Raw genomic sequence first — 70,729 nt, forward strand, 5'->3', positions numbered from 1 at the left:
ATATAAAAATCTTACATGTCATGGGGGCTCCTCTCTGCTCTCCAGGTGTCTACCAGTGGTCCCTCCAGGTCGGTTTTTCAACAAACCAGACAAAGAGATTCCTTTAACATGTTAATATCTCGACACTACTTAAAACCTTCCCAGGCTTTCCTACTGGGTTCTGTGCTGAAGACAAGCAAGTAGGGCACTGAGTGCCTCGGGGTGGGGGGGGGGGCATTGCGTGATCAGCACCTGGCTCTTCTCTGTCTCTCCTTCTCCTGTGGCCACAGCAAGGCTAACTTCCTCACACTTGAAGCAGCTACAGTTCCCTGGCTTCAGTCTTGACATTTTCTATCTTGAAGGGCTCAGTCCCCAAATACTCGGTCTGTCTTGCTCTCTTGCGTCCTTCAGGTCTCTGCTGGAATATGCTCTCAAGGTGTTCTGTGACTACTCTCAATAAAATGCAACTGTGTCTGTCAACCTCTAGATTTCCCACGCGCACACATCCATCACTGCTGCTCTCTCATGTGCTGGCTACCTTTCTCTCGTAGAGTGTAAAATCTCTGAGGGCTCTTCTTCTCTGCAACACCCACAGAATTTAGAACGGTGCCTGGTACATGGTAAATGGGCAGTATCTAGAGTCACTAAATGAATAAATTCACTAATTTCTGGAGAGACACCCTCGGAAAGGCTCCCTCAGAGAGGGATTTCCTTAGTAATTTGCAGCAATCCTGACACATTTATTAAAACAGGATCCGGCCAAGTATGGCCCTGCTCCCAACACTCCCAGCGGGGAGGCTCAGGCAAGGGGATGATAAGTTCAAATCCAGCCTGGGAAGCATAGACAGCCCTATCTCAAACAAAAAAGCCCTATTGAAACATCCTGTGTGGGAGGGAACTTGAGAGTTGAGGTGGGAAAAGGGCTTTTGGGTGGTAGCAACGTTCAGCATATTGGATGTTCTTGTGTTCATTAGTGTGGGTCAACTTGACACCAATGGGAGTCATCTGGGAAGAGGGAACCTCAACTGAAGAGTTGCCTCCATCGGATTAGCTCGAAGGCATGTCCGTGAGTGGTTCTGCATTGTTTTAAGACCATGCAGGTGGTCCTGGGGTATTTAAGAAAGTAGATAGAGTAAGCCATGGAGAGCAAGCTGGTAAGCAGGTTTCCTCCATGATCTCTGCTTCAGTTCCTGCTTCCCCTTCCTAGAGCTCCTGCCCTGGCTTCTCTCACTGGTGGACTGTAAACCGTAAGCCAAACAAACCCTTTCCTCGCCAAGTTGGCAGTGTTTTGTTTTTTTGTTTTTTTAGTGGAGACTAAAACTAAGTGAACTAAGATAACTCTACACAGACATTTAAAAAAAAAAAAAAGAGTTAGGTGAGAACAAGCTTTGCCAGTAAACAATTTTGCAAATGAGACAGGGAGCCTGGTTTGATTTACCAATGCCGTGTAGTTTTTATTTAGTCAGCAGTAGGAGAAAAGTAAACCCAGAGAGGCAAGTGACCCAGCAAGTGACCCAAAGCAGCCCCTCCTGTGCTTTCCTTCAGTCCCTTGGCAGCCTCCTCCCTCTGCAAGATGTGTTTACTCTGCGCTGATTTTGGTGTGAACCTCCCGGCTCTTCACCCGCAGCTTGTTGACCTGGGACTCTGCGATGTCAGCCCGCTCCTCCGCTTCCTCCAGCTCGTGCTGCAGCTTGCGGAACTTGGCTAGGTTGGCGTTGGATTGTTCCTCCTGAGAACAGACAAGCGTTCTGGCAGTTAGATGTCGCGGGCCTCACTCTGTTTGTTACCAGGTCAGATTATTCTAAAATTGTATTTCCTTCATATGTGGTGCTGGTCCTGTCTGACCTCCAATCTCAACCCAATTTGTAACTCCAGTGACAATTCTGACTTGAAGGAAGGAAAGAAAAATTTGTTTTCAAATGGAAGAGAACAGCCTTTTGTCAAACCTTTTTACACCTCCCTGCTTTCTTAAAGATTTATTTTATCTGTGCAGGTGTTTAGCCTGCATATACATAAATACAAACATACACACACATGTATATGTGTATGCGTATGCATGTAACATATTCAGGCAGTGCCAAAGCAGGCCAGAAGAGGATCTTGGAGGTCCTCCAAGCAGAGACTCCTTTCCCCTGGAAATGTAGTTACAGATGGTTGTGAGCCACGTGGGTGCTGGGAATTGAACCTGCACTCTCTGGAAGAGCGGCCAGTGCTTTTAACCACTGAGCCATCTCTCTGTCACCTTGCTTACTTTTTTGATGTGTCTCTTGGGTGGAGAGGAAGAAGAGACCCAGGTGCCCCCAGAGACCTCAGTAAGCAAGCTTTTCCACTGAAATCTCTTGGAAATGGCTCTAACTGTTGTTTCCCTGTGTGTTTTAGGACTAATGCAGAGAAGGGGGAACTGGGACTGGACAAAAGTTGTCTGTTTTGTGTTCTGTTACTGTTCATGCCTTTCTTCCTATCACGTATGTATATCTACAAGAATGGGGGTGGGCACAGCAGGGGAAAGGGGAGCTGGAGAACCTTTCAGCACCATGCCTTTGTTGTTCGGTACTGCAGAACACAGGGCCTCTCACCACTAGCTGTCCCTCCAGTATCCCTGCATGTTCTGCTTGCAGCAATACATACAGGGAGGAACACCCTACCTACAGAGTGAGTCAGCAAGTCAGCTGAGGGAGGAGGGCGATCAATATCTGACTTTTAGGAACACATGATTTGTGAATGTTGAGGGACATGAATTGTTCATCCTGGCATTAGTGTTTCTGTTGTGTGATTGTTGCTATCAATTAAAGCTGGGTATTTGGAGCTTTCTTTCTACCTGGTCCTTCCTGCCTAACAATATTTAAATATCTCCCCTTGAGCCCTATTCTGTGATTAGCGTGGGGTGTACACATATTTGTAAGATCACAACCCTCGTAAAATACATGAATGGTAGGTTCTTACTGTATGTCCTTCTTTCTCCCCATACATTAAAAAAAAAAAAACCAAAGGGGAAAAAAAAAAAGAAACAAAACACATTTTCTCTCCCCAACAGAATTCTGCTTCTTTCTACAAAACCTCAAAGATACTCACAGCCTCCTCAGCCTGTCTCTTGTAGGATTTCACCTTCGCCTGTAATTTGTCCACCAGGTCCTGCAGCCGGAGCACATTCTTGCGGTCCTCCTCAGTCTGAAAGTTTGATTTAAAAAAAAGATACGCATTCAATCCAAAGAAATAGGTCTGCCTCCGATGCTAGAATAAGTTGCCGGTGTGCCAGAAAGGGAACCTTGGGGTAAACTTGATTAAGCCATGCTATGAACTGTAGTCATGCTTGTTAAATGTGTATGCTGTCCAGCCTCTGTATTAAAGAATTCTATACATCTTCTCTAGTTCGTACCCTCCTCTTCTGGGAGAGACCACACTAAGACTAACACATCTAGCTTATTTTGATTTAATGCCTCTATTCTTTTCTCTCTAATGCTGCCTTCCCTCCCTTCCTTTCTTCCCTTTCTCTTCTCTTTCTCTTTCTTCCTTCCTTCTACCTTTCTTCCTATCAGTGGGAATCAAGCTCATGTGGGATATGTTCTCTACCACTGACCTGCACGCCCCGTTCTATGCTGTTTTGTAAAGGCTTCCCTAATCATCCTAGCTTCGTGTGTGCCTGGGATTAGCAACTCTATCTTTTATCCTTCACATACATGGAGTTAAGGAACCTGTCCTGCAAGTGCCACCTAAGGAGACATGAGGGTTTCCCTTGCCCTTTGGGCAAGATACCTGCCCTTCTAGAAAGCTATTCCTCTTACCTGGTAGGTAAGTTCCTTTACTCTTCTTTCATGCTTCCTTAACCCTTTAACAGCCTCAGCATTGCGTTTCTGTTCATTTTCGACCTCTCCTTCGAGTTCACGTACCTGTAATCAAGAAAGAAAGATGTATCTCCAGCCAGTGTTGGAGGTTTAGTCTAGGGTCAGCTACAGGTAGGAGCAGGGTATACTTGACCCCACAACAATAAAAATGTGTCCTCTTGCCCATCCCAGGTTTAGGACTGAAGACACCCACCCTAGCCTCCAGTTTCTGGATCTGCTTCTTGCCACCCTTCAGCGCCAGCTGCTCAGCCTCGTCCAGACGGTGCTGCAGGTCCTTCACCGTCTGCTCCATGTTCTTCTTCATCCGCTCCAGGTGGGCGCTGGTGTCCTGCTCCTTCTTCAGCTCCTCCGCCATCATGGCAGCCTGAGAGGCAAATAAATCGAGACAAAAATAAGCCCTGGTGGTGGCAGGCAGCACAGGCGTGGGAAGGGTAATGTGCGTGGTGCTCACATCAGTAATGGCTTTCTTAGCCTTCTCTTCTGCATTGCGTGACTCTTGAATCACTTCTTCCACTTCACTCTGCAGCTGGGAAACATCATTTTCCAGCTTCTTCTTGGTGTTGATGAGGCTCGTGTTCTGTTAAAAAAAATGGTGGGAATTTATAATGTTTTCAGGTTTTCCCACTTGGGGTTTACAATTGTTCTATTTTAGTCTAACTCCCGAATTTACTCGTGTGAAGTATTCTCTTTGGCACAGATTTGCAGTTAACTGCATGGTTAGAACCTCCTTCCTCATACTCAGTCCTTTACTGCCTATCTGACTTACATATGAGGACCTCTGAAGTTATAAGAGTGCCTTTACTGACAGGGTATGATGGTGCATGCTTGTAATCCCAGCTGTCCAGAGGCTAAAAAGGTGGATCATGAATTCGGGGTCAACCTGTGATAAGTGGAAGATCTTGTTTTGTGACAACAACAATAAATGCCTATTATTATTAGTCAGCTTGTATTTGTTTTTTTTATTTGTTTTATTTATAGTATTCTATGCTTAAAAGGTTGGGAATAATAGGGTTTTTGTTTTGTTTTGTTTTTATGTGTGTGAGAGTACAAGACAGAGGATGTCTCTCAAAGGAACTGTGCGTGTGTGTACACAGTGGTGTAGGGAGAGAGAGGAGGACTTGTCCATTGTGTGTTGTGTGTTGTGTGTGTGTGGGGGGGTGGATTTTGAATTTGTACTATGAAAACATTGTCCTAAAATTTCAACACAGTATTCTTGCAGGGAAGGACATCTCCTTCTGCACGTATTGGAAATGCTGGAGTGTGGTGGTATTGGTATCACGGGGACCTGATATGGGACTGCTATGACATTTAATGCCTGAGCAAGAAGGGATGGTCCTGAGTGCTCTGTGAGGCAACAGTGGCCACAGTGCTGTTGAACTCTGATGCGCCCCTGATAAATGTCGCAAGAAGTATGTTTCAGTTTGGAGTCAAAGGCATGCTTACCTGGCATTATTCTTCATGGTTTTACTAACCCCCCAAAGTCTAACTTTATGTCTAGATTTACAAAGCCCTCCTGGTAGAAAATCCAGAAAAGACAAATAGGAATGCACAATAAGGAGACCCAGAGCCCTCTCATAGCTACAGTGGTGGTTGAGATATGGCTCCATCCTCAGTTATATGTAACAGCCACATTCTAGATTCCTCACTTAGCAGTGCACCAGCATCTGGCTCACCTGGGTGTGGAGGAGCTGCACGCGCTCACTGGCGTCCAGCAGCTCCTGCTCTGCAATCTTCCTGCTCCTCTCCGTCTGCTCCAGTGTGGCCCGCAGCTCCTCGATCTCAGCCTGCAGCAGGTTGGCTCTGCGCTCCACGATGGCCAGCTGCTCCTTCAGATCCTCCTGGCCCCGGAGAGCGTCATCCAGGTGCAGCTGGGTGTCCTATCAGTTAAAAAATATTTTGACTGTTCTGAAGAGGCTCTGAACACCTAGGAGATGAGCTAGAGGAGGGTGTTGGTGTTAGGAACAGGAGATGACTTGCCTGTCATTTGTATGAATGATGGTGGCATTTATTTAGAGTGGAAGCAAATTGTCAAGGGACAGAGTCTTGTTCTGTCTCTGCCTTTAACTTATTATCTGTCACATGCCTGTCACTATCCTTTATCAATTATAGAGCTCAGCATCTGCTAGCTCATTGGATCCTCACAGCATCTGGGAGGCAGGAAACTTATTTTTATTATATAGAAGAAGTAAGAGGACCAAGAAGCGAAACAACTTAAGTGTGTAGGCAGGTATGTCCTGTAACTCATCTAAGAGGCGATTGTGTGTCTGCCTACCTACCTTGAGGATGCCCTGTGTGTTCCTGTAGTTCCTCAAGCTCTCAGCAGCCAAGCGGTTGGCGTGGTTCAGCTGGATCTCCATCTCGTTCAGGTCTCCCTCCATCTTCTTTTTGACTCTCAGAGCATCGTTCCTGCTCCTGATCTCGGCATCCAGCGTGCTCTGCATGGTCTCCACGACTCTAACGTGGTTTCTCTTCAGCTGGTCGATCTCCTCGTCCTTCTCAGCAATCTTCCTGTCGATCTCAGACTTGACCTGGTTCAGCTCCAGCTGGATGCGCAGGATCTTTCCCTCCTCGTGCTCCAGAGATGCCTTCAGGAAACAGTGATCAGTCATCACTGAGCAGAAGAGAACTCAAGTGGTTGGAGTCTACCCTGAGTTTGTGGGGGCAGACTCTTACTGCTGTCATCTTGTTGAACTCTAAAGTTAACGAAGTTGTCCTAAGAACCTATATGGCGACTCATTTTCATTTTGTTTGTCTATCCAGTCACAGAATATATAGGACAGTTCTTTAGTAAAGGTGCTGGGCACTACCTAAAGATTCATGGCATACTAACAGAATTATCTGATTAATTTTACATGCAGAATAAGCATACTACATATACACATGTATAATGTTTCATAAACTATAGTCTTCATGTAGAATATATTAACCTGGCATAGAAACTATCAGCTTTAAAATAGTTTTCCCCCAGTTATATAGTGTGTACTCACTCTACAATGTGGAGACAATGTATAAAAACAAAGCTCCCCGTTGCCCCTCACAGAGGGACAACTATTTTAATGTGGTACAACTTCTTTCTACTATTTTTAAGGCAGAGTGTCTTGCTTTGTGTCTCAGGATGGCCTTGAGCTAACTCCTGGTCTTTCCATTTCCCTATTTCTATCTATTTTAATCTAATCAAAGTTTTATATATGAATATATGTCTTGCTTTTTAAAAGCAAATATTTGTGTCTATCATAAATCTTTCCCCACATTAACCTTACTTTTTGGTAATTTTTCACTTATTTACTTAATAAATAATTTAGACAGACAGAACACGAAGGTCATAGAATAATCTATGGGAGTTGCTTCTCTTCTTCTGCCTCATGGGTTCAGAAGATTGGATAGAGAGAGGGCCAAGGATTGATGGAAAGTGCCGTAAACTACTGAGCCATTTTTCTGGGCTTCTTTTGGTCTCTTAAGGTATGATTTTGCTATAAAGCTCTGGCTGACATGGGCCTTACTATGTAGATCAATCTGGCCTCAAGTTTGAACTAATTCTCCTGCCTCTACCCCCCAAGTACTGGGATCTCAGGGATTTATAACTTCTCCTGGCCTATAACCATACTTAATTGTTATTTGGAATTCTGTTGGTCTAGTTTGCTTCCTTTTTTTTTTAATTGGAAATATTTGTCTTAAAGTTTTACCTCTTAAGATTATTTTTCTTGTAGTAAATCCTAAGAAACTGAATGGATGGGTTCTTAAATTTATTTTCATTTTATTTATGTGCACACGTATTTGTGTGGATGCATGTCATGTCTCTGCCAGAGATCTTGGAGGCCAGAAGAAGGTATCAGATTCTCGGGAGCTGGAGTTACAGGTGGTTGTGAGTCACTAGATGTGGGTACTGAGAACGTCACTCAGGTCTTCCTGAAGAGCAGTACAAGCCCCTAACATATGAGAAATCTCTCCAGCCTCCAGTACTGACAACATGAAAGCATTAAGTAGGATCACCTAATTGCCCTGTGCACAAAGGTCCCAAATTTAAACTTAAATCTTCTGCATAATAATATATTCAATGCATGATGCCATTACCCAGCTTGGTACTTTTGCTAATGTCTGTCTGCTATGTCCCCACTCTCACCGCCATTATAGCAGCACCTACCTCTGCTTCCTCTAAGGCAGCCTGGATCTCACACTTCTCCTGTTCCACTTGCTTCTTGATTTTCTCCAGCTCATGGATGTGTTTCCCTCCCTCTGCAATCTGCTCAGTCAGGTCAGAGATCTCCTCTATGGAAGAACAGACAAGAAGAAGTGGTTGGAATGACGGCAACATGGCAGCGTCCAGCCAGGACCGAGCAGGGTAGGGAAGACTCACGTTGCAGATTCTTGTTCTCTCTCCTCAGCGTCTCCAGGTGGTCCAGAGACTCCTCGTAGGCGTTCTTCACCTTGAACAGCTCCGTGCTGAGAGTTCGGGACTCCTTCTGGCAGGACTCAAGCTCAGCCTGAGTTTCCTCATACTTCTGTCTCCATTCTGATAGAACCTGAAAAGGCCATAGATTGTCAGCTGGGACAAGGAGGAGAAAGACCTAATAGAGTTGTCTTAAAGTTCAAACAGGTTGGACCACCTTGTCGAAGTTTCTCTGCTTCTTGTCCAGGGCAGCGCAGGCGGCATTGGTCCTTTCCACATCAATCATGAGGTCCTCCACCTCGTTCTGCAGCCGCTGCTTCGTCTTCTCCAGGGAAGCACACTTGGCATTCACGGCTTCTACGTGCTCCTCGGCTGCCTGCAGACGCTGAGCCAGCTTCTTCCTAAGAAGTTAGCCAGACTGTCAAGACCCAACCAAAGCCAGGAACAAAACAATAACTAGACAATCCCTCTTGCCATCCTGCCCTAGGCTGGTGAATCCATCTGCTTCTCAGCAGTGATCACCACACGTCATTTTAGACTGACAAATTGGGATGTTCCAAAATGACAGATTGGTGGGCTCAGTGAAGTCCTTGGAGTGTTACTGGATCTTCACAGGCTGCTGTCTGTGCTAGGTGCCTTAATCTACCAAATGGCTCCGGATTTAGAGAACTTCTGTTTGGGAATGGCTGTGAAAATCATTAACCTGGACAACATTGTTGACTGCTTTATATATCCCTTCTTAAGCCCATGTTTGTTATCTCAGACTTTTCTCCTCCCTTTATGAGCCTCCCCTCCCCTACACATACACTGCCCAGAGAGAATAGAGAATTTGTTTAAATCGTGTATGCTCAGGCAATCTAACTAGAGAACACAACTGCCAGATAAATCTGGACAATTCATGCATAAGCAAAGGCATGTTGGATTTTCATTTGAGTGGTCTATACTTTTTATCATTCCTGTTGGTGTGCCAAGACCACATCCTTAAGACACAGATAACCATTTAAACTTGACACTCCAGGAAGGTGTATTTGAAGGTACCCGTTGTCTACCAAGCTTGATCTTATTTAGACCAACCCTAGAAATTTTGTATAGTTTAGGAAATTTGATTGAGATTTTTAAGAGAAATGTTTGATCTACTCAGAGCTTAAGAAGATGAACTCATCTTAGCTTCTTTCATCTATAAAAGAAAAAAAAATGGTGACCTAATACTGCTATGATGCTAAGTGAGCATGTAGATGGTTCATAGAGGATTAGACACAGGTTCATAGAGGACTAGAAAGGGCAAAACTTGTCTTCTCTTCAGCCCCTGAATCAACATTCCTGTGGTAAAAGAAACTGCACTCAATAAATGTCAGCTACTGATGTTTTCATGTCACTAGCAACAAGACCCCCATGGCTTCTTGTGGAACTTGCTGCATTAGGGAGCACGGAGACCGAAACTTTGTTCTCTTAAGTTGACATCCCATACTTGGCCTCCTCCAGCTCCTCTGTGCGCTGGATGGCATCGGTCTCATATTTGGTCCTCCACTGGGCCACCTCGCTGTTGGCCTTGGACAGTGCCCTCTGCAGCTCGGCTTTGCCTTCCTGCTCCTCTTCATACTGTTCCCGCAGCAGGTCACAGTCGTGGCGGGAGGACTGCAGGGCATGGGCCAGTGCGTTCTTGGCCTGCAGAAATGATAGTCCAGGGATTTCAATTTGTATGTCCTGTAACACTTAACTCACACACCTCAAGTAGCGATAGCTGGGCATTCTTGGGTTTGGTTTGTCGAGATCTCAGGTAAAACTCACCTTGGTTTCTTCCTCAAGCTGACGCTTCAGCTCCTCAATCTGCTGGGTGGATGCCTGCTTGCTCCTTGACAACTGAGAGACTAAAGCATCTTTCTCATCCAACTGTCTGGAGTACTCACCTAAGAACAGCGCAAGTGGGAGAACTCTTGGTTTAACAATAAGCTGTGTGTACGTGTATATATTCTATTCATTTCTAACCATTCTTATAGAAATAGACATTAACAAACAAGCAAACAAACAAGTCAGAAATGTAGCTTGCAAGCAGGGGTGCCACATAACAAACTTCTCTACTTAATTTTGCTTCCCCACACCTTGGTTGTCTATCTCAAAAGGTTCTGACAGTCTCCTGATTTCCCTGTTTGATGAGAGTATTACTGCATAGGAAGAACCCCGTTTGTGCAGTACAGGAAGTGGGGAGCCAGGGAAGGAGTCTCTACCTGCTTCTGTCTGCAGGCGTGCTCTCTGCGCTGTCAGCTCGTTGATGAGCCTCTGCTGCTCCTCCTCCTTGCTCTTCAGTTCACTCACCTGGTCCTCCAGAGTGCGGCACATCTTCTCCAGGTTTCCCTAAGGATCACATGGCAAGGGAGAATCAAACACTGAATATGAATATAGGCAGGGAGGAAAGGAAGGAAGGGAGAAAAGAGAAGAAAAGAAAAGAAAAGAAAAGAAAGAGAAAATTTTAACCCCAATTTTTAAAATAATTAAGATGTTTTAACATTAAAATAATAAGATATATTTTTACAATATGTGAGATATTAGGTAGAAAGTTGGTGTTTGGCATATGCCAGAATTTAACATACATGTTATATTCATTATTGGAAAAAAAAAAGCCACATATCCCAATGATGTCGACACTCACTTAAGTGAATTTTGAAGTCATACTAGTGGGTTACCTTAGAATTTTAAGAAATTTAAAAAATAAAATTATGGGAATATATTAGAACAGGAAATATTTGAATAATGCTATAAAATGCCTGTAAACCAGATGTGATACCAGAAACAATGGATGCTGTTTTTCTGGCTCAGTGCCCTATCTAAAGACAGTGTTTGGTACCTTGGCTTTGGCGATGGCCTCTGCATTACTGCTAAGGTCATCGATCTCCATCTTCAGCTCGCTCTTCTCCTTCTCCAGCTTCTGCTTCACCCGCTGCAGGTTGTCGATCTGCTCCCCGAGCTCAGCCACGCTGTCTGCGTGCTTCTTCCTCAGGGTGGCTGCTGTGGCTTCGTGCTGCAGCGTGGCCTCCTCCAGGTCCCGGCGAAGTTTCTGAAACTCAGTTTCTCGCTTCTTGTTCATCTCCACCTGAGCAGAGGTGGCCCCGCCAGCTTCTTCCAGCCTCTCGCTGATCTCTTCCAGTTCCCGGGAGAGGTCAGAGCGCTGCTTCTCTGCTTTGGCCCTGGAGGCCCGCTCTGCCTCGATTTCCTCCTCCAGCTCCTCGATGCGGGCCTGGGAATCAACCACGTACATTAATGCATCTCAATTTTAGTATTATTTTGGTGTGTAGAAAAAAAAAGAAAGGTGAGAGGCTAGAAGTAGGCCTTCTATCGCAGAACTCAGGATGCTGAGACAGGAAGACTACGAATGTGAGGTCAACCTGGGTTACATAGTGTAGCTCTGCCCAAAAACACCAAAATGAGTGAATGAATGAATGAGTGAGTGAATGAAGAGAAATAAAGAAAGAAAGAAAGAAAGATAGATAGATAGATAGATAGATAGATAGATAGATAGATAGACAGCTGGAGAGATAGAAGATTCACCTGCAACTCTTTGATCTTCTTCTGCAGCTGGATTTCCACGGCTTGCTCATCTTCAATTTTGCTTATCAGGTTGCTGATTTCAAACTCCTTCCTTTAGACAGAACAGCAGACACATTAATATGCAAATTATTTGTAAGATGGCATCACACAGAATTCTTTCTGGAGCCCCTACTTTTTGAGTTTCTCATCAAGCTGCTGTTTATCGTTTTCTATGTCCATTGTGGACTCTTGGGCCAGTTTCAGGTCCCCCTCCAGTTTCCTCTTGGCTCTTTCTAGATCCATCCTCAGCTTCTTTTCTTGCTCTAGCGATCCTTCAAGCTGATGGGGGACGAGAAACCTGTTAAAATCGAAATGCACTTAAAGAAATACTTCAGAAGGGCATTTGAACCATGCTTACATCATCCACTTGCTGTTCCAGCTTAGTTTTGGCTTTGGTCAGGGTGTTGACTTTGTCCTCCTCTGCCTGCAGGTCATCCAGGGTCTGCTGGTGGGCCTCCTGGAGGGCCTTCTTCTCCTTGGTCAGCTTGGCGATGGTTTCATCCAGTCCTGCCATCTCCTCTGTCAGGTTTTTCACCTTGGGAAGCAAACGTGCTTTGCATTAAACATTGGGTCTTAATAGCTTTGGTTTTATGTCTTACTTCTTCATTAAAATGAGTCATAAGCTTCCCGTGTAGACATCTCATACCTTGTTCTCCGTGGCATGCTTCTCCTTCTCAACCTTGGCCAGTGTCAGCTCAAGGTCGTCGATGTCCTTCTTCAGCTCCGAGCACTCGTCCTCCAGCTTCCTCTTCTTGGCCGTCAGCTCCGCGTTGATCTCCTCTTCATCCTCAGCTCTCTCGGTCACCTCTTTGATTTTGGCCTCCAGCTGGATTTTGTTTTTGATCAATTGTTCACACCTTTCCTCAGCATCAGCCAAGCTGTCTGCTTCCTGTAGATTCATTAAGACACATAGACAGTCTGTTACTTGTTTTGAAACTTGCTTTTTTTTTTTTTGCAGGGGGCAAAGTATCCAGTGTTCATCTGAATTCTGTTTGAATTTTTCAGCATAAACATAAGTTCACCTTGAATTAAGTATTAGATCTGATGTAGAGATATACAACTAATTAGAAACTAGATGTTTAGAAGCAAAAGAATCTACACAATGATTAGGCCGGAGAAGGTGGTGACTGTAGAATTGTGTGTAGAAAAGAGAAAGATTTGCAGGCAGGGCAGTAAGAAGCCTGGCTTCTTGTCTCCAAAGATCCATAGGTTTTTTTTGTCTAGGGCAAGTTGCTCACCACCCAGCCCCCTGCCTCCATTCTCAGTTTTTCATATGTAAATAAGGAAGTTGTAATAATTTCTGAGCACTATAGAGCTAGTTGTTTAAGTCAAAGATGTTGATTTAATGATATTGTTTAGTTTTGATTTCAATCATTTTATCAATACTGGTTGTCAAATAGGATTAAAAAAAAAAGAAAAGTAAAAAGTAAATGAAATACATTTCCACACATCATTTTTAATTCATTCAAATGTTTCTGGTAGTTCCTAACACTATAATTGCTCAAAGTTTCCATTTCTATGTAAGATTTCTTATTATCCTCAAAATGAATTTTAGAATATATAAGAACAAGCAACTCTGAGAAATTATGCTGCTACCTAAAAATTTTATAAGTAACTAATTAAAAGACTCAAAAAATCAGCCACTAACTTGCTAGATGCCTTTGCCCTGGGGATTTCTCCAGCTTCTCAGTGTGTGTTTTACCTTAAGTGTTTAAACTGGATGCAGCGAGGACTTCTCAGGTCCTTGTTCTTATCTTTAATAGTGATGCACTAGGTGCATATTTCCTGTGGTCAACCATGGGAGGAGACAGAGAGGATCTAGTCTCAAGCATTTGGAAAACTGTCCTTCCCACAATTTCTCCCTACCACTGTTGGGCTGGTTGACCCAGGAAATGTGCAGTTTTGTTTGCCTGAAGTGCTCTTGCTGGGTTCACTCCCATCCTTGACTACAGCCTCTTCCTGGACTCAGGAAGGGTGACCGTAAGAGGCTTATTCATGGGATGGAAGAGTTGGAGAGGGTGCCACGCCCTGCCTTCCAGAGTAAGGCTCAGCTCGTGTAAATGCATCATGTGTACTCATTGAGTTAAATCTCAAGGGATGAGGAAAAGAGGGGTGTTCTTCTAACTTTTCCAAAGACGGAGTCTTTCTACATAACCCCGTCTGTCTTGGAACTCACTATGTAGACCCTCTGACCTTGAACTCACAGAGATTCTGCCTGTCTCTGCCACCCGAGTACCGATTATCTTGTCTTATAAGACAGCCTTAAGCACTCAGAGTTTCTAAATAAAACCGTTGTTGGGGATTTGATTATCATTTATTTATTTTTGTTTTGTTTTCTTGTGTTTTCAGCAGGTGGTAAAGGACTGTACCAGTGGGCTGTATCTCTAGCACTGACCCCCCCCTTTTTTTTTTAACTTTTTATTTTGAGAGAAAAACCTCACTCCATTGCTAAGGCTGAAATTGGCTTTGGACTTGTTTTATAGCCCAGGTGGGCCCGTGGGATCCTCCTGGCTCAACCTCTGACATATCTGGCGTTAAAGCCCCTGTAGATTTAGCTCAGACCTACATTTTTAAGGCTGGGACAATGAAGCCAAGTGGAAGAGATAAAATATTTGAGTAAGATTTGGGAATTTAGCTTTAACCTACTTGCTTCAACGTTGTGAATCATCCCTTTTCCCTGTGTAATGTAGAAGTAACTATAGCTCTCTTCCTCAACACACTATTGAAAGGAAATTAAACTACTGAAAAAAATAAATCCACCCCTCTCAAAAGATTTTTTTTCCCTCAAGACAAGTCCCATGTTGTAAGTGACAGTCTCTGAAAGTCCAGGAAGCACCCCTGCAGTATGGTGCTATGATATGGTCAGGTCAGGATAGAGCACTTACAGATTGAACCTGGAGTTGCAGGTCATTTTTCTCTTTGAGAAGAGTGACCATCTTCTCCTCCAGCTCCTTCCGCTTTGCCTCCGACTTGGCCAGCTCATCCTTGGTTTTCTGGAACTCCTCCTTCATGGTGGCCATCTCCTTCTCGGTCTCTGCGCTCTTCAGCAGGGGCTTGATCTTGAAGAAGAGTTTCATCCAGGGCCAGTGCTTGACGTTCATGAAGGCACGGACGTTGTACTGGATGCAGAAGATGGATTCTCTGGGATGTGGGGGAAAGATGGGGTAATCATTTCACTGGCAGCAGTGTGATTGACGTTTATTGCAGGCCACATGGTTTTCCTGTACTGTAGCATGTCCGTCCTGACGATCGGAGTTAGAGCCTAATGTCCTCAGTATGGCTACTCTGCTATATGAAGCAATTGAGTGTTCTCAGCTCCTTGCCAAGATGGCAAGGATGGGCTGAGTGTGGAAGGTACAGATTATACCATCCGAGCAACCCCTGCTGTAGAAAGAGCAGGCACACGTGGCAGAAGTGTCTGGGAGAACACCGCCATTGTAATCAGACTGTGCTGTCCTGCCGCTGCCACTCAGCTGTGAGCTTCGAGGTGAGAAGCCATAGGCTGAAGAGTTCACCTCACCTCAGCCCAGCTACTCTTTCCTTCAAATCGTTCCTGTATTAATCACCACCGAATTAGCCACTCTTCTCTTGTTGCTGTCTCCAAGTAATATACTGGCTTTTCTAAATTCTCGGAGTGGCTTAGTATTGCCAGCACAATAAATTCGTTAGCATGTGGAGACATTTCTAGCATCAGGTAAGCTCCAAAGTTGTTTTATTTAAATTAAAAAAAAAAAACATTCAAATGGTAAGTTTGGTATAGCAATGGGCTGGCAATGTTTGGGTGGCTTATGCAATATGTAGGCATCTTTAAATTTATTACCAGGCAAGTTTTATTTCTATTGGTTTGGTTGCTAGGAAATCCAACTCTGAGAAGGCAGATATCATGACACAAGCTGTGATACAGACGGATGGGGCGCGGGGGGCGGGGGGAGAACCAATACTCTTATTATGCCAATCTTAAAATCCAGATGAACAAAATTAGTAAAATATGTGCATGGCTAGAGCAATGTGAAAAATGTTGTATAGATAAGTTGGAGGATGCTCATTTGAGAAAGAAGAAAAGGGACTTGTCACTGGGTAGGTCTGTTCAGACATGAAAATAAGTGGTAAGTGAACTGTTTAGCATGGCTAGGAAAAGCCATGATATGAAAGATACGAAAAAAGATATGAAAGATACAGTGGGGAATAGAACCTTGACAGCCAAGCAAAGCAGCCTGGATTTGATGTGGAATTTCATGGAGAGCTGGGAACAGAGATGTGGGCTGATGAAAAGTGCTTGTGGCAGAATGTTTCTGTGTGTGGGATGGATGGGGGTAGGGGTGGGGCGAGAGGTCAGGAGAGAAGTTCTGGGAAGTCTAGCCTGAAGTGTGACACTAAGGTTAATGTGTCATAGGGGTGAAAGTTCATGCTAAGGTCAGAATCAGAAGATCAGTGAATGAGGAAAGCTGATGGACAGTCCCCAGGGTGTGTGTGGGGACTTTGTGATCCCGAGAATATACATAGTTGTTACCTTCTCAGCAGCATCTTCTGATACTCCACTCTCATTAGGTATCCCCTACAAACTGCCTGGGTTCTTGTTATAATCTGGGCCAGCTTTTCATCTCTCATTTCTTCCAGGAGACCCAGGAGACCAGCTTTGAAGAAAACCTGGAGGAACAGAGAGTCACAGGTCATCCCCACACTTGGGCTGTGGGTCCATGGGTCAGGTGTACAGGAGTCACAGCCATACCTTGGTGTGTCCAAATTTATACTGAGTGTGATCGATATCAATAGAGCCCAGAAGCTTCTCAGAGGCCTTCTTGCTGTCGATGAACTGTCCCTCTGGAATAGCACTTGCATTTAAAACCTTGTATCTGTACAGTTAAACACATAAGGGATGCTCAGAGAGCTGTAATCACTTGCCCTACTGCTACCAAATAGAGAAGTAGTTGTTTAACTCCCAGAACAAAAATTAAAGTAGAGATCTAATGATATAATGAGCAACATTCGTAGCATTTAGTGCCATTCGGCAAAGAGGACTGACCTCTGTTTAAAGTCCCCATACAGGATCCGGCTGGGGAACCCCTTCCTGCAGATGCGGATGCCTTCCAGCACCCCGTTACACCTCAGCTGGTGCAGGACCAGTTCGTGCTCCATGGCACCTGCACACAGAGAAAATTAGTTAAGTACTGGGTGACGAATTTTCAGATTGAGCCTAGTTTGTTATCAATGCTTTGTGTCTTACCGGGAGTCTTCGTTTCATTGGGAATGATACACCGTACGAAGTGAGGGTGTGTACTTCTCAGATTGGTCATCAGTTTATTTAAGTTTTCCTAGAAAGTGAGACAGAAGAGTCGTGAGAAAGTTGTGTTTTGAGTTTTTTTCCTTCCTTTTCCTTTTTCCTTTTTGGTAAAAAATTATACACCACATTCTTAGCTACTGGACATAAGCATATGAGGCTGTAACGGCTGTGCATTTTGAAGGCTTTCAGCATTTAAGCTGCTTAAATGGTCAGGAGGCCAAAATGCTGGGAAGAAATGCAGATGACCAAGGTGTCCATTATAGCACCTAGGTCTGGACAGCATGGTCACTGGCCTCCATACACAGGCAGTATTTATTCTCAGCCAGAATCAGAAGACTGACCATAGGCTGTCTCTGCCACTAGGCTGACTACGTGCCATCCTATGTCTCCCTGGGCCTCGTGTGAAAACAGTGCAGATGACCTCTGTGGCATCTCTTGTCTTCAGCATACCGTTCACAGTAGTTGGCAAGTTCCAGTGAAAACCCAGCTCTGCAATCATTCCAACCTTTCTCATTCCAATAATTTCTTGTTTTGTTTTCAGAAGAGTGTGAAAGTGTGAGTCAATGTAATTCTGTGTGGGTGGATCTTAGGTGCTTGAAAACATTTTCTGCCGAGAGTCTATGGGGGAGTAATTGATTATGACGGAGAGTGGTCGCCCAGCCGTAAAGAACGTGCTTGTAGACATCTCTCACATATGCTTTCCCCACACATCTCAACCACTAGGAAATCAAAACAAATAATGTGAAGATCTAAGCCTGAAAATGCCTTTACAGACAAGTTTACGAAGCAACCTTATGTTTTGTTGGATAATGTAGATTAAAGTGAGATGGAAAAAAGATAAGACCAAATCTTCTGGTTAGGCCAAAGGTCATTGGTCACACCCACATTTTAGTTTTGGACTTTTAGCCCTTTCTTTGACTTGTTATCTGGTACTGTGGTGTAGGCAAATTACGAATGGAAGTTGAGGAAAAGAGGGGCTCTTCTGGGATTTGAACCCAGGACCTCTCAAATCCAAACTGAGAATCATACCACTAGACCAACAAACCATCTAGTGTTTTAGTTTTGAAAGCAATGAGGGATCAAAATCCTCACAAGCAGGCCTTAGACTAGATACCTTATGTGCTCCTCTCAGCAAGAGCCATGTTGTGGAAGAGTTATAATTGCATTATGGGAATGTTCACGTATATAATGGGAAAGCTTCACTATTTTGTAAGTAGAAGTTTTATTCTTTGGTAGTTTACCCATCAATTTAGATCACTAGGCTCGGTTTTAGTGACTTTTGTCTGTTCCGTCCACCTCAGGGGGAGCATGTTCTAAAGAATACATGCTCATTTTCAAAGGAAACTTCAATCCTGGCAAGGTGGCCCATGCCTAGAATCTAGAACCCCGGAGTCTGAGGTACTAAGTTCACAAGTTCAAAGTCAGCTTGACCTACATAGGAAGATATTGTCCCAAAGAGAACAAAGGAAATCTCACGTCTTCTCAAAAGGCGCTGTTAATGGGATTGGAACACAACCCTCCCAGGGAATAATCACACTGAGGTTCAGAAGTGTTTCGCTAGAGAAAGCACCCAAGGAGCTAAAGGGGTCTGCAACCCTATAGGTGGAACAACAATATGAACTAACCAGTACCCCCGGAGCTCGTGTCTCTAGCTGTATATGTAGCAGAAGATGGCCTAGTAGGCCATCATTGGGAAGAGACGCCCCTTCGTATTGCAAACTTTATATGCCTCAGTACAGGGGAATGCTAGGGCCAAGAAGTAGGATTGGGTTGGTAAGGGAGTGGGGGGAGGGTATGGGGGACTTTTGGGATAGCATTTGAAATGTAAATGAAGAAAATACCTAATAAAAAAAGTAAAAATAAAGCATCCTTATTATTGGTATCTATTCACATGCTCGTGTGTGTGTGTGTGTGTGTGTGTGTGTGTGTGTGTGTGTGTGTAGTGACCAAGAAGCTTCAAAGCTTCTAAGGACATATTGGCATTCCTAAATTCAGCAGGTAATCATAATAAGGAATAAAGAATAAAGCTCCTGCCTCTACCCAGGTATTGCTTTAGATCTATCCTGATGAGTGAATGTTGAAAGTGATTCCTATCTCTATCCCATTCCCTCCTAATTTATTCTAAATTGCATAGATATAATACATAGAAACTGAATATACTTTTTTTTTCCCAATCTAAATTTATACTTTACCCTGAAAAGGGCTGACACAGTTTGGAAAGAAGAGCCCTTCTTCTTAGCTCCTTTCTTTGCACCACCATCTGAGATAAGAAGAAAACGCATCAGTAAAGTAGGTTCCCTAGGGTCAGAGCGGTGTAGGAGCATCCTGAGGGAATGGTTTCATTTGGATGTAGGGCACAGAAGTACCTGCTTCAGCACTAGCGTATGTGGAAAAGAGGCTGGCCAGAGTTTTCATTGCTGACTTCTGGTACAGCCCCACCACGGTGTCATTCAGGGGGTCCTTGTTCTTGTCCAGCCAGCCGGTGATGTTGTAATCCACAGTGCCCGCATAGTGCACCAGGGAGAAGTGGGCCTCGGCCTTGCCTTTGGCAGGCTTGGGCTTCTGGAAGTTGTTGGATTTTCCCAGATGTTGGTCGTACAGCTTGTTCTTGAAGGAGGTGTCTGTCGCCTTAGGGAACATGCACTCCTCTTCCAGGATGGAGAAGATGCCCAGTGGCTAAATTCAGAAAAGTAGATTGGACGCGGATATAGTGGCTGTCCTTTGAATTATGAGCCTTCCCAGTTAAATAAACGCACAAAGTAAGTCGGGCTCCAAGCTCAAACAGTCCCTTTGTTATCTCTAGAACGACCTTCCCATCATTCCATCTCTCATGCAATCTGTAGCATTAGGTTCAGCCAAAAGGATAGTAGAGCACTAATCCCACAGAGTTTATGGGTAATTTGGTAAATACCTTTCATTATCATACTTTCCCCTGTTAAATGAATTAAATTTGTTGTCAAAGTTTTATTTTACCTCAAAAAGAGTGTTCTGGAACTGGGAAACTGGCTCAGCAGGTGAGAATGCTTGCTGAGCAAGAACACCCATAAAAGCAAGGTGTGGTCACACACATACCTGAAACCCTACTGTTGTGGGGCAGGTAGGAGCTCATCAACCTAGTGAGAGATGCTATCTCAAGAGAGTAAGGCAGAGTGTGATAGAGTAGGGCACCTAGCATCCTTCTCTGGCATTCACATGTGCCCAGGTGATGTACCTGCACGTGTTTGAGCATGTGCATGTGTGCATGTGCAAGCACACACACACACACACACACACACACACACACACACACACATACACACATGCACTTTTGTCTGAGAATATTGACTCCATGTACAGTAACAAAATTACAAATAACCCAGACATTGCTTAAGATCTTTTAGATATTTACTCTCCTTTAGTATAGATTATTAAGTAGCCTAGCAATTTGACTTCTTGATTTCAGATACACTGGCTATATTGTTTGTGCATCAGTTTTTATTTAGGAAAAAAATGTTTATTTCTTTTCATGACATCCAGGACTCTAAAGGAGGCAGATTAGAACTAGCAAGAGTGCTTCAGTGAAGCCAACTGTCATGGGCGGAGTATTCACAACTGCCTTTAAACTGGATATGAGTCAGTATTGGAACAAAATGGAGAGAAACTGAATGGAGGCAGCACCTCCCAAACCCTTCTCATGTAAACGTTGTAAAGAGGAAGTGAATGACTTCTGTATAGTGCTCTTCCCATTTGTCCAGCTCTCAAGTGATAGGAAGGACAATGATACTTTCTTGAGCCCTTTAAGACATCTGAGATGCAGCCTCATACCCAGAGCCTTCCATAAAAATCACACAAACCTTCTCAATGAGCTCGATGCAGGCCGCCAGGTCCATCCCGAAGTCGATGAAGGTCCACTCGATGCCCTCCTTCTTGTACTCCTCCTGCTCCAGCACGAACATGTGGTGGTTGAAAAACTGTTGCAGTTTCTCATTGGTGAAGTTGATGCACAGCTGCTCCAGGCTGTTGAACTACAACAGAGCAGTAGAGATTTCCCAGGTTAAGTGGATATTTATAGGAATAAAATCTGTTAATGAAAATATTCTTATGGAAAATAATCTGAGCAGAGTGGTGAGGTTAAATGTATGTATTTAAGCTTATTGTTTGTTCAATACTCCCAGGGAGAAACGTCTTTCTTGTAAACACTGGGCATTCTTTGGATATTCAGATATCAATTACTCCTCTCCTCCCCTCCCCTCTCCTCCCCTCCCCTCCCCTCCCCTCCCCTCCTCTTCCTTTCCTTTCCCCTTCTTTTCTTTTTTGTGGCAGAGTTTCACTAGGTAACTTTGGCTGTCCTTCAACCCACTATATAAACCAGGCTGACCTTGAACTTGCAGAGATCTGCCTGTTTCTGTTTCTTGAGTGCTGGGAATATAGGTGTGCAGCACCATTCCTGAAAAATCTACGTTTAATTTTCCTATCTGTTCTCCTGTCTATCTACTACACTACAGTTCTAACAGATTCTACTTTCCTTTCACCTGTAAGATCGCAGAAACAAGAATGTATGGCAAGGCACGACTGTGCTTTATGGTTCTGATGTAGGATAGACAGGAAAAGTGGCTTATTAGAAGAGCTTGTTAACAGAGGTGCTAATCTCTCTTCACTAATTCTAGAAGAGTTCATACTTTTTACCTTTGGCTGTCATGTTTTTAAAGAAAGTTTGTTGAGACCCTTAATTGATGTATACAATGAAATGGACAGTTAGTTTCTTTTCTGCTGACATCACAAACCCTCACTTGTCTGATCCATGGAAATAGAGACCTGGTGCAATACAGCAGTTGAAGATCTCAGAGTCTTTGTAATCACTCATTCTCTCACTTTACCCAGGAAAAGCTGAAGCCTGACAGGGAAGTAGTTTATGTAAGGTAAACCTGGAAGAGGAGAAGCTGACGTCTATGGCTTGGCTCCTACCTTTGGGCTTTCTCCCTTTCATGCCCAGGTCAATGCAAGGTGTCTTGTACATGTACCAAATGCGGCAGATAGATCCTATCTTGGCTTTGTGTTACATACCCATCAAATCTTTAGCATGTGTTTGATTTTCCTTGTGTATTAGTTTTCACTATACTACTATTACTACTACTCCTTCTAATAATAATAATAATGATAATAATAACAAAAATAATGGTAACATAAACTTCTCTTTCTTGGAAGTTAAATGAAGCAACATTTTGAAGTCCCTAGAATAGTATCAAAAATATACTGATTGCTCGATAAATTTAGCTGTTATTGTTTTCTGTTACCTTAGATTTTTTACTCTTGTACTAGGTTCAATGTTGGAGTTAAGCAATATATACAATATAAATAATTGTCACTTAGTACATTGAAGTTTAAAATTGTGTCCCTCACTTCGTATTATTATAAAGATAACTCACGTCAAAGATCTCAAAGCCAGCGATGTCCAAGACCCCGATGAAGTACTGCCGGGGCTGCTTGGTGTCCAGCTGCTGGTTGATGCGGGTGACCATCCACAGGAACATCTTCTCATAGACAGCCTTGGCCAGGGCACCCACAGCATTATACACCTTTGCAGACATAGCGATGTTTGTTAGTGTTATTAAGCCGAGTCATGTAGGCCTCAGAGTGTGATTTATGGAGAATATGTGCTTACTTGTTGAACCGTCTGGCCTTTGGTGACATATTCATTGCCAACCTTGACCCTGGGATAGCAGAGGGCTTTGAGCAGGTCAGCAGAGTTCAGACACTGGAGATAGGCAGCCTTGTCAGCCACTGTGGTGACACAAATCAAGAAGTGTTTACCAATGGGCATCCTCCTTAGCCTGCCCCTTCATCTTTCTCCTATTGAATTATTCTGTTGTTTAGGTTGAAAAAAAACCTTTAAATCACATAACAAAAAGGCAAATGAAGTTCTTTGCATGTATATTAAGGTACTTGGTAGTCACTAAATGGTTGGTCGCTTATACTGGCTCTTTAATGACTTGTTGCAAGTAGGATTTGAGAACAGTTTCATTGCCCACAATGAACAGTGTTTATGGTGACACTCAGTTCAAGGTTATGAGACACAGTCCCTCCCTGTAAGACTTCCGGTATTGCTGGAAGGGTAAGATGAATAAGCTATAGCACTCACCATTAGGGAGGGTAAAAGGCAGGGGAGCTGGACTCTTCCTGTGTCTACCTTCCTGAATTTGACCTGATCTGATCAAAGGAACCTACTTCTTTATTTAAAAAAGCAAGGGTTAACTTAAGTGGTAACCCTCTCTAAAAGTCCAGAATATCTGGACACATCTAATATGTGCCATGCTACATGTCAGGATGAAAGGGAACGGCTAGAGAAGATGAAGGGAGAGGGACAGGAAGGAGGGCATGTTTTAGGGCAGGTGAGTAACTGGGCGGTGATTTCTATGTACCGAATGTTTCTCTCTTCATATGTTGGGCACGTGATTTTTCTTTGTTGGCTCCTTTTTTTATCTTTCTTGCTTGTTGCTACACACACACACACACACACACACACATCACATATATATATATATATATATATATATATATATATATATATATATATACATATGTATGTAGAAGCATCCTTAACCTCTTACTCTATACAAAGAGACTTTCTTAGCTAATGCTAAAACAACATGTGAATCTAACATGTATTCAGACCTAGATTTGCCAGGACAAAGCAGGAATTCCACTTCATTCTGTCTCCAGTTCTCCGGCTCTAGGTCAGCTTATACATGGCTGCTGAGGCTTGACATACCTTATTTGAATGGGCAGTGGTGATGAAGTGATGGAGGAGTGTACAAGGAGGGTGTGGGGGGAGCCATGTGTGTATACAAGTGTCCTGTAGTCTTCACAAGTGCAGTCACAAGGAGATATGGGTATGGGGTGGGGTTTAAAGTGTTTCAGTTTGAAAATTCTCCTTTTCAAACCTACATGGAGGGTATTTTGGTACCTTCAGTGCCATCTGGCTCAGCCTGCTCCTCCCGCTGCTTTTGCTTGAACTTCATGTTTCCATAATGCATCACGGCCCCTGTGAGTTTATAGATGGACACTTTCTCTTCAGGTGAGAAGCCAAGGATATCAATGGCACTCTAGTAGAAAAGATGAAAGGGCAGAGGTTAGGGTAGAAGACACTATGATAACTTATAATATCCCCTAATGTGACCACACCTCTGTGGGGCTTGCTGTTGCCGTTCCCATACATCATAGGCTTTTAAAAAAGTGTATGCATATACTGTGACTTACATCTGTGGCCATCAACTCTTCTTGGTCATCAATGCTGGGCACCGTGATCTCCCCCTGACTGACAAAGGCGAAGTCATACGGGTTGGTGGTGATCAGGAGCATTTCTGAGCACACAGAATTAAGGGTAGATGTTTGACATGAGAAATTGCTAGTAGACATTTTCCTTCCAACCACAAATTTAAAGTTTGCCCTTACCAATTAGCTCTGGCTTCTTATTGGAGGTGATCTGATAAAAAATGTGATAACTTCTCTCAGCCTTTAGCTGGAAAGTGACTCTAGACTTCTCTAGAAGATCTGGAAAGAAAGAGGTCAAACTAGGAAAACATTCTTTTGACATAGTGTAAACTTTAGTGTCTTGGGCCAAAACTGAGGGACACTGCATTTGGCTCTACTGAGATTTCGGTGTGCACATCCTGTGGTTACATATGAGGACAGGTGCCGCCACTGAAACACACTTCTTCCCTGAAATTAGTTTCAAATGGGGGAATTCAAGTCCTCTGTGGGTTAACCAACTTCTAGTGTCTTTGCATCACCTCACATTATCTGTGAAAAAGTCTACCTTGGAGACATTTACCGTATTGGAGCTAACTGGTAGGTAACCCTGGGGGTGGGAAATTGGAGTTGCTTCTGAGGTTTGGAAGTCCTCTGGAATGGAGATGGGAACATTAGCCTGAGACTGAGATACTGAACTGTGTGGGTGTGTCTGGCATTAGCTCACAGACTCTAGCGGCCAAGTGCTGTTCTGCAGCCTTCTTGCATAGAAAAATAGTGCAGAATGGCCCTGCAACCAAGCTGGCTTGTCTCTCCATTTAGAGTTTCAATGGTCCAGTTACTCACATGTTTCAATATCAGCTGATGCCAGTTTCCCTGTGGTACCGAAGTGGATTCTGATGAACTTGCCCTGGAAAAGATAAAGACATATTTAATACTAAACACTAAAGCACATGGAGATAAACATCTAAATTATCAACTTAGATGGAATGACCCCAGCAAGTAAGGACAGGTAGGGCCCCTCTGTGATCCAGAGACTCACAAAGCGAGACGAGTTGTCATTCCTCACGGTCTTGGCGTTCCCAAAGGCCTCCAGCAGGGGGTTAGCACTGATAATTTGATCCTCCAGGGTCCCCTACACAGGAAAGAGCAGTCTTTGCATCTGGGGATCCAAACTTCTGGGCACCATAGCAGTCTGGATCCACATTCTGGCTACCAGACCCACCTGCATTTTGCCAGATTCCTCCTTCTTCTTGTCCCCAGTGACTGCAATTGTTGCAAAGTACTGGATGACACGCTTCGTGTTCACAGTCTTCCCGGCCCCGGATTCTCCGCTGTTAAAACACAGGGGAAAGGAGATCAGAACTGTGCAATCTACTGGCAATGGTTAAGACAGTTGCTGCCAACCAGAAAGAAGAAGAAAGTCACATACGTGATCAGGATGGACTGGTTCTCACGATCTGGGGAAGCAATAAAGACCACGGGTCAAAACTAGTTGCATATTCAACAGAAAGTAATGAAGACAGGTGATCCCAGACTCATCAACTCTTAGAGCAAGATTTGTGAAAGCAAGAGGCAAGGAACCACCTATTTTCTTTTTTTCATTATATTGATTTTTTTGTTTGTTTTAGTAAATATCCATAACATAAAATCTATCACCTTTTAAGTTTTCTGTGTGTCTTTGTGGTGTATTATGTGTGTAAGTGCATGAGCAGCTGTGTGTGTGTACAACACAGAATCCCAAGACTGGTCCGAGGGGTGGGGGCGGGGTCTTCCTTGATCACTCTGCACCGTACTCACTGATTCAGGGTCTCCCAGTTGAACCTAAAGCTCACTGATACATCCAGTCTAGCCATCCGGTTTGTTTGGGGGGAGAATCCTAAATGCCCCAGGCCCAGGCTGCATCTGCTTGGTTGCTAGGGGATCATATCGTGTTCATCGTACATATGTGGAAGTACTTTATTTGCGGACCTGCTTCCCTGGTTAGACTTATACTATTTTAAATGTACAGTTCTGTGGGATTATGTTCTCTCATGTTGTATAGCCATCAGTACCTTCTGCTTTCAGACATCTTTTCATCTTGTAAAAACGACCCCTTGTACCCATTACATAGCGGCTTCCAACTCCTCTAGACCTGGCTCCCAATCTTCAGCTTTCTGTTGACAAAGCTGTCTATTATCAAGCCATTGTAAGAACAGAATCACACAGTATTTGTCTTTGTGACTCTTTTACTTAGCCTCATGTGTGTTGTAGCACTGCCAGAATTAACTCTTTTAAAAGGAAAGGTACTATTCCATTGCAGGAGCATTCCATCCTTTGCCTAACTATTTATCAGCAGGGTGTGTGAGCTTCATGCAGATTTTTGCTGTTATAAATGATGCTGCTGTGGACTAGATCTGCAGAGACGTCTTGGAATGTCTGCTTCCATTCTTTTGGCTAGCTTCCCAGAAGTAGGGACCATTGATCAGACCCTAATTATACTCCAAGTGCTGGAGAACCACGTTACTGTCTTCCATAGCAATTCTGTCATTTTACATTCCCAGCAACAGTGAATGGCATCTTTTTCTCCACTACTTTATTTTTTACTGTAGTTATCCAAATACATGGGTGGATATTTTATATTACTTTTAAAAATTATGTTATAAGAACATTTAAATGCACGTAAGAGCAGAGACGATGATAATGAGACTTTGGGCACCTGCCCTACAGGGTAATAGTCATTAATATTTGGCCAATTTCATGACATTGCTATGCTATTCCAACCTCTCTGGGTTATTTGGAAGAAAACCTCAGACCTCAGGTGATTTTTGTTATAAGGAGTAACAGTTGCAGGATTGTGAAGTCATTAGAGACCTTAGATGTTGCTTAGGTAAAAATCTCTCACTTAGCAGACAGTGAAGCTGAGACTTAGAAGAGAAAATGGCTTCTTAAATTTGAGTTACAGAACTAGTTAAGGTTGAAGATAGTCAGGTATTTTGACTTCCATTTTTCAACTTCTTGCTCTCTGTCCAGTTTTTCATGTCACTAATTTGACTACTGGTGATGTCAAATAAGAAATGGTCTAATTAATTAATTAGCTAATTAATTAGTTCATTTTATTTCTCTTTAATATAGATATTTATCTCTATGTAATAATGTATTTTATCAAATTTCTAGTTTATCAACTCTGCAATTCTGAATTGATAGACTGTGGATTTTTGAAACTTCTAAGTTTAAAAGTATTTCCAGAGATAATCAATACAAATCTACATGTTATTTAAATGTATGAACACACTTAGACTTTAAAAAACCTTGAGCTTCTGTTCAAGGAAATGGGTATGGATTTTGGATGTATAAGATTGTCTTCTTTTTCTAATAAAATCATGACAACTGTAATGCATCTAGGAGAACAGAAAAGAAAGCAATGGCTCAGTGCTTCAGCCAATATTAGGATAACACTAAGCAGATCGATGCCATGGTTCTGCACAGATTTGTATGGAAAGTGTGATTGGGAGCCTAGGCGACTTTAAATTTAGGGTAGCTCCAAAGCCTGGAGAGTCATTCGGTGGCGGTGCATATTGTAGTTTCTGGATACTGTAACCTCTGGCGGAAGCCAACACCGGGGTAACTTTGAGAAAAGAGGGCACAGAGTCCTTGTGAAAGTCCAGGCCAGTTTGTCATAGGGGGGTCCCTGGTGTGTCACTTTCCATACCCCCACCCCCTTTAAAAGACAATCTATGAGCAAGAACAACAATATGAACAGAAAAAAGAAAGAAAGAAAGAAATGTGCCCAGGTACCAAAACTCCACAGAAGAAAGGGAACATGGGAACTGAGAACGTATCCAGAGGCATTTATATGTGAAGATAAACGGTTTTAGTGCTGTTCTGGGACCGATCATGAGTGTGCTTTGATAAAGCAGAGCTAGCAGACTTGAATAGGAGAATGTTTCAAAGTCCATGGGAGGAATTTTATAATTCCTCTTTACCCATGCTCTATCTCCAGCTTACTCTTGCTCTGTCTCCAAAGCTGGCAACATCGGCTGTGTCATTTGAAAATCCACATAAGAATCCAGAGTTCTCTGGATATGCCTGAGGCCTCTTCTTTTAGACTGTTGAGAAGGTACTTTTAAAGGGATCTCTTTGAACTTTTTTGTATCCAAGTTGGAAAAAAATGAACAAATCTGTTTTCAGAAACTGGCTCTTCGCTTTATCTGAGTTGACATTTGCTAGCCCTGTTGGCTTGGGCAGGCCAGTGAATTCCGGAGTGTCCCCGTTCACATCCTAAAGTGGAGATGACTGCCGGAAAGAGCAAATGTCATGGCTGTGGTTGTTGTTTGGAAATGGCAAGTCCCATGAGGCACGGGTATCTTATAATAAGACTGGGGTGAGCTCCGTTTGCCCATCCCAATTGTGTGTGCACATCCCTATAAACAGATGCCCCACTCACCCGTCAGCATGAACTGGTAGGCGTTGTCAGAGATGGAGAAGATGTGGGGTGGGGCCTCCTGGCGCTTTTTGCCTCGGTAGGCCGCCACCACCTCAGGGTTGTACACCGGCAGCCACTTGTAGGGGTTGACGGTGACACAGAAGAGGCCTGAGTAGGTCTAGGGAAAAGATCAGAAAAGTCAATCTAGTGCCTCCTGTTTCATTTTTTTTATGAGAAATAAATGGGCTGAAGGGGGCTCTCACATAGATCATCCAGGCTGCATAACGCTCTTTGAGGTTGTACAGCACTCCGGGCTCATGGAGGTGGGTCATCATGGCCATGTCTTCGATCTTGTCGTATTTGGGAGGGTTCATGGGGAAGACTTGATCTTCCTTGACGGTGAGAGTCTGGTAAGGAAGCGGAGTGGTTTGAGATAGGGTTTATGTCTGCCTATTCATTTTGGTTCTAGAGCTACAACTGAGCACACTTTGTTTGCTTCATATGGTTATTCGGTGACTTTTAAAGGCCTGAGCACATTAATTTTCACATCTGATGCTAATGAAATCTGTTTCCTTTTTATTGACACATTTAATTGTACAAATTCAGGAGGTTTAGCATGATTGCTTTTCAGACACCCATGCAGTGTGCATTGATCAAGTCCACCTAGCCCTCTATGAACCGGCGACTGCCACTTCCCCTGTTGTATAGCCAGAGGAAATGAAACCGGCATACAAAATAGAGACCCAAAGACCCCTGGTTATTGCAGTACTACTCATGTATTTAACAAGATTTCTTTTCTTTTCCTTTTATTCTCTTTTGCTAGGCCAAGCATTTTCAATTTTTTTCTCATCCCACCCATTACAAGAAACTTCTTTAAATTTATCAGTACTTTATGGAACCACGTAAGTAGCCCAGAAACTTTTGTGATAGAACTAGGTAGTTTTATTTTTTTCACAGGCTTAGAGATTAAGACCTGGATGTAGGGAAATGTAGGAAGATAGTGGAGGCCAAAATGGATGAGTTGAATCCTGAGGGAAGTAGGGAAGGGGAAGCTCTGTAGCCTGCACCCCTTTAGCTCCCAAATCTTGGGACCAAATCCTAGGAGGAGGATATTCATGGGGCCGCAGGATCCTTAGCAAGGGAGATCTTGCGTCTAGATTGAGCCAGAGAAACGATCCCAGAGAGGGCCCTCCGTGTTTTCACTTACTGCTCCACCTTCCGTCTTCACGGTCACTTTCCCTCCATCCTTGCTTTGTATAACGCTTTTCACATAAGACTCCTTGGGCTCCGCCACAAAGACAGATGTTTTTGCGTCAAAAGGCTTATTTTGGGCCTCAATCCTCTCCTTCTCCGATTTTCGGAGGTAAGGAGCAGCTTCGCCAAAAATAGCCATCTCCGCGTCCGAACCCGTACTCATGGCTGCTACTTATTTAGCCGAGGTTTCGGCCTTTGAGGACATGGAAGAGAGAAAGAAAAAGCAAAAGTCAGGACTGTGGATGAGGATTTGAAGTGTGGCAGGCTGAGACCCCTTCTGCAATCTGATATCTTGTGAAAATTTGAAGACCCAGTTTTAGAACTTGGCAAGTGTCCTCGCCAGAATCTTGACTCCCAGGAGTAGGTACCTACATCTTTGATTACAATGAAAACCTTTCCACCCTGCTTTCCCCTCTGAACTATAGTGATCTCTGTAGTTAAAGCTGTTGACGGATTGTTTTACAGCAACTGTCATTACTTAATCCTCTTGTCTCTTGCAGAATGTCTGCATCTGCCACACTCTGGGACAGTCACCTAGTTAGGAAGGAAACACGGCTTTGTGCAAGTGAAGGCTGTTGGTATTTTTTCAAAGCTACCAGAGATACTTTCTGATCTTTTAGATGACCATTGTTGCTTAAAACCAAAGGACTGTTTTCATTTTGTTGGTATTGGATATTATAACTCTCCGTGGTCTGTTAGAAGTTCCTAACCAATTCTTGGTTCTGGATTTTCATCCGTTGGCTACCCCGGGAGCAGGAGACTTAGCACTGCCCTGTTTCCCAAATCTCCTTTGACATGAGAGATTTCAGCTCTCAGTTTGACTGATTTAACCACAGAGAAATGAGTGCTTCTGCACAGAGGCTCTTCTTCCCATGGAAATTCCATGGGGTTCTTTTCCTTCTTCTCAGAAAAAGAAAAGCATTAAGAGTTCATCGCATGCGCAAACGTTATTGACTGGACATGGATCCGTGAGCCTCTGCTGCAGAGGCGTGCTACACTGGTGGACTGTTAGCTTTACTCTCAGGTACTGACTTCTGTGGGTCACAGTAGAATTGCTCCTAAATTATGCACAATGGCTAACACTCTGTGGAAAGAAAACCTGCCTTTTTTTCTCACAAAAATTAAGTGAATCCTTAAAAATAACTCAGATATGGTTTTAACAAGATGTTTATGCTTCCAATTTTAAGTAACACTGTTTGAAAAGCATGCTGTGTGTGTGTGTGTGTGTGTGTGTGTGTGTGTGTTCAGTGCTATTCAGGAGGCTTGGCATGAAATAGCTGGTTGCCACTGGAGAGTTACAGTTGATAGCTCACTGACAAAATTCATGCTGTCCCAAGTGTTCCTTTAATCCTAGTGAGGGTAAGTAGTCTCTGAGAATAAGACATTCTGGAAAAATGATTTCCAGCATGTACAAGCCGTCCCTCAAAAACACCTCCTGCTCTAAAAACATGGAAATGACGGATAGTTAAGAACTATTCACAGATTCCTTAGGCTAAAATCCCCTCTGTCATCAACAAATGAAGAAATCCAAGTCTTACCTATGGGGCTCTGGATGAAAATGTAGAGTCACGCCTGTCCTTCACTGTGAAACAAGAAGTGTCCCTGTTAGTGATGATCAGCAGTCCTGCCCATATAGTATAGAGTTTAAAAGTTCTCCTACCCTCAAGCTTAAAGAGGACTTGCTTCCTGCTCAGAGATAGCCACTGGGTTCTTGCTGCTTGCCCCCAGGGTCCTCAGGCTCCCAAGGCTCCCATCCATCACTTACCTCTGGGCTCTTGGCGGAGATAGGGTGTGAGGGGCAGCCCTGCTTATATAGGAACAGAAGTGCTGATGCTGCAGCTCCCTCCTCTTTGTCAGGGCCAAACACTTGGCAACAGGAACCCTCGGCAAAGTTTGTAGCGACATTTGGCATCTTCGGATATAATTAGAAGTATTCATATCATTCAGAGTATGTGAACCAATCTCCTATAAATAATTTGACAAGGACCATTCTGCCCTCCGAGAATGCTTTCTAGTGTGTTGGGAAGGGAATCTTTGACAGCGCCTGGTGGGCCTTCTCATAAGTTAGTTCTTAAGAGTTATATTCAATTTGGCAAACTGTCATGCACGCCTGTCCTGTGCTGCCAAAGATCAGATGCCCAGCAACTCACTTTCCTTATTTGTTCCAACAGGAGCCCCCACACTGCATTCTCTTGGGCCGTCGCCAGGGCTCATCCTTGGAGCCTGACTAGGGCAGCAGAGCCAAATCGAGAAGAACCTTTATGCTGAGTCTCCACCATTGGGCCAGTGCCCACCCTGCCAGCATGCTGAAGAATTATTATTAGAAGTTAATGCATTCATCATAGGGAAAAATATGGAAAGAAAAGAGAAAATGCACCTAGACTTGTCTGGAGAGATAGCATGGGGGATGTAAGAGGGGTCATACTTTATATACACTCATGTCTTAACAACCTGCCTTCATGTTTATGTAGCTGATTCAGGCTATTAGTATAATTAACATCCTTATTTTTTAAAGAAAATATTTTATGACTATGCTTTTAAAGTTAAAATTTTCCTTTATAAAGTCATTTACATTGAGATATAATTTATATGTGGCCTAACTTGTTCATTTTAGGTGAGAATTACAATTTTTTTAACTTCACCATTTGCTTCAGCATGCAAATATTCACCTACCATGAAGGCAGGGATGTTGTACAGCTAAAGTCCTAAGAGCTTTGGCAACCATGTATAATTCTGTAGCCACATATATTTTATTGACAAAATCAACACTTTATAGACGAGGCTAAATTTCTCCTTTGTTTTGTAAAACCCAGACTTTGAGGGTGCATTTTCTTATATATTTCCTGGGAAAACTAAATTGGTAAAATTGTCATAAAAAATTGGCTTGTAGACAATGGACACTCTAAATGGTTAAAGTGTACTTTAGGTACTTGCCAACTTACTTTTTCTGCTCTTAGTTCATTTCTTCCATTAATGTGTAAACAATATGGAAAATTTTCACAATATACAGAAGTAGACTAATCTAATAAATGCAGTGTGTTTCAGATGGGCAGCTCATGGTCCAGTTTATTAGTATCATCTTCCATTCCCTCATTACTAGATTATTTTGAAATCATGTACTATAAAAAATCTGGGTAGGATTGCATGTGCTTGAGATAAAATTTGCATTTTCAAGTTCTGAACAACTTCTTGCGGTCTAATAATGCTCTGCTGTAGCAGCTCCAACTTCTAGAACTTGGATCTTCTAGAAGACCTAAATTAATAGGCAAATTCCTGTAAAGGCTTCCTTTATGCCTTTGATCCTCTGGGTGCACTGTAAAGGGATTTCTAAAACTTGGAGATTCAGGGTCATTCCTATGTTACTTTATATTTTCAAACTAATGATTTTAAGAAAAATGTTAGTTTTGTAATTTATTTTTAATTAATTCTTAATTAGATTCTGTAATTAATAATTTACAGAAGCGTTATTATTCCTGCCCTTTCCACTGTTCTGTTCTTCGTGTGTGTGTGTGTGTGTGTGTGTGTGTGTGTGTGTGTGTGTGCGCGCGCGCCCGCATGTGTGCACACGTGTTAGGATGTGAGATTGGTTTCTGGATTCCATACGTTCTCCCATATTTTCATGCAAAATAGCACATAGTTTTCCATGTCTATTGGGAGAATTTTTTATTATTTATTGATTCATTTCAATGTTGTTTTGACGATTTGTTAAGTCTGGATCTGAGCTTTAGGATCAGGTTTTCAGGTGTGAAAACCCCCTGTTGAATTCTGATTTGGGTCGAGTTGATTTAACAGGTTCATTGGACAGGCACTGAGAGTTGTGAACTGGTTCCTTCCCTGGGTGTGATATATTTTAGGTTTACTCCAAGTCATTACATTTCCCTTCTAGCACTTTTCCAGGTCTTAGATATTTTGCTAGGATTTTTTTTTTTAATTGTTGGATGGGTCTATTCTTCCTAGTACACTTTTCTTTCATTGATTACTGACATGAGCCAGACACTGGATATTCAGAACTACAGTTTCGTTTGTGGGAGCAGTTTGCCCAACTAATTCAGAATCCTTTGCACTCAGGGTAGGGAGGTGACACTCTTTGGGGTGATAAGATGGAATAGCTTTTTAAAAATATAATTTACATATTTTTATTTTATGTACATTGGTGGTTTGCCTGCCTGTATGAGGATGTTGTATCCTTGGAACAGGAGTTACAATCAGTTGTGAGCTGTTACGTGAGTGCTGGGACTTGAACCCAGGTCATCTGGAAGAAGCAGCCAGTGCTCTTAACTGTTGGGCCATCTCTCCACCCTCCCAGAATGGCTTTGTTTTTATAAACAGAGGGAGAATTCCATGTAACACCTTTGTTTTCCCCATCCTCCCCTTTCCCTATGTAGAACTCAGGTGAACAGCTGGAGACAGTCTTTAATGAAGGGTCAAAAGAATTTTGGAGAACTTAGCCTTGATATTTCTGAGCTGAACTTTTCTAGAGAGTCATTCACTGGTGGGTCATAGAGTAGCGGTGTTTTGTGGGTTATCCTTACACATGGACTCCAAGGCATAGCACCCCAGGCCTTGCCACCAATGACCTTGCCTGCCAGGAGGAGGCCTCAGCTGAGCGCCTCAGCCCTGAAACATGGCAGCCATCCCTTCCAGTGGCTCGCTCAGCTTGGGCTTCTCGTCCAGCAACAGTTCCGAGTACCTGGGCACTGTGTGCCCCACTCTCCGGGTCTTCCCAAGGCTGACCCTGGCCACTGTGAACCAGCTTCTTTTTCAGGAAGTCTACTCTCCTATTCATGGCCGTAGTGTTAGAGTCTTCTGAGCAGAATACCGCTCGGCCTTCAGAAGCTGGATCAACAGTAGCCTGACTCCTGAGACCGTGAGTCATCCATCCTGGCCAGGTCAACACCAGGTCCCTCTCCTGACCTGTCAGAATCAGTAGCCTGCCCAAGCTTAAGTGGTGCTAGGCCATAGCCCCACCTTCCAAACCCTCCCTGTAAACTGGGAAGCCTGAACAGATACCAGCAGGAATGGAGTTTGGTTCATAGCATTTAACATTATTGACCCCATAACTGTGCCTTGCACAAAGCAGAAAATAAACTCACAGCAGCTGTCCTGAAAAAAAGAAAGAAAGAAAGAAAGAAAGAAAGAAAGAAAGAAAGAAAGAAAGAAAGAAAGAAAGGAAGGAAGGAAGGAAGGAAGGAAGGAAGGAAGGAAGGAAGAAAGAAAGAAAGAAAGAAAGAAAGAAAGAAAGAAAGAAAGAAAGAAAGAAAGAAAGAAAGAAAGAAAGAAAGAAAGAGACAAAGAAAAGAAAAGAATCATTCATTTCTTCTGTTATGCTTTTGCATCTCTTGCACCCTCTGCTGAATTCCCTCATTGCTTCTTTTTTAATGGTTTGGTTTTTATGACAGAACCTCTTGTAAAGCAGGTTGTCCTCAGACTTTTGTAGCCAAGGCTGGCCTTGAACGCCTAATTCTCCTGCCTCCACCTCCTAAGTTCTGGGATTATAGACACATACCTGGCTTTGCTCCATAATCACTTCTAATATATATATATATATATATATATATATATATATATATATATGAATTTTCAGTGTATCCTTTACAAATAATCACAATTTTGTGTTTTCTTCCTCTCTTCATTTATGTGTTATTTTCCTTCTCTTATTTCATTGTCTGTGACATTAAAGAAAATGTTGAGTATTATCCAACATATTATTGTACGGGTGTCTTTACTTTGCTCTTATCTTTATTTGTATAAAATGTTTCGTTTTATAACTTTTTTGATAGACATAATAATAGTTGTAAATTTCCATGGGAAATAAGCATGATATTTTGATGCATATATATGTTATGTATTGCATCTGAAGTCTTCTTTTATAAGTACTCTTTTTTAAAAGATTTGTTTGTTTATTTATTTATTTATTTATTTATTTATTTATTTTATGAGTGCACTGTAGCTATCTTCAGACCCACCAGAAGAAGGCATTAGATCCCATTACAGATGGTTGTGAGCCACCATGTGGTTGCTGGAAATTGAACTCAGAACCTTTGGAAGAGCAGCCATTACTCTTAACCACTGAACCATTTCACCAACCCACATCTGAAGTCTTATCTAGCATAGTACTTGCTGTATTTTTATGTTTTAGATAACAAAACCAATAAATATTTTATATAACAAAAATCATATATAAAAATATTTTATATAACAAAAATCAATAAAATAATTCAAGTTCTATGCATTTACTTAAGAAAATTGAATGCATGCTTTAAAAGTGTTTATTTTCTTTTAAATTGTACTCATGTGTATGTGTCTCTATGTGCTTGTAGTACAGGTGCCCAAGAAAGCCAGAAGAGGAGGTTGGTCCTCTGGGCCAAGAATTAAAAGGCAGTTCTGAGTTGCCTAATGTTGGTTCTGGTATCCAAACTTAGGTTCTCTTCTAGAGAAGTACATGATTTTAACTCCTGAGACATTTCTCCAAGTCCTTTAACACAAGTTTATACAAAAGTTTGCACATGAAGTTCACAAAAACACAATTTATCATGGCCCAAAGTGGAAATGATCAAATGTCCACCATCTAGCAGGTGTGTAAGCAGACTCTGGTATGTGTGCTCGATGGAACGTTAGCTCTGTAGAAAGGGGGAAAGTGCTGGAAGGTGCTGCCATGTACAGGAACCTTACACTTCTATGCTACATAAAAGGACTAGGATACGAAGGTCCCATATTTAATGATTCTACTTACATAAAATGTGGCATATGAATACAACCTTCTTTATACTTTTTAAAAGACATTTTTATTTAGATATGTCAGTGTGTGTGTGTGTGTGTGTGTGTGTGTGTGTGTGTGTGCCCGAGCACAAATATGTGCTACGAGAGTGCCATGCCTGTGGAGACTAGAAGGTGTTGATCCCCTGGAACCAAAGTCACAGGCAGTGGCGAGCCTGCCAGTGTGAGTTCTAGGAACTGAACCCAGGTCTTCTGGAAAGGATGGAAGTACCCTTAGCTGATGAGCCACCTCTCCAGTCCCTCTTTATTCTTTTGCCTCAAATTGTTATTGTAAGATTTGTCCATAAGGCTAAAGGTACTATATTTTGCACTCATTGCTGTACAGTATGATAACAGTATTAAATAATAAATATGATTATTTATCAGCTGTAGATGAATTTTTTATTATTAGTGTGGTTTTTTGCTAGAATTTTAACTTTGTTTATCTGCATTTATTTTATATGACACACGGTGATGTAACATTTGTAATATTTGTGTAATATTTAGAATTAGCCTAGATCTATCCCCCTTAATATCTCTAGTGAACTTTTTCATGCATTGAAAATGACCTATTGTAAGAATACACCAAGTTCAACAGGCTTACAGAACTGTATCCCTATTTCTATAATGATCTTAGAGCCTGTCTTTGAGAGGTTCTTAACAATAATTTGAGCTCTTCAATCCCTGATCAACTCTTTGTCTGTACATTTTTGGCTTTTCTGGAAATTTCACGTTGGTGGAATCCTGCAATGGAGTCATTTGTGTGTGGCTCTCCCACCCCTGCCCTCCTTGTTCCTACAGTTTGGTGGCAGCACGATACACCTGCCCTACGTGGATTCTTCCCCTCACTATGAACACACACAGGTTTCTGGGTGAGCAGGTGTTTCCATTTCTCTTGGGTAGCTATCTAGGACCTGGATTCCTGTGTGTTTTACTTTTTTGGAAATTCATGAATTCTTTCCCACAGTGGCTGTACATTTGTCATTTCCATCAGCAGTAAACAACAGATCTGATTCTGTTCCTGCCTCCTGTACTTGTGCTCTGCCTCCTTTGATTGGGTCCCAGCTATTGGGTGTAAAGTGGTCCCCGCCTGTGGGTCGGATCTGATTTCCTTAATGCACAATGATGTGAATATCTTTCTCATCTTTATCATTTATACATATGTGTGCATTTGTAATCTCCAAATCTTTAGCCTATTTGAAACAATGTTGTCTTTTTCTTCTTATTTTATCAGTTCTAGTTCTTTATATGTGTTTTATCTATGAGTCATTAATCAGACAGATGATTAATGGAGAGTCTCTTCATATCTGTGAACATCTATTAATTTCTAAATTTATCAGTGAAGCTCAGTTTATCAATTTTTTTTTAACATACCACGTTTTTGGAGTCAGATCTTCCAAATTTTTGTTATGCAAAGTCACAAAAGTCTTCTATTTTTTTCTGATAGCTATTTTATACGTAAAGTTCTTTCATTTGCATCTGCATGCTCATTGATATAAATTCCTGCTTATGGGCTGACAGCTTAGTTTCTTTCACCACTGATATCTAATGGTTGGTGTTGTTTGTTGAAATGGCCAGCCACGCTCAATTGATGTGCCTTGGTAACTTCAGAAGTGTTTGATTCATATTTTCTTATTTCAAGATGGAAATGACCTGCTTCTTTAATTTTTTTAGATTTATTTATTTTATTTTATGCCTTTGAGTATTTTGCCTGAATATATGTGCACCATGTGTGTGCCTGGTATCAAAGAGGATAGAAGAAGGCAACTGATCCCTTGGAACTGGAGTTTCAGATGGTTCTGAGCCATCGCGTGGACGCTGGGAATTGGACAGGGGGTCATCTGCTAGAACAGTCAGTGTTATCAAGCACTGAGACAACTTTCTAGCTCTAATGATTGACTTCTTCTAATTCTTATTCCTCTTCCTCTTCCCCTTCCCCTTCCCCTTCCCCTTCCCCTTCCCCTTCCCCTTCCCCTTCCCCTTCCCCTTCCCCTTCCCCTTCCCCTTCCCCTTCCCCTTCCCCTCCTCCTCCTCCTCCTCCTCCTCCTCCTCCTCCTTCTTTCTAAATGTTTACACTTTATTTTAGAATTCAGAACATAGGGATATAGCCAGAATCTAGGAGCCAAGAAAAACATATGTGACTATTTTGCCACAGAAAATTGTTCATTTATCTTAGCTATGATCTAAACATAGAAGTTCATGATGAGTCCATATCAGTCAAAAGATATAACTATATTGCATATGCCATTGATTAACTTTAGTAGGAGACTAAGTTAAAGCTATTTTTTTTTATTTTTCAAGACAGGGTTTCTCTGTGTAGCCTTGGCTGTCCTGGAACTCATAAATCCGCCTGCCTCTGCCTCCCAAGTGCTGGGATTAAAGGCGTGCACCACCATGCCTGGCACAAACATAGTTTTAATTCTGTTTTGTATCGTTAAATTGTTGATTTTATGTAAAGGCTTTGTCCATGGTACAATTAAACAATCATGGAAAATATTTTTTTCTTCAAGAATTAGTCATCACAATGATTGGCCTCTTAAGTGAATACCCGTATATGTTCAAAATTCCAGAAGCACAGACTACACAGTAGACACCAGCCTTGTGCTTTCCTGGTACCCAGTCCTCAAAAACAAGGATAACTATCAGATTTTGTGTCTTTCAAAAAGTGCTGCAGGTAAATAAACGGCCACACATATTCCCTCATCCCTGAATATGAATAATTTTTGTGAGCCCTTTCGATTGATGCTTTAACTTTCCCCACTGAATAGGAAAAAAACCTAATTAAATTAACAAAAAATAATTAGGATCTAATTAGCTTTAATTAAGTTTAATTTTTTGTCCACAGTAAGAAGTGAAATACTAAGGATTAATATTTCATTATATTCATTTAAATTTAGATTATCTTTGTCGAGAGACATTAAATACTAACTAATAAAATTTTCCAGGTAGTCGAGCTTCTGGAGTAGGGCAGAACACCAACTGTTAGAATATCTGAGATTCTTTTTATTCTTTCAAGAACTAACTTTCACATCCTTTCATGAGGTCAGTACCATGCTCAGTGAACTGTATGTCAGATATGGGAAGCGTTTAATTTCTCTTATTAGTGCTACAAAGCTTTATATTTACTTTTTGAAAAGATTTATTTTGCTTATGGATACGAGCGTGAGTGTCTGCAGGAGTTTGTAAAGATACCTGTGGTGTTCCACAGAGGGTGTCAGCTCCTCTAAAGCTGCAGTTACAGGCAGAGGAGAGCCAGCTACCTGTCAGGGGTCCTGGGGATCTGAGCTCCAGTCCTCTGAAAGAGCAATGAGTATAGTTAACAGCTGAGCCACCTCCCAACCCCCCACATTTACTTTATAATTGTTAAACTGAAGTTTATAGTTAACAGCTGAGCCACCTCCCAACCCCCCACATTTACTTTATAATTGTTAAACTGAAGTTATCTGTGTCTTGGGGATAGTTGGTCTATTATTTTCTACTGGGTATAAGTTTAAAGTCTTCCATATGTTTATGACAGATTCGTTACATTGGCTTATTTAGCTCAAAGACATTTGTTAAGCATATAGAAATTTCTGCTTGTTATATCTTCATGGTAGATTGCATTTTAAAAAAATCAGGAATGGACTGTACATGTTTTGCACGGTTTTGCTTTGTATTCTATTTTCCTCTCATGCCAGTCATAATATCTTCGCCTTTACACTTTGGTAGCACATATATAAACGGCTTTTTCTCCTACTCCTATTTTCAACCTTCCTGATTTACCTTATCTCACATCTAACATTTATCAATCCACTAGCTGGTATGGCTAAGTCATAATGAAATGCCTAACTTTGTATAGTTAGTATAAACTAATAAAAATAAAAACAGCTAGGTATGGTGGCACTTGCCTTTAATACTAGCACTTGGGAGGCAGAGCCAGGTAGACGTCTGTGAGTTCTAGGCCAGCCTAATCTACGTGGAGAGTTCCAAGTTACCCAGGAGCCTGTCTCAAAAATAATGAAATAAGATAACCAAGTAGTGAGTTGGAAAATACATTGTGAGTTCCCTGTCGTGCGTAAGTTTTAGACATCAAGCTGGCTCGTGGGCCTTGCTCGTGGGCCTTTGATGATGTGCCCAGTGGTTGGCTAAAATATCAATGTAGCTGGATGGGTGTGATTTTCCATTATTTATTCAGGCCACCTAACCTCTCTCAACCTGAGCCTACTTATCTGTAAGGAAGGAATTGCTTTGCTTGCCCACCCCCTTTCAATATTAATTTATTTAATAATGCATGTAAAATACTTTAAATAATACTTGGCAGTGTTGAATGTATTTCCTAACTAGTTGTTTAGGCTCCTGTAAAGGAGGGGTTGTATCCCGCGGGCGGTGGATCTGCCCTGCCATGTTTTAAATGAGGAACTGACCTTAAGATTCGTTTTAGGCACAATCACGCTGCAAGCACGGAAGAGGGATCAGAGGTCTGGAACAGAGATGGAGGACCGGCTTACACAACTGTGCTGTTACAGGAAGAGTTGAAGCCTCAAGCTAAGGAAGGCATCAGATGTGGGGTTTGAAGAGAAGGATGCAATATTTAGGTAGTAGACTTGACTGACCCCGCCGAGGGAGAATGAAAAATAATTCTAGATGCCCAGAAACCACTTGAATTGGTTCTGCTCGAAGATAAGTAGAAATAAATGGGATTTTCTCAGATTGAAAGAAATACTTCCCTTGGAACGAGAACAGACCTGGAAGCAATAGACAACATGTAGAGGTTTCTGGGTAGATAGCTGCAATAGTGAGCGTCCTCCAAAGAAAGCAAGCTTCCAGGAATGAGATTTTTCAGTGTCAAAATAGATTTTGAAAATGTGGGATTTAAGGAGTATGAAGTTCCTATGAAGGCAGGTTGGTCATTAGAAGGTGGGTTCTTGTGTATATGAGTAGTTAGTGTGTGACCAAAGTGGCCTTTGAAGTCATGAGAGGAAAGGAAAGGCAATTTAGTGAGCAGGGTTGAGATTTACCACTTAGAAAAGAAGAAACAAATTCTTCCCTGTGTGTTCCTACTTATGGCAGTCTGTTATAAGGGGTTTGAACTCTTGACCTGAAAATAAAGAGAAACTGGAAAGAGCAGATGTGAACATGTAGAATGCTTTTGCCTGGAGAGGAAAGACACCTTTTCCTTCAGGGCTAAGATCGTTTCATGTGGTAGGCAGGTTGGCACCGCTGCACTGCACACCCAGCTCAGGACAGTCTCTAATAGGGCAAAAGTACCTTCTATTTATGAAGCAGGCACTCTCAAAAACTAACTTTTCAGTGCGTGACACAACGGACATCAACAAATTAGATAAACAGCAGCCTTGGGAAAACTATGGGCAATGTTTATCAGATGGAAACTGCGTTCACTCCTATTCAGAAATGAATTAGGGAGAACAGAAAACCCACGCAAATAGAAAGAGGAGGTACAGAATAGGAAAGAGGGTTCTCTGAACAGGACACGCCAATGACTGGTAAATTAAAACACGCTGGACTTCAATAGATGCAAGGAGGTTAGAGCACAGGTGTATTTTATCAATTAGGTTGACAAAGAAAATACTCAAAAGTAACAAACAGTAACGTGGAGGAGTGAATATTTTCATTCACTGGAAATAAGGGTGGAGGAAGCCTTCTGGGACAATTGGTTGCATCTTTGAAGTCTAAAATTGCAATGATTTTACTTCTCATTGTATCCCGTGAAAGGACATCGTGATTAGCGCTGTGCACTTAGCATTTCTTCTAAATCTCAAACTTTGGGAGACAAATATCTCTTCAGTGACTTTGTGTGTTTAATTAGGTGACCACCTGTTAAGTGATGGAGCTGACGATGTGGTCAGTGGTTGGAACCTGACACTCATTTTAATCTGTGATTTGGACCGCCACAGCCCATTTTTTTCCACTGGTTCTCTGAGCTACAATTCTGAAAACTAAAATCCCTGTAAACACTCATAAAGCATGGGGGGTACTGATGGGTCTCTACAAGAAAACTAACTAAATGCCGAGACGTGCTTCATGACTGATTAATTATTGTTGTATTTCTAGTCCTTCTCAAATACATAAATAACTTCTACGTGGGTCCTGTGTGGCAGGCAGCTCTTTATTTTAAGTTAGAAACCCTTCCAAGGTCTGGCACAAATCCTTGTCCTTGCTATTCTTGCTAGTATCCACTTACAATTAAGCCCAGGGCAAGCTTCGAGTTACTGTCTCTAATGATCCTGAAGCTTTGAGAGTCACTACCAGACATCAGCTTGCAATTCCTAAGATTCCCCCTTGCCCCAAGAGTCCCTCTGTTTTTCTCCACCCAGTAAGTAAAAGCAGGTGGATTACAGCCACTTCAGACATCTTGTTCTGAGGTGGAAATGGGAAATTCTCTTGTCTTCCACTAAAGGAAACAACTTGCCTTTCAAATGCCTTGTTGGCACAGATGTGTTACCTACATTCTTCTGTGAATATACAGAAGTTTGTTTTTTGGTTGTTGTTGGTAGTGGTGGTGAGTAGTATTCTGTAGTGAAGGTATACGACACCTTGTCATCTTTTCTTACTTTAAGTTTGCTGTTTGATTGTTTTGTTTTAGTTGGGAGATGGTCTTACTGTGTTGCCTTGGATAGTCTTGAGTTTGAAATTTGTGACTTAACTGATCTCAATCTCCCCAGTAGATGGGACCATATGCTTGTGCCACCATTCTCGGCGTGTGTGTATATCCCCTTGCTGATGAATGTTTTTTATTACCTTTTTGTGAATATATCTTTTATTTCTGTTGCTTAAGTAGCAGGAAGTAGACATTTGAGATAAAGAGCTCAAAGTATATTTATAAGAAATTGGCAAACTTTCTTTTGAAAAAATACAGTTGTCCACCCTCCTAGTAAGCAGTGTCTGGGGGACAGCAGAAGCTCAGAAGTCTGTTCAACAATATGACACCATTAGTTTATGTAAATTAATCATCCTTGCAGGTTTGTTATGGAGTCTCCTTGTGATTTTAATTTGTTCCCCTTGACCGACCATATTGAATGTTGTTTAATATAGTTATTAGGCCTTGGAGTATCTTCCTCGTGAATTGTCTCTTTTCTCTCTTTGCTCAGTGTTGTTGTGTTGTGTCTCTCTTTTGCTCAGTGTTGTTGTGTTGTGTCTCTCTTTTGCTCAGTGTTGTTGCTGTGCTCTTTGGATACGGAATCTATGCAATCTGCATCTTCAAGTCACTTAGTGAATACACATAAAGCGTCTATTTTCTCTACGCTTGCAGCCTGCCATTGTTGTGTTCCCAACAGTGGCCTTGATGACCCATTAGGTGAGCTTTTAAAAAATAATTTTATGTGATATGGGTCAAGTGCAGAACCTTGCACATAATAAGAGGAAAGTGCTCTACCACAGGGCTCCATCCCAGCAATAGCTTTAATTTGTCATTTTTATATTTCATGTGTGTGTGGGTTTTGCTATTTTTTGAGAGCTCTTGCCTCTCATCACCAAGATAGCCTCTGTGTGTCTTCTAGAAGGTTTGTCTTGTTAGGGTTTGCACTGTCTATTATTTGTCTTGAAATAATTATATTTATTTTCCACAAACATATATAATTCATTTAGCATTCTTTTTGCAAAGATTATTTGCTTTCAGAGTTGAAATTAGCAAGTTAGTAAAATGTCATTTGACTATATAAATATTGGATGTATTTCAAGCTCTCTATTTTGTCTCATTTATCACTTTTTTAAATTTTAGTGTTTATTTCTGTCAATATGTGCCTTGATGTATAATGAAAAATTAATAATGTTATCATGACAAGATTCCATCTTTATTTCTTATAATGGATAGATTTTTAAAGGCTATTTTATCATCTATCCACAGAACCATTTTTTTTTCATTTATCTTGTGGTTGCTGTTTATAATATGCATATTTCCCCATTCTTTTATGTTCAATTATTTAGTACTTTGGCTTATAGAAATGGCCTTTTAGGATCATGTTTTTTAAAGGCAGCCAGATAACCTCTATCTTTTAATTTAATTATTTAATCCATTTACATTTAATGTTGTTTTTAAAATACTTTTTTCTTAAATGTGTCATGACATTTTTGTTCCCTCTCTTGCACTGTTTCATAATATAATTTTTGTGTGGTATTGTGGATTAAATGAGGATTCTATACATGGAGGTAAGCACTCTGTCACTGAGATAAATCTATAGTCTATAATGTAACATTTTAACTCATTTAATGACCTTTGAGTTACATGCTAATGACTGCTTTATGTTTTATCGTATGTGCTTTAACTTTTCAGCTTCAGATTTTTATTGGTTCAGTTTTATGATAATATTTAAGACTATTACCTCTTATGCTGCCTTATTCCCTTTCCTCTGCTTCATCATTTTATTTTTATATGTAATATATCTCTTAATATTACAAACTCAAAAACACATTGTTAGAATTATTATTTTACTATCTGAATTCATTTCCTTGCTCAACACAGCTTTGCTCCCATATGCCTCCTTTGTGCTATATTGCCAAATATATTACATTTATTTATGCTGCCTGTGTTTATGCTATTCATTTATGACTACAAGCCTAATAGTACATTGCAGTTGTATTCCTTTATAGTTTTTTTTAATTAGGTAAGAAAGAGGAAGTAAATATCTACGTAGTCTTTTGGTGTGTATTTAGGAGACGATATGGGAGTGGAAATATTGACACTTGTGGAGGACAGAGGAAAATGCCCTGATGTCCTGCTTTGTCACTCTCTGCCTTATTCTTTCGAAACAGAATATCTCACCAAGTCTGGAGCTAGGGTTGGGGCCAGGAAGCCCCAGTGGTCTTCCTTTCTTTGACCCACAGAGCACAGGGGTTGCAGGTGCACAGGGCTATGCTTTTCACAGGGTGGTAGGGATTACACAGCAGGAGCCCCTTTACCCTGAGCCATCTCCCTTAGCCCTTACATAGTCTTTTTATTTTGTATGAGTTACCTTTTCTTTCTTCAGTGTGAGATGTTCCTGGTATGGTTATTAATTCCTCTTGAAACTTTAGTGTTTTTCATTATGCCCTTGGACTGTGGATCATATTCAAACCTTAAGCTAGATCTTTGTAACACTGCTGTGTGGAGAGAAGAAGGGTGATGTCACTGACTGCTTCGAGGGAGGTAGTATACATCCTGGTTTCCTTCTATTGACACCCGAGTGGGCTACCCCATTTCTTTTGGATATGGGTAGTTTCTTATTGCTGGGAAGAGACTAAAATGATCATCATAATCTTTCTCGGGAGTCTTCTGACAGAAGGGCAAGAAACTTGCTCTCAGGTGATGGGTGTGAAGGATTACAATGTCATTTCCGCTGATGCCATCTGACCTGATACTAACCAGCCAGGGTGAATCCCATCTTCCCAGTAGTCCTCCTTTGACAGAACCCCAATGGTATTGAAGCACCTTATTCCAATAGCATAAAGTGAATTGCAGGCTTTGCATTGAACATTTGCTGGAGATGGGTGGGGCAGTGCTTCTGTGTCATTAGGTATGCCTAGGACAGTTCTTGGTTACAGTTGTTTGTTGTTTTATTGTTTTTGCTAGGCTGTCCATTTCTTGTCGTCTTTTTAGATTGTAGGTCCTAGAGATTAAAAAATATTGTTGGACTTTATCCACCCTCCTTTTCATTCTTTATCCCCATTTCAGTATCCATTGGCGTTTCTGTCTGCTTCTTTTTTTTTTTACGTTGAAAAATAACTTTATTTGTTCTAGGGCATTGGCCAGAAACCCCTTAGAACTTCTGAAACTGCTTCTTGGTGCCAGCAGCCTTGGTGACCTTGAGCACATTGAATCACACAGTCTTGCTCAGGGGCCTGCACTCTCCAACTGTGACAATGTCTCCGATCTGTACATCCCTGAAACAGGGGGACAGGTGCACAGACATGTTCTTGTGACGCTTTTCAAAGCGATTGTACTTTCAGATGTAATGGAGATAGTCCCGGCGGATGACGATGGTCCTCTGCAGCTTCATCTTCATCACGACACCAGACAGGATCCGACCTCGGATGGAGACGTTACCAGTGAAGGGGCATTTCCTGTCTATGTAGGTGCCCTCGATGGCCTCTTTGGGTGTCTTGAAGCCTAGACCGATGTTTTTGTAGCACCGAGGGAGTTTTTCTTTGCCGGATTCTCCCAGCAGAACCCGCTTCTTGTTTTGAAAGATCGTAGGCTGCTTTTGGTAAGCACGCTCTGTCTGAATGTCCGCCATCTTCCCGGCCGCCAGAGAAAAGGCTCTGTCTGCTTCTTTAATATTGAGTGTAGGCATATGATGAAACACAGCAAAGCCACAGACTTCACCACTGACCATCCTGAACCTTAAGGTCCTCCATCTTCTCTGTCTATCAGAGTGCCCTACATTAATTTGAAGTAGAATATCTGGGGGTGAGGGGTGTTAGTTGTATACTTACTAGGAAAAACAGGTAATGAAAGAACTATTCCATCTCCTAGGAAGGGAAAGGTTTTCTTACTAAATTTGTGAAAGAGACTGTGTTAAAATTTCCTCTGCATGTAGATCCAGTTTTAGATGGTGTGTGTATAGCATAACACTGTACATAGTGCAGATAAAATTCTTATTAAACTTTCTCATTCATTCTGCAAACATTTCTTAACCATTTGTGGTGTGTCAGGCCAGGCCTGACTTACCACATACTCAACAGTAGCCAGATGCACTGTGTGTCACTGTAGAGCTTATATGTTAGCAGAAGGAGGCCATCAATAATCTTGTAGCAGGACAGAAATGAAGCAAGTCAAGGAGATAAGGTGTATGGAAGTGAAGGCCGAGGTGTCAGGTGCTTCTGGAGTTGCAGGTCACTGCGAGCTTCCCAGTAGGAGCGCTAAGAACTAAACTCAGTTCCTCTGCAAGAGAAATGCAGGTTCTAAGCTTCTCTCCAGTCCCCAGTATCTTCTTAGTTGGTTTGCCAGCCACTCCAGATGAAACGTTCATTGCAATTGGAACATTTGTGTATATTGAAATTTCAATACAGCCTGCTCTTTACATGCACACTATCATGGTTCAGGGAGGTGTAGATATTTCTTAATGCCTCAGAGCAATGAAAGAGAAGGGAAGAGTGTTGTGTGGGCAGTCCGAGATGATTGAGCGTGGCTTTATTCTAGTAGACACAGAATGGAGGCTGAAACCCACCTCATCTGTCAGGAGGATGAGGAAGAATGTTAACCAGAATATCTGTGATCTCTAAGCTTCTTTCCTTAAAGCAAAGCAGACTAATTGACTTACATATAACAAAACCCATCCTTAACTCTGCTCAGGCAATCACAGAGTCAGGAGACGGAATTATCCAACGGTTGCCTAGTGCTTTGGGGGGTCGATAGGTTAACTCTACAGAGCTTAATTAAGATTTGATAATAAATGCCCACTCTAAGCAGGATATTTCATTAGTCTTCATCATGGCTGAGGTGAGATATTCTTCATAATTATATTCTAGGCTTTTGAAATTTGCTTCTGCTGAAGCAAGCTCCTCATTACTAATTAGGTTTCTCAAAGGGAAGATAGTTTCTCAAAGTGGCCTTCCCGATAGATAGAAAGGTTATCTATTGGCCACTTGAAAAAGGAGAAATTGGGCTTCTTTTGCCTTATTTTTTTTTTCAACATCCACTCAATGAAACCAATATTTTAATTTTCAAGAAAGTATAAAAGAAAAAAAATCAAACAGTGGCTATGATCAAATGTTCATTGTGTTCCTTTTGTGTGTGTGTGACATTGGGAAATGAATTTCCTTTCTCCACCCTCCTTAAAATGCGTCAGCTCCTAAGGAAAGTCAAGTTCTGTAGAAAGCAGAAGGCTAACATGAGAGTTCATCTAGATTCTCCTACTCCTTCTTCTTAGAAGGGGAACGAGCCCAAGGAGAGGGGTTTCTGAAATGAAGTGAAGTGGATAACCACAGGGCAGTCTGTCATCCTGAACATGGTGGAGCTGATTTCCTTGGTGCTGCCCCACCTCCTCTGTGTTAGCATGCGAACCCTGCACTCTTTCTTGCCTTTCCTGTTCATGCCACCACCATTGCCTCGAATCTGGACCATGCCTTCCAAACAGCCTTTGAGGCTCTGGTGCTTCCTATCTTACTCTTTCCTCCATGTGTACCATTATGAGATTCCGACAACTCTCTTTCTTATGAAATTGGGCCGGGTGGATGCATGCTCTAATTCCTCCAAGCTGTGTGGGAGACCGTTCCCTTTATTATCATCATGCCTTCCCTTCCTGTGTCTGCTCTCATCTGTTACCCTTTGCTCATAACATCTATGCTAAAATGACCGTGGAATCTCATACTTGTTTTCTCTTATGCTGACCATGTCCTTTCCCCATCACCTGATTGATAGCTGACTGTTCATCTCAGCAGGAGCTCACAGACTCCTTTGAGAAATCTCTCTGGACTCCCAGGTAGCACTTTATATCCTCGCTATGTCCTCTGGCTGAGAAAATCCCCCCTTCCATATTGTCTGAAATGTGCCTCCCTTCCCCTCTCAATTGAGTTCCTCAAAGACAGGGGTAACTCGTTTCCTTGGTGACCATTCTTGTACCAGACGTGCTCTCAATACCCAGGAAAGTTGGCTGAATAGTATTCATGTCGTTGGTCTTTAGTTGTTTCACTTCTTTGACATCACTGCACATAATAGGCACTCAGCAAGTGTTTAGGAAATAAATTGGCCCCCAAAGCATCGTGGAGCTTATAATTAAAAGAAAAAAATATGAACTTCTAGATTGCAAAATTATCTGCAGATTTTATTTCCTTGATATATAGGACAGTGACAAAGAACATCACATTTTGTGATTTCTCCTGTCACCTTTCAACAGAAGGATGGATTACTCTTCGCTTATGACTTTAGTGTGAACCTCTCGGCTCTTCACCCGCAGCTTGTTGACCTGGGACTCCGCGATGTCAGCCCGCTCCTCGGCTTCCTCCAGCTCGTGCTGGATCTTACGGAACTTGGCCAGGTTGACATTGGATTGTTCCTCCTGTGAATGGGAACAAGTTGGAGAGAACAAAATTTGACATTTTCTGCTTGTTAATTGCCTTTCTTGCTAAAGGAAGCTACAGGGTTTGCTTCGTGAATGAGAAAGTGAAAGGTTCTGTCATTTGGTGCCATTCTTATTTGGAGGCAGGACAGCCCACGGATTTGATGACATAATGAGTATGCTTACACTGTCCCTGCCCCATTTTTACTCTTTCATATGCCTTTTCCTAGCACACGGAGAATGCTACAGTGACTACACAGAGGTCAAAGAAGCAGGGATCTGATTCTATCTTGTTTCTAGAACACAAACTTCGAAGAGAAGACACAGTAGTGATATTGGATCCAGAGAGCTTTAAGGAAGAGTTGAGCACTGACAGAACGAGAAAGGGGTTTTTTTTTGTTTTTGTTTTTTTGTTTTTTTAAAGTTCGGAAGTGGATTTAATCACAATGTTAAATAAGGCTGAGGAGAATCCAGACCCTTATTTCCATAGTCCCTGTGATTGCTGGAAGTTTGGAACGTTCTAAATAGTGAGTGTGGTACTGTAGAAAAGCATTGCTGTATTAATGTGAATGAAACAGCACTTGAAGCAGTCTCAGAGAAATGAATTAGAATGTCTAAAGCTCTACTCATCTGCAGCAAAAGTTTGGTTTTCCAAATAAATATTCACTTTCCTACCTAATTTTGAGCTCCTGGTTTGCGTATTGTCTTATAAGAAAGCCCCTTGAATTATGGGGACTTCAGTGCCTCACAGAACCAGCTGTGGTCCCTGACCATTCCCTGCTTCTGCGGAGATACTCACAGCCTCCTCAGCCTGTCTCTTGTAGGCTTTCACTTTAGTCTGTAATTTGTCCACCAAGTCCTGCAGCCTCAGCACGTTCTTGCGGTCCTCCTCGGTCTGAAAGATGCAGCAAGAAGATGACGTCATTAGCGGACACTGCCCTGCTAGTTTTACTTTCGCAAACTCTGTAAGCCTGGCAGAGAAGAAAAGGTCAGTCACCTGGTAGGTGAGTTCCTTCACTCTTCGCTCGTGCTTACGAAGACCCTTGACGGCTTCGATGTTACGCTTCTGTTCATTTTCCACCTCGTTTTCAAGCTCCCTCACCTGGGAGAGAGAACACGGTTAACAGACTGTTCACACGCGCATGGGTAGGGGACTGAAAGAAGACGTGGACACCCACCCTAGCCTCCAGTTTCTGGATCTGCTTCTTGCCACCCTTTAGCGCCAGCTGCTCAGCCTCGTCCAGACGGTGCTGCAGGTCCTTCACAGTCTGCTCCATGTTCTTCTTCATCCGCTCCAGGTGGGCGCTGGTGTCCTGCTCCTTCTTTAGCTCTTCTGCCATCATGGCGGCCTGGCGAGTGATAAAACAGAGTTGGTTAAAGGCTGACAAGGCCCTGCAGGATTCAGGCTTGCTATCTCCATCTCACTCTCTGCTTACATCAGTGATGGCTTTCTTGGCCTTCTCTTCTGCGTTGCGGGCTTCCTGGACGATGTCTTCCATCTCTCCCTGGATTTGGGAAATGTCTGTCTCCAGCTTCTTCTTGGTGTTGATGAGGCTGGTGTTCTGTTACAAATTAAAAAAAAAAAGAAGAAGAAGAAGAAAGAAACCTATATTTAATTACATTTATAACCAGTGTATGTAGCACTAAATAGCTGATAATAAGAAATGTTCAGAATAAAAACAAAATATGAAGTTAATTCCAAGTTCCTGGCTTTTTCTACCTATATCTCTGGTCATAAAACATAAGTGATTCAATGTAAAATTTACTCTCTAGTGCCAAAGGTTATCCATGGATGCTAATAAACACAAAGTAAAATTGTCCAGGTTTATCGTGCTATGTACCACACAGCTGATGAAAAATTTTATTTTAGCAAGTCATCCATTATTGGGTACCTCTATTTTGTAAGTTTATAAACAGCATATTTATTGATACAAAAGATAATCAAGGGGCCCCATGTTTTCGGAAAGTTAACAGTATTTGAAATGGTCAGTCAATTCTAGATGCTCATAATTAGTAAGAAAAGTGTCACATATTAACTAATACTTGATTTTTAAAATTACAGTATGGATCTGAACATTTCCATAATTGCTCATTTTAGACATTACAGTGTTCAAAAGTATTCTGTTACATGGGTTTATTATTTAAAAAGTAGAGTGTGCAAATGAACATAAGACAAAAATAATATACCTTCCGTAAACATAGGTAACCATTAATAACAGTTTTGCTTATCCTTTTGAATATTTCTGTATGATTTTTTACCAAAAATAAAATAAAATACAATACAATAAAAGGACATTGGATTCCTCACCTTAATTTGCTTTATTCTCTTTCTGTTTTGTGCCTGCCTTTCTGAGGTAATGAGTGCTCCATATGGTCATTATGCAACATTAATCCACCACTTATTTAACTGCTTTATTTAACTTCTTTAAATAAATAAGTGGAACACAAGTGCTAACTAGCACTAATGATGGCCCCGTGGATTTGAACCCAAAAGATCTTTCCGTGTACTGTGATGTTAGCATAATAATAAACATGATGGTTTACTATGTTTGACATTTTATCGGCTTATTTACTTGTTGTGTACAGTTGTGAAAGATAAGTTGGATGAGTGACTGCATATTGTTTTCTGAGCTTTCTTTCCATTGGGTTTAAACTCCAGATTGTTCAAGACCATGACTATGCCAGCCCAAAAATGGACTTGTAAACTGTCTGTGTCTCAGTACATACTTAGGTTCCTCTTTCCATTTCCCAAAATCCTGGAAATATATCGCTGCCAACATTACGTGTGCATCTCGTGAAAAAGCTCACCCCTTCAGACTGCCTTTAGTTTCTGGAAGTGCATTTGATAACCCTGGTCCTGAACCTCACCTGGGTGTGGAGGAGCTGCACGCGCTCACTGGCATCCAGTAGCTCTTGCTCGGCCACTCTCCTGCTCCTCTCTGTCTGTTCCAGGGATGCCCTGAGCTCCTCAATCTCAGCCTGCATCAGGTTGGCTCTGCGCTCAACCATGGCCAGCTGCTCTTTCAGGTCGTCCTGGCCTCTGAGAGCATCATCCAGATGCAGCTGTGTGTCCTGCACAGAAAGCAGAGAAACTCTTACTCACATTTCAGTTAAAGGGGATTCAAATTTAATGACATGCTCACACCTGGATCTTATTAGCTCAGAGTCTGATTAAACAGGAACATCTACAAGTACCCTTAATGACTTGTTCTTGGATGCCTAGTGCAGTACTTAAATTCAAAAGCACAAAATGGTTTATTTTAGATCCCCAAAATCATAAAAATCAATCATGGATAAATCTGTGAAATTTTGTATCAGGAAAGTACCCTTAGAATTCAGCTAAACTGGTTACATCATTTTAGATGCTTAAAGGGGGAGGTCCAGAGATGGGTGGGTCATGCCTAAGTCCTACACTTGGGAAGCTGAATTGTGTCATCAGTATCGACATATACATTACCACTCATTTTGTCTCAGGTAACAAAGCAAATTCTCTCTTGGGCCTTTCAGTTTGAACATAGCTCCTTCCCAACTAGGCACATACAATTTTTTTTTATCCTGATACTACATTGCTTTGGTAATGTATATTCTATAATTTTCCTAAAAATCTAAGATTTGAATTCTATAGCACCGAGCCTGCTGACACAGTGCATGTTCACCCCTAGGTACCTTCAGCATTCCCTGGGTGTTCCGAAGGTTCCTGATTGCCTCCGCAGCCTGGCGGTTGGCATGGTTCAGCTGGATCTCCATCTCGTTGAGGTCTCCCTCCATCTTCTTCTTAATCCTCAGAGCATCATTCCTGCTTCGGATCTCGGCATCCAGCGTGCTCTGCATGGACTCCACAACTCTGAGGTGGTTTCTCTTCAGCTGATCTATCTCTTCGTCTTTTTCAGCAATTTTGCGGTCAATCTCGGATTTCACCTGGTTCAACTCCAGCTGGATGCGTAGGATTTTACCTTCTTCATGTTCAAGGGATGCCTTGATAAAAGCAACATTTTGGTGACCTCACTATGGTGGTTTCTCAAGAAGACATTTAGCCCTCCTCCCATACTTTCAATACATCCTAACTTAAATTATTGATCCTTCGTTTGAGTGATATATATGTTTAGGTTTTCCTTGGTGGTATACATTGTCCCTGGAAGCTTAGAAAGTGATAGAATCCAGTTGCAATTCTCGTTAACAGATGGGTGAGCAAACAAAGTATATACCTCCGCTTCCTCCAGAGAAGCCTGTAATTCACTCTTTTCCTGATCAATTTGCTTCTTGATTTTCTCCAGCTCATGGATGTGCTTCCCTCCCTCAGCAATCTGCTCGGTCAGGTCAGAGATCTCCTCTGTGGAAAAACAGATGAAAGGAAGAGGTTGGAATGGTGGCAGAATGGAAGAACCCAGTCAGAGCTAAGCGGGGTTGTGAAGCTTGGGGCTTACGCTGCAGGTTCTTGTTCTCTCTCTTTAGCGTCTCAAGTTGATCCAGAGACTCCTCATAGGCGTTCTTCACTTTGAACAGCTCAGTGCTGAGAGAGCGGGACTCCTTCTGGGAGGCTTCAAGCTCAGCCTGAGTTTCCTCGTACTTCTGTTTCCATTCTGCCAGGACCTGGAAGCATGTCATTAGTTAGGCTATGAAGCCAGGCAGAGTGCCCCCCCCCTTCCCCAGTTGTAAATCCCAGGTCGGGTGGACCACCTTGTCAAAGTTCCTCTGCTTCTTATCAAGCGCAGCACAAGCAGCGTTAGACCTCTCCACGTCAATCATGAGGTCCTCCACTTCATTCTGAAGCCGCTGCTTCGTCTTCTCAAGAGAAGCACATTTGGAATTCACAGCTTCTACATGTTCCTCAGCATCCTGCAGACGCTGAGCCAGCTTCTTCCTGGGGTGGCGGTCAGTGTGAGAAGACTCAAAGTTAACAGAAGGAACTCTGCTTATCCGCTGATTAGGGAAGTCTGTTTTCCCCTAAGATCTCTTATTTCTCTGTGCCCATAGGTTTTTCCAGAATTACTTCTTAGTGACCATTTTATCTCTCCCAGAATTCTGATTTCCCAGGGGAGCTCTTATCCATCTGAAGTGTCCATTTCAAACATATCTATGAAACCAGAGAGAAGAGGGAGGGGCAACGGTGTGTTTCTTCACTAGGGTCTAGTGGGATCCTAGACTGAGTACACGGTCCTCTTAACTGTATAGATATGGAAGCTGTGAAATTATTTGATGCTCTTCCTGGTACAATTATTCCTTCCTATTTTCCTTCCCTTTTCCTTTACTTCAGTTTCTTTCTGTCTAATTCATTGAAACCCATACTTGGCCTCCTCCAGCTCCTCTGTGCGCTGGATGGCATCCGTCTCATATTTCGTCCTCCACTGGGCCACCTCGCTGTTGGCCTTGGACATGGCCCTCTGCAGCTCAGCCTTGGCTTCCTGCTCCTCTTCATACTGTTCCCGCAGTAGGTCACAGTCATGTCGAGCTGACTGCAGAGCATGGGCTAGAGCGTTCTTGGCCTAAATAACCCAAAATTGTACACTGTGAGTTTGCATTCTGATCGATCACTAGTGTGGTTCAGGCTGCCCGGTTCCATGCATAAAAGTCTCAACCGAGGGTTCTCACCTTGGACTCTTCCTCTAGCTGCCTCTTTAGTTCCTCAATCTGTTGTGTAAATGCTTGTTTGCCTCGGGAGAGCTGAGAAACCATAGCGTCTTTTTCATCCAGCTGTCGGGAAAACTCGCCTGAGAGAGGAAACATAAATGATTGAACTCTCTTCTCTCAGGTGAACCAGAATATGACCCTCCTTATTCATAGACTGCAAAGAGCGTCTCCAGAATGTTCATGAACTGCTTTCTTTGCTATCGTAGAATGGGGGATTCTTGAGGGTTATGGAGGTAACAAAACTTTCCCAAGCCCAAGAGGTTCATTGCCCAACTTGCCTCTAATCATAGCTTAGAGTCATTCATTTGTAACCATCTCTTGTATACATTGTGCAGGGCATGACCCCAGCTTCCAGGATGGGGCAGACCTCTCATGCTTTGCTGTTCCCAGGCTAGTGTGGCACACAGACTGACCTGACTCTGTGTGCAAGCGTGCCTTCTGGGTTGACAGTTCATTGATCAGGCGCTGCTGCTCCTCCTCCTTGGTCTTCACTTCACTCAGTTGGTCCTCCAGGGTGCGGCACATCTTCTCAAGGTTCCCCTGTGATGGGAAGTAAAGGACGGGACAAGATGATGCTGAGATTTAGAGATCTGTTACTATGTATGGCAGACACAGGCTGTTACTGATGTTGCTGCCAAGCCTTGCACAGGGCTTGGGAGCAGTTGGGATCACAGCAGTGGAGGAGCATATGTGACTGACTGAGTGAATATGTAATCATCAAAACTAGAGTCCTTTCTTTGGGGAAACATGAACATCATTTATGGCCCACATCATGTAGAGGGGACTTTTATTTGCCACTGCATTACTATTGCGGTAGCCATAGCAACAATATTTAAGGTGATTTTGAAAAATAAGATGTGGAACCTTGAGGGGTTCCATTTAATACAGTGATGTCAATCAGAAATCTCGGGTGATGTATAGTGTGGCTAGCTAGAGTCCCACAGAGTATATAGTCACTTTCATGTATTTCAGATAATTTAGGAAGTTAGGAAAGACCTTGGCTTTGGAGACAGTCTCCATGTTACTAGCGAGATCATCAATCTCCATCTTCAGCTCGCTCTTCTCCTTCTCCAGCTTCTGCTTCACCCGCTGCAGGTTGTCGATCTGTTCCCCGAGCTCAGCCACGCTGTCCGCGTGCTTCTTCCGAAGAGCGGCTGCTGTGGCTTCATGCTGCAGCGTGGCCTCCTCCAGGTCCCTGCGCATTTTCTGGAACTCAGCCTCTCTCTTCTTGTTCATCTCGATCTGGGCTGAAGTGGCTCCGCCAGCTTCTTCCAGCCTCTCGCTGATCTCCTCCAGTTCCCGGGAGAGGTCAGAGCGCTGCTTCTCTGCTTTGGCCCTGGAGGCCCGCTCTGCCTCGATTTCCTCCTCCAGCTCCTCAATGCGGGCCTGGGGGGTGGTGGAAAAGACCGACTCAGCTTCTTGGGTCAATCATTTTTCGTTTACTGATGAATTAGATGGATAGAAGCTATGGACGTACCTGCAACTCTTTGATCTTCTTCTGCAGCTGCATGCCGAGGGCCTGCTCATCCTCAATCTTGCTCTGCAGATTGCTCATTTCAAACTCTTTCCTAGTTTAACAGCAGCACATTAGCTCATGGTTAATTCTTCCCCCAGCCTTCCTACCTATGAATAATTGAACTTTTTACACTGATGGCCTTAAAAGAGAGAGAAATACATGTTTTACAAGTCTGCCCAGTGCCATTTTAATAAAGTATTTTTAAAACTGGCCCTTGTTTATTTCACCCCAAATATGATGAATCAAACAATCATTTGGAAACACTCAAACCCGTGTTTCCCCTGCACCCACACAGTGAGAAGTCAGGGCTGAATCCTATTACGCTTACTTTTTGAGTTTCTCATCAAGCTGCTGTTTATCGTTTTCTATGTCCATTGTGGACTCTTGGGCCAGTTTCAGGTCCCCCTCCAGTTTCCTCTTGGCTCTTTCTAAGTCCATCCTCAGCTTCTTTTCCTGTTCCAGTGATCCTTCAAGCTAAATCAAAAGGGACTTTGTTAAACCCTGAACCCTATGTCCTTAGCTAGATACTCAAGAAAAAACTCAGAAGTGACAACAAATAGCACAAGGACTCTCAGCCTGCATTTCGGGGCTCATGGGCTCCACTGGTGGCTTCGTTCCATGATGGCGTATGTCATCCCTTATAAGGAAAAAGACTGCTTTTCATACTCACGTCATCCACTTGCTGTTCCAGCTTGGTTTTGGCTTTGGTCAGGGTGTTGACTTTGTCCTCCTCTGCCTGTAGGTCATCCAGGGTCTGCTGGTGGGCCTCCTGGAGGGCCTTCTTCTCCTTGGTCAGCTTGGCGATATTTTCATCCAGGCCTGCCATCTCCTCTGTCAGGTTTTTCACCTTTAGATTTGGACAGATGATGAGAATGTTGATTAAAAAAAAAAAAAGATGTTATCTTGCCAAAATATATGATAATTTAACTTCTCAGGACAACATCCTGACAGGGAACACAGTAGCCAAAAAAAAGATGGCAACATTGTATCATTTTCCCTTTCATGTTCCATGATTTTAAGGTTTAAGATTCAGGCTTGAGTACTTGTAAATGCTTGAAAGTGAATAGTAGTTATACCTTGTTCTCCGTGGCATGCTTCTCCTTCTCAACCTTGGCCAGTGTCAGCTCAAGGTCGTCAATGTCCTTCTTCAGCTCTGAGCACTCGTCCTCCAGCTTCCTCTTCTTGGCCGTGAGCTCAGCGTTGATCTCCTCTTCATCCTCGGCCCTCTCAGTCAGCTCTTTGATTTTGGCCTCCAGCTGGATTTTGGTTTTGATCAGTTGGTCGCACCTTTCCTCAGCATCAGCCAAGCCATCTGCTTCCTAATGGGAGAAATAGTACACTTCCATTTGTATAGGATATATCAAAAATACACAATAATGTATTCAAAAGTGGGAACAGATGACTACCCGTTGATCTTTGAGTAGGCCATTAACTTGCTAACTTTAAAAAAAAAAATTAGACAAAATGCACCGATCTCAAGATGTTGATCAAGTAGATTAATATATTAACTCTAAATATCTATACGTAGAAGGTAAAATGAGGAAAAAGTGGCTTTGTTGAAAATACAAATGACTTAGTAGCCCTCAGTCCTTATGAAAGAGTCATTTACTAATTCTTGAACTCATGGTTTTTCCCCTCACATTCAATTAAGGGCTTAAATTAGCCTGTTTTTGTTTTTTGTTTTTCCCTGCTCTGATAAAAATAATGTGCTTTCTAGTTCCATTTACCTATATTTACCAAAGAGAGAATATTCTAATATAAGAGGATGTTGTATACAGAGAGGAAAATGTCTAGCTGTTTTCATGACTTTGTTCACCATGGACCAGGCTGTGTACAATGCACATAGTAAGCACCATTAGGCTGCTGTTTCTTTGGGTTTGAATCTTAATGGTTTGAAGGGCAGGCAATCACAACAGGCGCCTGGATAGAAATTGTTTACTCTGAGCCCTGGGGTTGCTTATATGCAGTCACATCCTGACAATGAACTATGAAAGGACTGTATGCAGTATCCGACACTCACAGCTTGAACCTGGAGCTGCAGGTCATTTTTCTCCTGCATCAAAGCTACCATCTTTTCTTCTAGTTCCTTCCTTTTTGCCTCTGACTTAGCCAGATCCTCCTTGGCCTTCTCAAAATCTTCCTTCATGTTGGCCATCTCCTTCTCGGTCTCTGCGCTCTTCAGCAGAGGTTTGATCTTGAAATACAGCTTCATCCAGGGCCAGTGTTTCACATTCATGAAGGCGCGGACGTTGTACTGGATGCAGAAGATGGACTCTCTGTGGAAGGAGAAAAACAGAAACAAGTGGGCAAAGATGTGTGAAGTGACCATCACACATGCTCTGGATTCCTTGATGAAAGAGGTGGGAAAGGCAGACACTCTTTGCTCCTCACCTCCTCTCCATCATCTTTTTGAACTCCACCCTCATCAGGTACCCTCTGCACACGGCTTGAGTGCGGGTGATGAGCTGAGCCAGCTTTTCATCTCGCATCTCCTCTAGAGTTCCCAACAGGCCGGCTTTAAAGAAAACCTTGGCAGAGAGCAGTTAGATTGTTATTTCACCTCAGGCAGAAACTCCGAAAGTGCTAAAATCATGCCAGCAATTTGGACTGGTGGTACCTTAGTGTGACCGAATTTGTACTGAGTGTGGTCGATGTCAATGGAACCCAGAAGTTTCTCAGAGGCCTTCTTGCTATCGATGAACTGACCCTCAGGGATGGCACTTGCGTTTAGGACTTTGTATCTGTCAAAACGAACAGCATAATTAAAACACATTTTTCTTTTCCTCATTGAGAAATAACAGCTAGAACAGTAGCAGCTACTATTGAAAAGATAGATCAGTCAAACAATAGAGGACCAAACAGCATTTAAAATTTAACAATGTTCTATGTAAAATGTGAGCGGATGTGAGACACACCTCTGCTTGAAGTCTGCATAGAGGATCCTGCTGGGGAACCCCTTCCTACAGATGCGGATTCCTTCCAGCACCCCGTTACACCTGAGCTGGTGCAAGACCAGTTCATGCTCCATGGCACCTGGAAAGCAGAATACATTCTCTATAGTCATCTAAAGAGAAGTCACACTGGGGTTGCTCTGCGCATGAGAAGGGTCTTACCAGGAGTCTTAGTTTCATTGGGAATGAGGCATCTGACAAAGTGGGGGTGGGTGCTCTTCAAGTTGGTCATCAGCTTATTTAAATTCTCCTATAAAACCGTATGGAGAGGTTTAGAGCAACTCTTGGCTATAGAGTGTATTTTTTTTCTATCACATTCTAATGAACTGTCTCAGATAGATCATGGTGACCAAGGGGACCAGCCTGTGTGTCTGGAGGGTGGATTTCTAGAACATTCCTGGTTATACATAAATAGTTCATTCCAGCTGGTTTTTCTCAAACCACGACAATCAAAAATATTTTGTATTGAGACTTTGATCATAAGGAGTAGATGTTATGGAACACAGTGGGTGGTTTTCAAAGAGGGTTTGATTTCATTTAAAATGTCTTTACTGCCAGATCTTTCTCATTTGAGGCTTGGGGGGAAGCAAGGCTTTGCTATGAAAGAGACACAGTGGGTGTGTCTTCTTTTTTTGTTAAAAACTTCCAGAGATATTTTTCAGATTGAGATGACTACTACTTTGTTCCACCTTTACCATAAGCATCCTTTACATTCTCTCATTAAAGACAGTTGAATTATCTTCTAAGTGTAAGGTTATACTGTACCCTGAAGAGGGCTGACACGGTCTGGAAAGAAGAACCCTTCTTCTTGCCACCTTTCTTTCCACCGCCGCCCTCTGAAAAGCAGAGTAGAAAAATGGAGGTCAGGATGGCCATGTTTCTAAAGAGTCCATGATACTCATCTCCCCCCCCCTTCCTCCTTTCATAGCTCATCTACCTCAATTCTAGAGGAAGATACGTCATCACTGACATGACTTTAGACACCTGGGGAGGAAGACTTTTGCAAAAGATGGAAGATGTGGGTATGAGGTGGGGCTCCCTGATTCCACCCAGATTAGCAGTGTCTGATTTCTGAAGTACCCACCCAGAAGACAGGGGAGCAGGGTCCTGCCAGTGCACACATGCCCCGAACAGGCAGAAGTGCATGCTTGCTCCTAGGTAGTTAAGCTTGGCTCACTAGCAGGGACCCATAGTTTCTATTTACCTTTGTCCCCATGGTATTACTTGTACATCTAGACTTTGGATATTTCAGGAAGTTAATACAACCTCATTCAGTTACTAGTGCTATGGCCCAGGTGGAGTGTTTTCCTTATTTAAGACTTAGCAGGATCCTTGATGGAAGAAGGATTATTGATGTGGGAAAGTGGCTGGTACAGTCATCAGAAAATCCCTGAACCTTTCTAAATCTACTGATAAACGACGCTGTGGACTACACAATCCCTGATGCCTGTGTACCATGGTTGCTAAATATGCATTCTTTCATTTCACTGACATTGGCCTGAGTTCTCGCAGTAGACTTGGCAATACTTATATCGGTGGTTCTCAACGTTCCCAACACTGTGAGCCTTTGACACAGGCCATGTTGTGGTGCCCTCAATCACAAGATTATCTTCATTCCTACTTCAAAATTGTAATTTCACTACTGTTATGAGTCATAACGTAAATGCCTATATTTTCTGATGGTCTTAAGTAACCCCTGTGAGAGGATCATTTGACTGTCCCAAAGGGCTACATGTTGAAAACCACTAACCTGTACTGTCTCTGACAAACTGTGTATTTCTGTGATGTGATTCTTAGAAGAAGTGGATACTATAAAAGGTTACCTGCTTCAGCAGCTTGTCCCCCAGAAAATAGGAAAGCCAGAGTCTTCAACCCGGATTTCTGGTACAGCCCCACAACGGTCTCATTTAGGGGGTCCTTGTTCTTGTCCAGCCAGCCAATAATGTTGTAGTCCACAGTGCCTGCATAGTGCACCAGGGAGAAGTGAGCCTCAGCCTTGCCTTTGGCGGGTTTGGGCTTCTGGAAGTTGTTGGACTTTCCAAGATGCTGCTCATACAGCTTGTTCTTGAAGGAGGTGTCTGTCGCCTTCGGGAACATGCACTCCTCTTCCAGGATGGAGAAGATGCCCATCGGCTGGATATTAAAAAGGGAGAAGATAGTGATGGGTCCCTTAGAAAATTATGCTCTGGTAATTTGTGTGATTGGCACAAACTTGAAAAGAAGGCATTCTAAAGGAAGAACTTGGAATTATGCCTAAACAGATGAGATCCTATCTCATCATTCCCCTCTTCTAACAAAATACGACCATCATCATCTGAAGAGTGCATAGGAACGCATATACTTTGCTGAAAGACTTAGTTTAAAAGCCCATCTGGACCATTTGGCAAATGTGTTCAGTATGTAAGATGAAATCTAAAGCTTGATTTTTATCCTACAAATGCATATGTACTCTGATATACTCCTTCTCACAGTGTAACATCCTTGACCACAACCCATGGAAAAGATGGGAAAAGGAGAGGCTGTGTCTGATGAACGGGAATGAAACGTCAGCAAGAAGAAAGTGCATCTCCTGTTGCCTCATGGAAACTCTTTGTGCGTTCATGTCCCTCCATGTCTGTGGAATTAAGGACTGGTGATCCATCAGGTTTTGCTCATGAAGTAGTCTGATTTTTCTGAGACAAATTTGATACAGAAGACTAAAAGCAAATTTAACATTGATGAGTATCCAAACTCACAAATTCAACCTCAAAAACTGTTTTGATAATCCAGAAGTTGAAATGCTCGTGAAAAAAGGAAATGCTTTTTCTAGAGCCTGCATAGTTTTGATGAGCAGTGGAAGGATTAACATATTTGCCTAAGTTGGGCTACCTAGGGTTTTACTTTTCTATGTTTGTACATTTTGAGCTGAGTATTTGAAATTTTCCTAGATGATGATTCCATTTTATTTCTCCTTTGTTATTGCTTAGGGAGATTTCACATAGGTTCTTTCTTGGTACCAACAGGCACATGACAATGTGTGGCATTTGTGTGTGTGTGCATGTGCATGTGCATGTATGAGAGAGAGAGAGAGAGAGAGAGAGAGAGAGAGAGAGAGAGAGAGAGACAGAGAGAGAATGCATGTGTGTATATATGCTTGAAGGCTTGTGGAAACCAGAAAAGGATGGAGGATCCCTTGGTGCTGGTGTTCCAGGTGTTTGTGAGCCACTTGATGTGGATGCTGGAATCACAATTCCAGACCTCATGATATCACAACAAGCACTCTGAAACCACTGAGCCATCTCTCCAGTCCCAGGATCCCAACAGTTCTGAACATTGAAGTTGTTCAATGATTTCTATCAAAATATGATACATCTGTTGCTCCAACTTAATTGGACAGACTTCCTTAATTACTAATAGAGAATTCAGAGCTCATTCCGAAGGTAAAGTCAAATGGAAGTTTCATATATTTACTGGATAGTAATCATGAATAAGGGATAAATTGATAGATTCAACAATTAACTCCCCAACCTTAAGCATCTTACTATACATTGCCCTGTTATACAGAACACACGGGAGGTTGGTTACAAGCACAATGCAACATCATAGCCATACCCGTAATAATTAACTATTCGCAGGACTGGCTGTACTTTCATCCATTCTTTCAATATGTATAAAATCATGTAGGAATAAAATATGAAGAACAAGGAACCCCATGTATGGTTATATGTGCCTGTAAGCACTCAGGAGACAGAAAGAGGAGAATCTCTGTGAGTTCAAGGTTGGCCTGGTTCTACATAGTGAGTTCCAAGGCCAGTGAAGGTCACATAGGGAGACCCTATGTCATTAAAAAACTGAGGAAGCACGAAGTTACAAGAGATGAAAATATGAATCCGCATGTGTTATTTTTCTTTCCTGGAGACTACTGTACTTTTTTCATTAGTAACAGATCACCCACAACATGCCTTTGAACTGATCAGAGCACACAATCACGTCAAGAGGTGCCACTGCCTACCCTTGGAGAGCTGAGATTGTAAGTAAACATAGGAAGGAGGACATGTTTTGTGCCTGTTCTGAAGTTTCGAAAGCCACACAAACCTTCTCGATGAGCTCGATGCAGGCCGCCAGGTCCATCCCGAAGTCAATGAACTCCCAATCAATGCCTTCCTTCTTGTACTCCTCCTGCTCCAGCACGAACATGTGGTGGTTGAAAAACTGTTGCAGTTTCTCGTTGGTAAAGTTGATGCACAGCTGCTCCAAGGTGTTGAACTAAATAGGAAGAGATAAATGAATGTAAGCAACTGGTCATAAGTTCCCTATTTGTTCCTATAAGTCAGCTAATACATTTTATTTTCAAATTTTGAGGCATTTAGAGTTATTATATTGATGGTTTATACCTTTAGATCATCCCTTAAAGGGTGTTATAATTTTAAATTAAGAGTTAAATTCTCAAATGCTTTCCAAGAACTATATTAAATATTGCATATTGGGCAAAATGCTGTTAAATAGGAGCTCTTTGAAATATTCAGATAGGGTGAGCTAAGAAAACGCTTCTACATTTGTGTGCTTGAACTCAAGATCAGTTTTGAGCAAGCTTTTGTGGCCATCCTTTGAGACTCTCTCTAGTCCTGAAAACACAGCATTCTCTTTTATCCTATTCACACTGACTGACGTGTTTTCAGATCCCTCCAGTGACCCAATTCATCAAGAATTTGTACTTTTTGTAGAGCATATTTTATCTTTTGTGAAGAGGATTTCCAGGGCTCTAGCAAGACCAGTCACATGACTGCTAAAGTGAATCTGCTAGACAGTTTATTACTCACGTCAAAGATCTCAAAGCCAGCGATGTCCAAGACCCCAATGAAGTACTGCCGGGGCTGCTTGGTGTCCAGCTGCTGGTTGATGCGGGTGACCATCCACAGGAACATCTTCTCATACATGGACTTGGCCAGGGCACCCACGGAGTTGTATACCTTCAGGAAGAGCATCCGTTTAGTTGTTTGAGTTGGACGCAGGTACGAACTTTTAAGTCTCCAGTGGTTCAAGTGAATTGGGGGCTTGAATCACACATACCTGCTGCACCGTCTGGCCTTTGGTGACATACTCATTGCCGACCTTGACCCTGGGGTAGCAGAGGGCTTTGAGCAGGTCAGCAGAGTTCAGACTTGTCAGATAGGCAGCCTTGTCAGCAACTGCAGGGAAGATGCAAGAACAGTGGGCCTGACAGTGACTTACACAGCTTCATGGCAAACAGTGATGCTGGCGACAATGCTTTCTCCCAGTGAGGCAAAAATGTTGTGAAGTCTGTCCATTTGTTTATGTCTGAAAAGCACTTTCGCTCTTCATGCCAACTCTAGTCGTTCATAAGTTGGAGCTTGGGAAGCCTAGGCTCTGTGTGATTGTGAAAATACAGCAAAAGTACACTGCAGATGATACTATGTGAAACCCTATCCCAGTGATGGCAAGAAAATTCTGAAGTTATTCATTGGAATAAAATGTGCTCCCATCAAGAAGTAAGCATTTTCTCATAAAAAGCAAATGAAGAGGGGTGAAGATTTAGTTCAGGATGAAGCCCTGGGTTCAGTCTCTAGCACCAGATAGACAGACAGACAGACACAGATACACACCAAACACACACACACACACACACGCACACACGCACGCACGCACGCACGCACGCACGCACGCAGAGGGAAAACAGAACAGGGGAATGGACAGAAATAGTAAGGCTCCTGTAAATTTGCTCAGTACTGTAAAATATCAGTGTATCATCTCCTTGCCCTAAACCTTCTGCCGCTCCTTAGAAAGGTCAGGCAGTACGAATGGCTCCCTGCTTCTGAAAAGGCTCATGACACTAGTTGGATCAGATGGATGGTGACAACAGGAGTGTTACCTTCAGTGCCGTCTGGCTCAGCCTGCTCTTCCCTTTGCTTTTGCTTGAATTTCATGTTCCCATAATGCATCACAGCGCCTGTGAGCTTGTAAATGGCCACCTTTTCATCTGCACTGAACCCCAGGATGTCAACAGCTGTCTGTTGAAAGAATTGAATTACCAACAATTATCACCATTGCCTGCCAGCTTGCTGGGGACACTGAAGGGTCTGGCTTCCCACGTCCTCACCATGATTTGCCTTATATCTGACTAATGCTCTGATGGCTTACAAGTCCGTTTCTTCTCTGATCCACAGAGTAACATTAGGAGACATAGATTAGCCTTTCCATGTGAGTATTGTGGGTGCTAAGACAGCATGTGTACTATCCACACACTTTCTTGTTTCTTCTCTCCTAGCTTGTGTCTTCTTCCCTTATGTTGCCCTAACTAAATGCACAGCCCCAGTTTGCCCTCCTCCCACCTCTCTTGATATGGATGACTCTGGAAAGAGGCATGAGAAGAGCCTTGGCTCCCACTGTTTCTCCACATGTTTCTCTGATACCAGGTCACAGCTTAACTGAGCATGAATTTTTCCTGACCATTCACATTTGTTGAAATGCTTTCTGTTTTATTCTCCGCTCTATCGGCTTTTGTTTATGTTCTTAGTTACTCATTCTAAACATTGATGTGGCTTATAGAGAGAAGCCAGAATCAGGAGAGGTATATTAAAGTGGATCTCTCCCAAAACTTCCTCCTTTCTTCTAGTCCTAGCTGGCTAGGGCTACCTCATCCTGAAACTACACATTATTAACAAGGCCCTGGAGTGAGGTTGTTACACTTTTTTAAAACCTTTCAGAATAGACTACTTAGTTTAATATGACAGCTTTTCCAAGATTTCAGAGTAAGGAGGCTAACACAAGGTAGAAAAGATATCACTATATTATAGGGTACAAGTGTTGAGCCAAGAGTGACTAACACCATAAAAAGTAAAACGACCCAGCTAGGTGAGGGATGTCAGGTACCTAACATTTATTGCAGATAGGAGACATAAATGCATGTGTGGGGTGGCATTTAAATCTGTGATATTTTTCCCCCAAATGTACAAAGCCTGAAAGGTAGCCCTGTCTGACCCATTGTTTGTACTAGTCCATTTCACTCTGATAGAAGAGAGGGTTACATACTATCTCCTGCCTCTTCCCCAACACATATACTCTTCCATAATAGATGACTTACGTCTGTGGCCATCAGCTCTTCCTGGTCATCAATGCTGGGCACTGTGATTTCCCCTTGACTGACATAAGCAAAGTCATATGGGTTGGTGGTGATCAGAAGCATCTCTGGACGCATGGAAAAAGAGCATGCAGAGTTAGCTTGGTTCTCAGCCCATTTCCTGGGCAGGGTGTGGTCTTCCCTGATGGCAATAAATCAGGATGTTCCTTACCAATGAGCTCTGGTTTCTTATTGGACATGATTTGGTAGAAGATGTGGTAGCTCCTTTCAGCCTTGAGCTGGAAGGTGACTCTGGACTTCTCTAGCAGATCTGGAAGGGCAGATTAAGCACGTTTTAAATGATTTTAAATGATTTAAATCAAACGTCCTACAGCAGAAAGAAGAGCAAGGTTTTCCAATCTGTGTGCCCCAAAGAAAAGACTCTCAGGCGCCAGTGTTCATTAACTCACAGGTTTCAATATCTGCAGAGGCCAGTTTGCCTGTGGCACCGAAATGGATTCTGATGAATTTACCCTGAAAGAGACAAAAGAGGGTTGATTAGAAGCTGGAAACCACTTCATTAACCAAGGGCTAAGTCAGTGGAACGTACATCGGCATGGTATATCTTAATGTGCCGTGGTCATTCTCACACCAACAGGACAACCAGGAGACTTACAAATCGAGAAGAGTTGTCGTTCCTTACAGTCTTGGCATTGCCGAAGGCCTCCAGCAGGGGGTTGGCACTGATGATTTGATCTTCAAGGGTCCCCTTAAGAAAAATGGGAAAGGAAGATAAAGTTTGGGTTGTCTGAGCTGTATATACTAAAAGAGCTTTTCATCTGTCCCCGGACCCCCTACCCTTGGCACACCCTGTAGCTAGGCAAGGCTTTAGAAGGAAGGTGGGAGCCCATATTGGAGAGTTGGACATGCCTGTATCATGGCTTGATTTCTATGCCTCTCAGGCCCCACTTTTGCTTCTTAGAAATGGCTGTGGGGACTCAGGCTTATAACTTGATAGCCTATCACCCTGTTCATCTGAGTCTCACAAAGCCCTTCCAAAGTTTATTTTCTAAACTCTGACATCGTGGGCATCTGGTTGCTATGGTTTCGACATGCCACTGTCACGCTTTGAAAAGCCTGTTTTTTTCCTCCTGCCTCTCTCAGATGGACATGCCCACCTGCATTTTGCCAGAAGTCGCCTCCTCCTTCTTCTTGTCCCCAGTGACAGCAATTGTTGCAAAGTACTGGATGACACGCTTCGTGTTCACAGTCTTCCCGGCCCCGGATTCTCCGCTGAGGGGACAGAATGAAAGTCAGAAGGTAAGGCAGGAGGTCCTGCCCTAACAATCAAAACTCAGCAGACAGAAAGGTGAGGCATCTACTTACGTAATCAGGATGGACTGATTCTCACGATCTGCGAAGGGAAGAAACCACAGAGTAATCAAAAGCACAGACACTGCTAAAGCTGAGTTCTTCTTCTTTTCACAAGTCTTAGGAACTAAGTGTGGAAGATGTGCTAATTATCACACTGGTGCCATCTTTAATGTGGAGGATTATGGGATGCACCAGCCCACTCTCTTACAAAGACAGGTGGCCTAACAGTTCCACGTCTCCTTCTTTTACCTGGATCATAGTTCAAAATCCTATTATGTTTTGTATGGCCAAGTGGCTGCATGCCCTGTAGTGCTTGTGAAACTTCAAAGCTTACTTTTTTAAATGAGATGATACAGTAGATGTAATTAAGATGCAGAGCTGATACCTAACTTTGATCAAATTGAACTGAAATGAGCATCAACCAATTTGGATTTTAGCATAGACGTCTAAGCAAATTTCCCTATACGTTTGTAATCGGTGCATCACATTCTTAATCAGTTTTTCCACTCTTATTGCTCTTATCACATGTGCAAATAATCTCTTTCTCAAGGAGCTGGCCATATGTTCTCTGTGCTGAGTCTACAAGTGTTTTCTAGTGCTTGTAGAGTTTGTGATTATGGGTATACTCACCCGTCAGCATGAACTGGTAGGCATTATCAGAGATGGAGAAGATGTGGGGCGGGGCCTCCTGTCGCTTTTTGCCTCTGTAGGCAGCCACCACCTCAGGGTTGTACACCGGCAGCCACTTGTAGGGGTTGACGGTGACACAGAAGAGGCCCGAGTAAGTCTGTACACAAAGAGAAGGATGCTCAAGTCAGCAATCACCTCATTACTCCAACTTGGAAATAGTACTGTGTGGGCCAGGGGAGAGGATCTAAGGAAGTGCGGATCCTCATGAGGCTTCATGGTTGCATCCATTGGCAGCTTGCCCTCTACCCCTCCCCCATGGTCCACTGCGGCACTAATGTTCCAGATAGCCAACTAATGCAGTTAGGCAGAGAGCTAACGGCACTTGCATTTTCAAAGACACCATAATTTACAACACTGACATAATGGGACATTTCAACAGCAGAAAGTACACGGACTGGATGAAACCCGACAGGGGACACTCACGTAGATCATCCAGGCTGCATAACGCTCTTTGAGGTTGTACAGCACAGCGGGCTCGTGCAGGTGGGTCATCATGGCCATGTCCTCAATCTTGTCGTACTTGGGGGGGTTCATGGAGAAGACTTGATCATCCTTGACGGTGACCGTCTGTTAAGAATGGAAGGATACAGTTGGTGCCAACTAGTTAGCAGAAGAGTATTCATGCTTCCCTACCTCTCCCACATCTTGCTTTTACTCACAGCTCCGCCTTCGGTCTTGGCTGTCACCTTCCCCCCTTCCCTGCTCTGCACTGTTGCTTTCACATAGGACTCCTTAGCATCCACCACAAACACCGATGACTTGGCATCAAAAGGCTTGTTTTGAGCCTCGATTCGCTCCTTTTCAGACTTCCGGAGGTAAGGAGCAGCCTCCCCGAAAACGGCCATCTCGGCATCGGAACTCATGGCTGCGGGCTATTGGTGGCAGCTCAGGGCCAGGTGCACCTAGAAGAAGAAATGGCCATGAATGATAACCCTGACCTGTGGGTCTCCACATTAACAGGGCTAGTTTGCTCACTCTCTTATGCCACTTCGGGTTTGTCTTGTGGAGTGTGCCAGGGAGCTAAGAGAAGACAAGAGTACCTAATAGTTCTGTGTTGATAGTTTAACTTTTTGAGACATTTTAAGCCTTGGTTCTTCTTTCTGTATTATAAACCACATTTGAGAGTTGGGAGGGGGATGCTAACCATCCAACCACATGTGTCAGGCTACAGGTTGTTGTTTCTGTGTATTCTTTTTTTAACCCCCTTTCCTTTCCCTACCCATCTGTTCCGTGTATTTGTCATTGTGATGATAGAAAGACATAGAAAATAATGTTGTTCTTATATGTTCATCTTAATGAACTTATTTTTAAAACTTAAATATTGCTTGGTGTGATGGTACACACTTTCAATTCCAGCACTTGGGAGACAGAGGCAGGCAGATCTCTATGAGTTTGAGACCAGCCTGGCCTTCATAGTTCCAGGAAAGCCAGAGCTACATAATAAAGAAATGCTGTCTCAAAACAATAGCCATTTTCCCTTGCCACAACTATTAAAATTGAATGCCAAAATCCTTAAGTTTTTATGTAAGAAAAAAACATCTAAATTCAGGTTGAATATTTTATGCACACAAACTTGTAGTTAACTGACAAAAATTAAGTAAATAAAGGAAAAAATAAGCACAGTGGATATTAATAAAATATTAATATAAGGAAAACTGTAAATTAATGAAAATGATTTTGTTCCAGGTCAAAACCAAGTCCCTCCTGTCAGTTTCTAAACTATGCATAAGTTGTCACTCTTATTTGAGCACAAAAAACGCTGAAGAATTACTTAAGGAAAAAAAAGCATCTGCATTTTAATGAGACTGCCCAGTGGTCCCCTATCAAAG

General features: G+C 42.5%; 2 protein-coding genes and 1 pseudogene across 2 annotated transcripts; all 3 read right to left on the bottom strand.

The window, feature by feature from the left end:
* Window positions 1-1,437: 1,437 nt before the first annotated feature.
* LOC110304385 (myosin-8) lies at window positions 1,438-30,120 on the bottom strand. The gene is made up of 38 exons (XM_021175726.3): window positions 29,911-30,120; window positions 28,967-29,110; window positions 28,725-28,881; window positions 25,731-25,758; window positions 25,524-25,632; window positions 25,341-25,433; window positions 25,145-25,208; window positions 24,503-24,601; window positions 24,308-24,411; window positions 24,015-24,153; window positions 22,713-22,831; window positions 22,477-22,626; window positions 20,905-21,075; window positions 19,438-19,747; window positions 19,264-19,331; window positions 17,015-17,102; window positions 16,814-16,931; window positions 16,520-16,643; window positions 16,301-16,437; window positions 14,676-14,931; window positions 12,437-12,679; window positions 12,149-12,325; window positions 11,924-12,069; window positions 11,752-11,842; window positions 11,051-11,440; window positions 10,434-10,560; window positions 9,997-10,115; window positions 9,677-9,873; window positions 8,426-8,609; window positions 8,176-8,341; window positions 7,963-8,087; window positions 6,098-6,406; window positions 5,495-5,698; window positions 4,273-4,398; window positions 4,015-4,185; window positions 3,762-3,866; window positions 3,052-3,147; window positions 1,438-1,708 (listed from the first exon to the last, which is right to left on the bottom strand). Exons 1-38 carry the CDS (start codon window positions 30,118-30,120, stop codon window positions 1,559-1,561), a joined length of 5,814 nt encoding a protein of 1,937 aa, XP_021031385.1. The 3' UTR covers window positions 1,438-1,558.
* A 16,324-nt stretch (window positions 30,121-46,444) lies between these two features.
* On the bottom strand, window positions 46,445-46,921 carry LOC110306208 (small ribosomal subunit protein uS17 pseudogene; annotated as a pseudogene).
* Window positions 46,922-49,462: 2,541 nt separating this feature from the next.
* LOC110304315 (myosin-4) lies at window positions 49,463-69,763 on the bottom strand. Its single transcript, XM_021175595.2, has 38 exons — window positions 69,560-69,763; window positions 69,324-69,467; window positions 68,841-68,997; window positions 68,223-68,250; window positions 68,015-68,129; window positions 67,513-67,605; window positions 67,307-67,370; window positions 67,069-67,167; window positions 66,861-66,964; window positions 65,649-65,787; window positions 64,829-64,947; window positions 64,579-64,728; window positions 63,854-64,024; window positions 61,603-61,912; window positions 60,545-60,615; window positions 59,942-60,029; window positions 59,744-59,861; window positions 59,446-59,569; window positions 59,220-59,356; window positions 58,849-59,104; window positions 57,905-58,147; window positions 57,499-57,675; window positions 57,157-57,302; window positions 56,790-56,880; window positions 56,309-56,698; window positions 55,726-55,852; window positions 55,274-55,392; window positions 54,971-55,167; window positions 54,362-54,545; window positions 54,109-54,274; window positions 53,890-54,014; window positions 53,351-53,659; window positions 52,553-52,756; window positions 51,121-51,246; window positions 50,863-51,033; window positions 50,682-50,786; window positions 50,484-50,579; window positions 49,463-49,684 (listed from the first exon to the last, which is right to left on the bottom strand). The coding sequence occupies exons 1-38, from the start codon at window positions 69,761-69,763 to the stop codon at window positions 49,532-49,534; spliced, it is 5,820 nt and encodes a 1,939-aa protein (XP_021031254.1). The 3' UTR covers window positions 49,463-49,531.
* Window positions 69,764-70,729: the final 966 nt, after the last annotated feature.

The sequence above is a fragment of the Mus caroli genome, unplaced genomic scaffold (genome assembly GCF_978045245.1).
Source record: "Mus caroli unplaced genomic scaffold, Mus_caroli_1 scaffold_13, whole genome shotgun sequence".
Lineage (NCBI taxonomy): Eukaryota > Metazoa > Chordata > Mammalia > Rodentia > Muridae > Mus > Mus caroli.

Coding starts and splice junctions, on each gene's coding strand:
- LOC110304385 (XM_021175726.3), bottom strand. CDS start 30,120: ATGAGTACGGGTTCGGACGCGGAGATGGCTATTTTTGGCGAAGCTGCT. Junction 22,627..22,712: donor AAGGCCAGACGGTTCAACAA/GTAAGCACATAT, acceptor ATGTCTGCAAAG/GTGTATAATGCTGTGGGTGC. Junction 4,399..5,494: donor TGCAGCTCCTCCACACCCAG/GTGAGCCAGATG, acceptor TTTTTTTAACAG/AACACGAGCCTCATCAACAC.
- LOC110304315 (XM_021175595.2), bottom strand. CDS start 69,763: ATGAGTTCCGATGCCGAGATGGCCGTTTTCGGGGAGGCTGCTCCTTAC. Junction 50,580..50,681: donor TGAAGGAACTCACCTACCAG/GTGACTGACCTT, acceptor TGCATCTTTCAG/ACCGAGGAGGACCGCAAGAA. Junction 49,685..50,483: donor AGAGACAGGCTGAGGAGGCT/GTGAGTATCTCC, acceptor TCCCATTCACAG/GAGGAACAATCCAATGTCAA.